Raw genomic sequence first — 72,089 nt, 5'->3', positions numbered from 1 at the left:
GCTGTGGGGATCCCTGAGGGCTGTGTTACACTGTGGTGCTCCGAGGCTCCCTGTTGACCAGATTTGAGGTTGCCAGGACTGAGTCCCCTAAACTCTGGTGGCCCACACCCCAGAGACTCACACCTCTTGAGTCTTCAATATCTTAGACTTTCCATCCCTGAATCCATCACACCCTGAGGTCCATCTGAGGTCCTTGAATGCCCTAGCCCTCAATGTTTGCATTTTTTCTTTTCTATTTCATTTTGTTTTTTGGTTTTATTTTCATTTTATCTTAAATCTTTTACTTTTTAAAATTTCCTGATTGCTAACATTGCATTATCCCCGAGTAGTTTCTCCCAGCGTATCCCCCAAAGTCTTTTTTTTCCAGTTATTTAGGGTTTTTTTGTTGTTGGTGTTGGTGTTGCAATTAAGGTTGGTGTATATCTTTTTTTTTTTCTTTCCCCTGCCTGTTCCCTACCCTTTGTCCACCCCCTTTTTCTTTCTTCCATTCTTCTCTTTTTTATCTGTTTTTTTCTCTCTCTCTTGTCCCTCATTTTCTTCTTATTTTATTTTATTTTTTTAAATATTTATTTATTATTATTATTTTTTAATTACATTAAAAAAATATATGAGGTCCCATTCAACCCCACCGCCCCTGCCCCCCACTCCCCCCACAGCAACACTCTCTCCCATCATCGTGATACATCCATTGTACCTGGTAAGTTCATCTCTGAGCATCACTGCACCCCATAGTCAATGGTCCACATCATAGCCCAGACTCTCTCACGTTCCATCCAGTGGGCCCTGGGGGGATCTACAGTGTCCCGTAATTGTCCGTGAAGCACTATCCAGGACAACTCCACGTCCCAAAAATGCCTCCACATCTCATCTCTTCCTCCTGTTCCCCACACCCAGCAGCCCCCATGGCTACCGTTCCCACACCCATTCCACATTTTCTCTGTGGACATTGGATTGGTTGTGTTTCTTATTTTATTTTAACTTAATTATACAATAGGTGCTGTAGAGAACACCTCACATTTGCTGGGTTTTCTCATCCTCAACTGCCTCATTTCTGTGTGAACTGATTTTGGCTGCCTACACTATCCCCTTTCCCTTACATCTTGATATCCTCCATCATCTACTGTCTCTCCTATATTCCACCTCCCTTTCTTGGATACACAAAGTGTCTAACTCTTAATTTCTAATACCTCTGTTTTGTTTTCTGTCTGTTATCCACTCTTGAAACTACTACCTTTCTTTTCTCTTTCCCTCTCTCACGAAAATGCTAGCTTATTAATTCATACCATATTCCTCCCATATTCAGTCGACTACCTCATTATAGGTACTATAGCTACTGCTATAACTCTACACAACTTACATGAATCTAATATCCATCCTCCCTGATCTCATATTGTTGCTCTGTTAACATTTATCACCAATACTACTTTACACTTTTTCCTTGCTTACACAATTGCCTTTCCCTGGCACTAATACTTTCCTTTAAAGTAAACTCAACCAGCAATAAGAAATTAGAATAAGAAGAACAAAGAGAAGATATAACACTTATGCAAAAACAACAGCTAATTAATCCTCAAGACTAGACAAAGAAGCTAAAGAACTGATTAAACCCGTCAAGATAAAATGATGACCAGACAGCAACAAATATCTACAAACCCAACCAGTAATCAGGAAAACATGCTTGAATCCAATGAACAAACTAAAAATCAGGAAGAGGAGCAGAATTTTGCAAAAGACATGAAAGATCTCAGAACATTTATCACCAACAAATTTAATGAAGTAAAGGAAGAGGTTAACAAAATGAAGACAACACTTGGAGGGGAAATTGCAGACATACGCAAAAAGATAAGAGATATGATGGGAATGAACACCACAGTTCAAGAAATCAAAAATACACTTGCAGCAAATATCAGCAGATTAGAAGAGGGAGAGTAGAGAATTAGTGATGTGGAAGACAGTACATCGGAAATCAAACAGTTAGTAGAATTGGTCAAAAAAAGGTAGAAAAAATCCAGGTAGGACTTAGGGACCTGAATGATAATGCAAAACGCTCACACATACGTATTATAGGCATTCCAGAAGGAGAAGAGAAGGGAAAGGGGTCAGGAGTGTTGCAGGAAATAATGGTTGAAAACTTCCCAAATCTACTGAAAGAGACAGATGTACATATCCAAGAAGAATAGCGCACTCCAATTGTCATAAACCTCAACAGGCCCACCCCAAGACATATACTTGTCAAATTATCCAATGCTCAAGACAAAGAGAAAATTCTAAAAGCATCAAGAGAAAAGAAAACCATCACATACAAGGGAAGCTCCATAAGATTAAGTGCTGATTTCTCATCTGAAACCATGGAGGCAAGAAGGCAGTGGTATGATATAGTCAAGGTACTAAAGGAAAAAAAATTCCAACCAAGAATACTCTACCCAGCTAAACTAGCATCCAAAAATGATGGAGAGTTCAAAATATTCACAGATAAACAGAAACTGAAAGAGTATGCCAACAAGAAACCTCCCCTTCAAGAAATTCTAAAGGGAGTTCTGCAGGAAGAAAGGAAAAAACAGGACAGGCAGAGTTGGAGGAGAGTGTAAGAGCAACAAAAAAGACAAAAAGAGAAGGGTAAAAAAAAGCACACAAAGTATGACAAACACAACTCCAATCAAAATATGGCTAACACAAATAATTCCTTGAAAGTAATAACACCGAATGTCAATGGATTAAACTCACCTATCAAAAGATTCAGACTGGGACATTGGATAAGGAAATATGACCCATCTATATGCTGTCTACAAGAGACACATGTTAGTCCCAGAGACTCATGGAGGTTGAAAGTGAATGGCTGGAAACCAATCATATAAGCAAACAATAACCAAAAAAAGGCAGAAGTAGCTATATTAATATCAGACAAAATAGACTTTAAATGTGAAACAATTGTGAGAGACAAAGAATGACACTAAATATTTTTTTCTTTTTTCTTTTCTTTTCTTTTAAATATTACATTCAAAAAATATGAAGTCCCATTCAACCCCACCACACGCACCCCCAACTCCCCCCACAGCAACACTCTCTCCCATCATCTTGACACATCCATTGCACCTGGTAAGTACATCTCTGAGCATCGCTGCACCCCATAGTCAATGGTCCGTATCATAGCCCACACTCTCCCACGTTCCATCCAGTGGGCCCTAGGGCGATCTACAATGTCCCGTAGTTGTCCATGAAGCACCACCCAGGACTTCTCCACGTCCCGAAAAAGCCTCCCCATATCATCTCTTCCTCCCATTCCCCGCACCCAGCAGTTACCATAGCCACCCTTCCCACACCAATGCCACATTTTCTCTGAGGACATTGGATTGGTTTTGTCCATTGCACATCTATGTCAAGTGGGGGCTTAGATTCCACATGGATACTGGATGCACTCCTCCTGCTTTCAGTTGTAGGCACTCTAGGCCCCATGGGGTGGTGGTTGACCTTCTTCAACTCCATGTTAGCTGAGTGGGGTAAGTCCAATAAATCAGAGTGTAGGAGCTGAAGACTGTTGAGGCTCAGGGCCTGGCTATCATATTGTCAGTCCAGAGATTCAAATCACCTAAATATATCTTAAACCCCAACACCAACTACAATTCCAGTAAAGTAGCATGAAAGTCTTGTGAAAAGAGATCCCATCTGAGTCCAGTTCCATCACACAGAAACACCAGCTCCAAAGAAGGGCCATCTGATATGACAGTGAACTCCATCTGCCATGACCATAGAACCCGTGGGTCTCTTTATCCCTCACAGGAACCAGTACCTGAGGTTGTATCTACTTTATCTGTCTCTGAGACTCTGCTCAGTTGTGCATAAGGGCAATCCTTCTGACAACCTCCAGACTCATTTTTAGAGACTTGTAGCCATATAAACTGATTTCTCCTTTCCATTTCCCCCTTACATTAGGTCAAACAGCATTTTAAAGTCATGTTATTATATGTAGACAGGGATATTCTGCTGATCCGTGTTGAACCTTTAATTCAAGGTCCTTTTCTAGTTGCATCTTCAGCTGGTGTTTGGGAGTGATCCCTCGGTGCCAGGGAGGCTCATCCCCGGGTGTCATGTCCCACGCTGGGGGGAATACACTGCATCTACATACTGAGTTTGGCTTCGAGAGTGGCCACATTTGAGTAACATGGAGGCTGTCAGGAGGAAACTCCCAGGCACAATGCTACTCTAGGCCTTGTTCTTATTGCAGGTGAATAGGCTCACAAGCATAGCCATTAGTATCAGGAGCCCACTATTGGACCCTCATTCCTTCCTGGTTCTTACTATTGCATCTGGGGGACTGCCGGTGATCCCCTAGGGACCATGACAGAGCCCCCCTTGCCAGGAACCCAGTATCCCCCCAGCTGTTGTTTTTAATTGTTTCCACTATGAGTATATCTAAACATTACCATGCACCTTGGACATATGCCCTGTATAACTCCCTGTCAACCATATATAGCCTGTCAATAACATCCCATATCAGTATTCCTCCTCCGCCATTGTTGAACCACTCTGTGATCCAAAACTTCCTGTAAAGAGAATCCCAATATAATGTCAGGTTCCCTTACTAGTAAAATGGAATATAGCGATGAGTTTAAAGGTTGGATCTAGAGTACATATTTTTTTTTTTTTTTGAATAGAGCTCTTTTTAAAATTTTTATTAATTTATATTACCACCCAGAGGTATCAAAATATACACTGACATTGAAAGAACAAACACAGAACAATCAACAACACATTAACAGAAACATACAGTTTGCAATTAACTCATAATTCTTATTTTCTTGGTATAGTTGTTTTTTTTTTTTTTTTTAAATTTTTTTATTTTTTATTGACTTTGTAATAATATTACATTAAAAATATATATGTGAGGTCCCATTCAACCCCACCCCCCCACCCCCCCTCTCCCCGCCCCCAACAACACTCGTTCCCATCATCATGACACATCCATTGGATTTGGTAAGTACATCTTTGGGCACCTCTGCACCTCATATACATTGGTTCACATCATGGCCCATACTCTCCTCTATTCCATCATGTAGGCCCTGTGAGGATTTACAATGTCTGGTGATTACCTCTGAAGCACCATCCAGGGCAGCTCCATGTCCCGAAGACGCCTCCACCTCTCATCTCTTCCTGCCTTTCCCCATACCCTTTGTCCATTATGTCCACTTTTCCCAATCCAATGCCACCTCTTCTATGTGGACACTGGATTGGTTGTGTCCATTGCACCTCTATGTCAAGAGGAGGCTCAGATTCCACCTGGATGCTGGATGCAATCCTCCCATTTTCAGTTGTAATCACTCTAGGCTCCATGGTGTGGTGGTTGTCCTTCTTCACCTCCATCTTAGCTGATTGTGGTAAGTCCAATAAATCAGATTGTAGGTGCTGGAGTCTGTTGAGGCTCAGGATCTGGCTATCACATTGTCAGTCCAGAGATTCAAATCCCCTAAATATATCTTAAACCCCAACATTAACTGCACCTCCAGCACATTAGCATGAAAGTCTTATGAAGGGAGATCCCATCTGAGTCCAGATTCATCACACATAAACACCATTTCAAAAGAGGGGCCATCTGCCCTGGTAGTTAACCCCATCGGCCATGACCATAACTCCCATGGGTCTCTTTAGCCCTCAAAGGAACCAATATCTGGGGGTTGTATCTGCTTTATCTGTCTCTCTGACTCTGCTCAGTTGTGCATGAGGGCAAACCTTCTGCCAGCCTCCAGACTCTTTTTTAGAAACTCGTAGCCATATAAACTCATTTCTCCTTTCCATTTCCCCCTTACTTTAGGTCAAACAGCATTTTAAAGTCATGGTATTTTATGTAGACATGGATATTCTGCTGATCCGCATTGAACCTTCCGTATAAGGTCATTTTCCAGTTGCATCATCAGTTGGTAGTTGATAGTGGTCCCTCGTTGCCAGGGAGGCTCATCCCCGGGTGTCATGTCCCACGCTGGGGGGAAGGCATTGCATTTACATGCTGAGTTTGGCTTCGAGACTGGCCACATTTGAGTAACATGAAGGCTGACAGAAGGAAATTCCCAGGCACAAAGTTGCTCTAGGCCTTGTTATTATTTTGGGTTTATCAGCTCACAAGCATAGTCATTAGTATCAGGGGCTCACTGTTGAACCCTCACTCCCTCCCGGTCCCCACCACTGTACCTGGGAGACTGTCGCTGCTCCCCTAGGGACCACGACAGAGCACCACTGGCCAGGAACCCAGTACCCCCCCTACTGTGGTTTTTAATTGTTGCCACTATGAGTATATCCAAACATTACCATGCACCCTGGACATATGTTCTGTACCGCTCCCTGTCAGTCATATATCACCTGTCATTGGTATCCCATACCAGTATCCCTCCATTGCCATTGTTGAGACACTCTGTGATCCAGATCTCCCCGAAATTTGAAGCCCAATATAATGTCATGTATATGTATAGTAATGCCTTACTAGGGAATGGCATATAGCGATGAGTTTAAAGGATAGATAAAGAACTTGGATAAAGTTAGATAAAGAATGTTGACTTGAAAAAATTCCACATCCTATTTTTTTCTTTTTTTTTTTCCCCCCCCCCCCCTAATTATTCAGCTTTTCTTCACAGGAGTCCTAGACCACAGCAATGTATATATATAATATACAGCACTCCCACACATCCACCAGAAAACCTTTTCCCTTCCACAGTGATACTCTTACGCCCTATTCATATCATATTTACTTAAAGTGATGTACAGAGTCTGAGACATTAGCTTTCTAACAAGGTGACATCTGTGCTTACATTATGGTGCATACTTTAGGATACACAGTTCTTTACATTCTTAGTTATCCTATGTTTTACATTATGGTTTACATTATCAGTCTGTCATCTCCTATATGTTATGGTGTAATATTACATGTCCCATATCCATCCAACTATTCCAAAAAATTGAAACAGAAGGAACATTGCCTAACTCCTTCTATGATGCCAACATTACCCTAGTACCAAAGCCAAACAAAGACACCACAAGAAAGGAAAATTACAGACCAATTTCTCTAATGAACCTAGACACAAAAATACTTAACAAAATACTTGCTAATCGTATTCAACAACACATTAAATGAATTATACACCACAACCAAGTGGGATTCATTCCAGGTATGCAAGGATGGTTCAACATAAGAAAATCAATCAATGTAATACACCATATAAACAGATTGAAGGAAAAAAATCACTTGATTATATCTATAGATGCAGAAAAAGCATTTGACAAAATACAGAACCTTTTCTTGATGAAAACACTCCAAAAGATCGGAATACAAGGAAATTTTTTAGCATGATAAAAAGTATATATGAAAAACCTACAGTCAACATTGTTTACAATGGAGAAATCCTAAAATCCTTCCCTCTAAACTCAGGAACAAGACAAAGATGCCCATTGTCTCCCCTTCTGTTTAACATTGTCTTAGAAGTACTTGCTCGAGCACTGAGGCAAGAACCAGATGTAAAAGCCATTCAAATTGGAAAGGAAGAAGTCAAAATTTCATTATTTGCAGATGGCATGATCCTATACATAGAAAACCCTGAGAGATCTACAACAAAGATTCTAGAACTCATAAATGAGTTCAGTAAAGTCGCAGGTTATAAGATCAATGCGCAAAAATCAGTAGCATTTCTGTACACCAATAATGAGCAAGATCAGGAGGAAATCAAGAAACAAATACCATTCACAATAGTAAATGAAAAAATCAAATATTTAGGAATAAATTTAACTAAAGAGGTAAAAAACTTATACACCGAGAACTATATAAGACCGTTCAAGGAAATCAAAGATGACCTAAATAAGTGGAAGAATATTCCTTGTTCATGGATAGGAAGACTGAATATTATTAAGATGTCTATCCTACCAAAACTGATCTACACATTCAATGCAATCCCAATAAAAATCAACACAGCCTTCTTTAAGGAACTAGAAAAATTAACTATGAAATTTATTTGGAAAGGAAAGAGGCCCTGAATAGCCAAAGACATATTGAAAAAGAAAAACGAAATTGGAGGAATCACACTACCTGACTTCAAAACATACTACAAGCTACAGTAGTGAAAACAGCATGGTATTGGCATAAGGAGAGACACACAGACTAATGGAATTGAATTGAAAGTTCTGATATAGAACCTCACATATATAGCCATATAATATTCAATAAAGCCACCAAACCCTCTCAGCTGGGAAAGAATGACCTATTCAACAAATGGTGCCTGGAGAACTGGATAGCCATATGTAGAAGAATGAAAGAGTATTACCTTCTCACACCTTATACATAGATCAACTCAAGATGGATCAAAGACCTAAATATAAGAGCCAAAACTATAAAGATCTTGGAAAGCAGTGTAGGGAAACATCTACATGGCCTTGTAATAGGAAATGGATTCATGAATATCACACCAAAAGCATGAGCAGCAAAAGAACAAATAGATAAATGGGACTTCCTCAAAATTAAAGCCTTCTACACCTCAAAGGAGTTCATCAAGAAAGTAAAAAAGGGAACCCACATAATGGGAGAAAATATTTGGCAACCATATATCTGATAAGAGACTTATAACTTGTATATATAAAGAATTCCTATATCTTGAAATTAAAAAGATAAACAACCCATTTAAAAAATGGGAAAAAGATTTAAACAGACACTTCTCCAAAGAAGAAATACAAATGGCTAAAAAGCACATGAAAAAATGCTCCAAATCTTTAGCTATCAGGGAAATGGAAATCAAAACTGCAATGAGATACCGTCTTACTCCTACAAGATTGGCAGCTATGAAAAAAACGGAAGAATACAAATGCTGGAGAGGATGTGAAGAAAGGGGAACACTCATCCACTGCTGGTGGGAATGCAGAAAGATCCAACCATTCTGGAGGACAATTTGGCGGTTTCTCACAAAACTAACCATAGATTTGCCATATGACCCAGCAATTCCACTGCTGGGTATATACCCAGTAGAACTGAAAACAAGGACACAAACCGATATATCCACACCAATGTTCATAGCAGCATTGTTCACTATTACCAAAAGTTGGAAGAAACCCAAATGCCCATCAACAGATGAGTGGATCACTAAAATGTGGTATATATGTACAATGGAATACTACTCAGCTTTAAGAACAAATACACTACAAACACACTTGATAACATGGATGAATCTTGAGAACCTTATTTAAGTGAAGCAACGCAGGCATTGAAGGAGAAATACTACATGACCTCAATGATATGAAATAAGCAAGCTGCCTCAGAGAGCTAGAGACTGGAAGATAGTCTTACAGGGAATCAGGGGGTAGAGGAAGGATGTAAGCTGACATCTACATGGGTGAAATCTATGATAAGCTGGAGGTAAGTATGTGTACACGGAAGGGATAAAATGGGGGCGGAGGGTTACCTTTGGGTGGGGCTTTGCAGGCTTGAGGGGGGTAGGGATGGGCAGATGGGTAATATTGCCCAAGAAATTGGGGGGTGGGTGGGGGACCAATGCCATCAAATAGAGGGAACTGTATCTATCAAGAGAAATGGTGGCTCCCAGGGTATTAGGGTATTTGAGCATGCCAAGCCCTCAACAGTCTTGCAAGTATCTCTGAACATGGCTCTTCAAAAAATGAAGATTGACTGTCACTGTGGGCCCTGAGGGGAAGGAGAAATAGGTATTGAATAGATGTAACCAACGTAACTGTGAGGGCAATAGAAGTGTTTCACAAGGGTATGCAAGGATGGATATAAAACATGTAATATTACACCAAAAACATATAGGGGCTGATAGGCTAATAATCTAAATCATAATGTAAAACATAGGGTAACTAAAAATTTAGAAAACTGTATAGCCTAAAATATAAACCACAATGTAAACACAAATGTTACTTTGTTTGGCAGCTATTGTCTTAATTTATGTACATCAGTTTCAGTAAATATGGTATGAATATGTTAAAAGATTATTGCTGTGGAAGGGAAAAGGTTTTATATTGGATATGTGGGAGTACTGTATATAATATATATGAGTTACTGTGATCTGAAACTCTTGTGAAGATAATCTTAATAATTAGAAAAAAAGAAAAGAAAAAGATAGAATATAGAATTTTTCCAAATTAATATGTATTCTATATCTAACCTTTAAACTCATCGCTATATTCCATTTTACTATTAAGGGAACCTGGCATTACATTGGGCTTCACCTTTCAGGAAGTTTTGGATCACAGAGTGGTCCAACAATGGCAGCAGAGGAATACTGGTGTGTGATGTTATTGACAGGAGACATATGGTTGACCGGGAGTTATACAACGTTTGTGTCTGGGGTGCATGGAAATGTTTGGATATATTCATAGTGGAAACAATTAAAAACAACAGCTGGGGGGGTGCTGGGTTCCTGGCCAGGGGAGCTCTGTCGCATTGCCTAGGGGAGCAGCAACAGTACCCTGGGTGCAACAGCAAGGCCCAGGGAGGAATGAGGTTCCAACAATGAGCCCCTGATACTAATGACTATGCTTGTAAGCCTGTGCACCTGAAATAAGAGCAAGGCCTAGAGCAGCAGTGTGCTTAAGATTTCCCTCCTGAGAGCATCAGTGTTGCTCAAATGTGGCCAGTCTAGAAGCCAAACTCAGCATGTAAATGCATTGCCTTCCCCCCAGCGTGGGACATGACTCCCAGGGATGAGACCCCTGGCACCGAGGGATCACTACCAAGTACCAGCTGATGACGTAACTAGAAAATGACCTTGAATAAAAGGTTCAACTTGGACCAGCAGAATATCCCTGTCAACCTATAATAACAGGAGTTAAAAATGCTTTTTGCCCTAAATCAAGGGGGAAATGGAAAGGACAAATGAGTTTATATAGCTATGAGTCTCTCAAAAGGAGCCTGAAGGTTATGAGAGGGGTTGCCCTTATGCACATCTGAGCAGAGTCTCAGAGACAGAAAAAGTAGACACAACCCCAGATATTGGTTCTTCTGAGGGCTACAGAGACCCACAGGTTTTATGGTCATGGCAGATGGAGTTCACTGCCATGTCAGTTGGCCCTTCTTTGGGGCCAAAGTGATGGAGTTAGACTCAGATGTGATCTCTTTTCACAAGCCTTTCCTGTTACTTTACCAGAATTGTAGTTGGTGCTGGGGTTTAAGATATATCTAGGGGACCTAAATCTCTGGACTGACCATATGATAGCCAGGCCCTGAGCCTCAACAGACTTCAGCTCCTATACTCTGGTTTATTGGACTTGCCCCTTTCAGCTAACATGGAGTTGATGAATGTCAACCACCACACTATGGAGCCAAGAGTGCCTACAAATGAAAGCAGGAGGGTTGCATCCAGTATCCATGTGGAATCTATGCCCCCTCTTGACATAGATGTGGAATGGATACAAGGTCCACAGGATGGAGGAATAGAGTAAGGATTAGAGTGGACTTACCGATATTCTATTCATGAACTATTGTGGTTAGTAATCAAAGAAAATGTGGCATTGGTGTGGAAAAAGTGGCCATGGTTGCTGCTGGGTGCGAGGAATGGGAGGAAGAGATGAGATGTGGAGGCATTTTCGGGCCTTGTAGTTGTCCTGGGTGGTGCTGCAGGGACAATTACCAGACATTGTAGATCCTCCCATGGCCCACTGAATGGAATGTGGGAGAGTGTGTGCTATGATGTGTACCATTGACCATGAGGTGCAGCAATGCTCAGAGATGTATTCACCAAATGCAATGGATGTGTCATGATGATGGGGGAGAGTGTTGCTGTGGGGGGAGTGGGAGGGTGGGGGGTGGGGGTGTGGGGGACCTCATATTTTTTTAATGTAATATTTTTTTAAAAATGAATTTAAAAAATAAATAAATGCAATGAATGTGTCACACTGGTGAAAGAGGTTGATAATGTGGAAGGACTGGGAGGGGGGGTGGGGAGTGGGGTATATGGGAACCTCTTGTATTTTTTAATGTAACATTTTGTGTGGTCTACATAGCTTTATAAAAAAAGACAATTAAAAATTTTATTAAAAATGTTAAAAAAATAAAGGATTACAGTACACAGTGAATCCAAAGTTGAACTATGAACTTTAATTAATATTACTATCACAAAAATGTGCTAGCATCAATTGTGCAAATGTCCCATACCAGTCAAGATATTGGTGTGGAGTGGTATACAAGAATCTTATATTGTATATATGATTATTCTGTAAATTCAAAACTTCTCTACCAAAGGGGAAAAAAAAATCTCCCTGGACTGATACACAGACATATGCATGCACACATACACCAACACAAGCATGACCACACATATACAAACACACACACACCTCCTATTTTAACTCTCCTCCCATCTTCAGACAATATCCCCTTCTGACACTACCTGCTGCCCTTCCATCTGGTTGCAGGAAGCTCTCACTTCTCATAAGCTTAGGAAGAGACAGCTCTCGGGTCTTCCTTCTCTGCACAGAACAGCTCTGTCCTCTACTCCTGCAAGTCTCTTGCCCAAGGTGCTAAGCTGGGCTATCACCAGGACCACAGAAGGTTAAGTTACTGACAGGGTGGCCAGGTCACTGTTTACTAAACATAAGGGAACCTTAGACAACCATTCATTGCCTAATTCTTTGGTTAAGTCTGCAGTAGTTGGTTAGAGTCTCCAGATTCAGAGATCAGGGACCATTACTAGAACACATGACAGAATGCCAATGCAAAAAATCCACTCAGCAAATGCCTTCGGGCTGTGATGATGCTGATCATGGCAACCTCTTAGCAGAAAACTTTCTCTTAGACTTTATAAAATAGCTCTTTCTAGTAACCATTGTCAGAAAATATCTTTTGGCCTGTTTATCTGTCATGGAATATTAAATAGAATATTTATAGTGGAAAGTGACCAGTTAGGATAGAAAGGTGAAGAGGGCCATCAATAAGAATGAAGTTCTGACAGATGCAATTACATGATGGAACCTAGAATACATCATGATAAGTGAAATAAGCCAGACACAAAAGAACAAATATTGTATGATTTCACTGATATGAAATAACTAGGATAAATGGACACATAGTCAGAAATTGTAATGTAGGATATGAGGGGACAGAGTAGAGAGAGGGAAGAGGAAGTTAAGGTTTATGTTGTAGAGGGACACTGTTTGGGTTGACAATAAAGTTTTGGTATTAGATGGTGGTGATGAGAGCACAAGATTGTGAATGTAATTAAAAGCACTGAAATAAGTATCCAAATATGGTTGAAAAGGGAAATGTTAGATTGTATAGAAAGCAACAGAATAAAATATTTTGCAAAAAAATCCATGGAGGGAAATTAATGTGGCTCAAGCATTTAGGCTCCAGGTTACCATATAGGATGTCCAGGGGTTGATGCCCAGGCCCTCTTGATGAAGGCAAGCAGGCCCACACCCTGAGCTTTCCCACACGGAGTGCCAGAGCACACGGGAGTGCCACCCCATGCAGTAATGCCATCCCGTCCAGGAGTGCCAGCCAGTGTGGAGAGCTGGTGCAGCAAGATGATGCAATAAGGGACACAGAGGAGAAACAATAAGAAGGCATAGCAGAACAAGAAGCTGAGGTGGCTCAAGAGGATGATCACCTCTCTCCCACTCCAGAAGGTCCCAGGATTGGTCCCTGGAACCACCTAATGGGTATACAAGCAGACACAGAGGAACACACAGAAAATGGACACAGAAAGCAGACACAGGAGGGGTATGGGTAGGGGGAATAAATAAATAAATCTCTTTTAAATTTTAAAAATCCTTGGAACTGTACTATACAAACAGTGAACCCTAAATTAAACCATAGACTATACTCAATAATGAAATTATACAAATGTGCCATCATCATGAATTGTAAAAAATATTCCAAAACAAAGCAAGTTGTCAATAGTAGGACGGTATATGGGAACCCTATATTTTATGCATGATTGTTCTATAAATCAAACATTTCTCTAATTAAAAAAAAAAAGAATAGAGACTAGGCTCATAGATATCCTATCTATTTTGTTATGATTTCACTCACTGAATGTCCATCAATTAGCTTGTATTCTTTCTCTCTCTCTCTCTCTTTTTTTAACCAACAAGCAAGTTACCGGAAACATAATGGAATTAAACAAAACTCATCTATTACCCAGCAGTTTCTGTGTGTCAGTAGTCTGGGTGAGCGTACCTCATATTCTAGTCTTTCCAGGCAAATATCAAGGGGTCCCCAAGACTGCTTTTTCCTGGAGGTTCTAGGGAAAGCCCACATCTAAAATCATTTCAGAGACTGGAAATTTTTGTTTCTTTCTATGCTTTCCACATCTCCCTCCATCTTCAAGGCAGCAGTGGAGGCTGGAGTCCTTCTCATGCTTGTAATCTCTGCCATCCTCTTCTTCACTTCTCTGCATTTGGAGGCTCATGTAGCTACACTGAAGCATGCCTCCTCTTCAGAATTTTAGAGCAGACAAAACTCCATCAACCTGCAACTGGTTAACTGACAACAGCCCCTTACCAGCTGACTGTCCTAGCCTACTGCCTTCCAGTTCACAGCTCACCAAGTGTCCATGACCTATCTGTGACCTCACCATGACCTGTATCCCCACTTTTGATCTTGGCTGTCTCCAACAATCTACTCGCTGCCAAATCAAGGCCCACTCTGGCCCCGCTCTCCTAACCTGGAGGTACCTAGCAACATCTGTCACCCCCTCCCAGGTTGAGACTGTGGTCTCAACTGAGGCTCTTCTGAGCTAGGATCTACTCCAAGGTCACTCATGTGTTACTGCCAGGTTTTAGTTTCACCTGAGGGCTTGTGTCCCTTATAGTTTTTCAGGTGCTCCCTCTGTTTTTTACCACGTGGGCTTCTGCAAAGGGCAGCCCATCACATCAGAATTTGTTTCCCACAGGGAGGGATAAGAGAGAAGGAGAGAGAGTAAGAGAAAGAAATATAGATAGAAATATTGATAGATATAGATACATATGAACAAAAGGAAATAGAGGCCTAGCAGGACACAGATGGTTTGTTTATAAAACTTGGAAGTGACATATCTCTTTGTCCATATTCCATTGATTAGAAGAGAGTCACTAATTCCAGACAAGAATGTGAACACTAGGAGGCAGAGATCCTTGGCAGCCATTTACAGGCTGCCTACCACATAATTTTAAATGAGGCACTTAATCTGATTTAAACATCATGGGTAGTCATTGAAGCATTTTAAGTCAGAGGATGATGATTTATGATTTTTATTAAATTTCAAGGATACCATGGTGTGGACTGGGAAGTGAAACCAAGAAGGGAAGTTACTTTCCCAAGAGTACATCAACAGGAACCAGCCCTGTTTTAGTTTGAATTTACTGCTGCCTCCCATACCTTCTTGTAATTCCTCTATCTCTAAATTCATATATTAAGTTCCTGTAACACCATCCCACAAGACTTATAGAGACGATGCATGTACATCTGCTAAACTTCCATACAATCTAGAATGATCCTCATGGTTCAGGTGGGGAGACTGGAAGACCCAAGAGGAAGCACAATGCCTTTTCCAGGGTCACAGAACTGGTAGGAGAAGGAGTAAGGTCTGAACAGAGCTCTACCTACTCAATACTGGGGTCTTGAAATTCTCAGGCCTTCCTAATGCCTGTAGGAATGACTATGTTGGTATAAATGTAGATTTAAATAGATGACAAGGGAGAAGAGAGTCAGCAACCCAGAGGGGCCTTAGGTCAGATTTTACCCAAGGTGGGGGCACATGTAAAGACACCCCAGGAAGGAACTTCACTTTCTTGGAGATCTAACAGAACAGAACTTGGAAACCTGGTAACCAGTTACCAACATGGTAGACATAGCCACTTACTAAGCTCAACTGAGCAGAGATGCTCAAGAGAACAAGATGTTTTCTTGCTTGCCTGCTTCCCAGGGCTCTCACCTCAGTAAAACACAAAGTGAGAACCTTTTCCAAAGCTGCAGCCATTGGCTAAGGCTTCACCACAGAAACATCTTGCCATTTAGCAGGAAGCACCAAAAAGAAACATATGGTGACACAGGGCAGGGGAAGGAACACCAGGTAAATACTTGGGATCCTGTCTGGGCAGTCTCAAAGCAATTCTCACCCCAGCATGTGTGTGTGGAGTGGAGGACTATTGGGGGTGGTCAGGCCTAGGGCAGGAGCAGGTTCTTGGTGGGATAGGATCCTGGTGGGCCTATAATGTTCATACCCAGATCAGGGCTGCCACGGCAGGAAGGGGAGAGTTGGCATGGGGAAAACCTAACCAGATGTTAAGCAAAAGCTGTTGTTTACATTCCTGAGGGAAGTCTGTGCAGACAGGGTTCTGTATCTAATATGGGGAGAAGAACAACATGTGGGATCACCCCTTGTGGTTATAGCCAGGCAGGAAGCTAATTCTTCCAGGCCTAGCTGCTGGGCACTGTCTTTGAAAAGATCCACCCAGAAAAATTGGTGAGAAGCTGATAATAGAATCATATACACCATGTCATCAAGCAAAGAGCAAGCACAACAGTAAGGGCCAGTGCATGCCAAAAGTGAGAGTGAATGCAGAGTGGTCTCTATACCTAGGGTCCAAAGATAGTGAGGGGGGGCTTCCCAGACCCCAGCCTGGCAACTCCCCAAGCTCCCTCCCTGGGTTTTCCTGATTATTAATCCAGGGCCCCACTCACAAAGTTATCTGAGGTGACACCACTTCCTAAATCCCACTGCCCAGTCCCTGACTTGTTCATGTATAGCCACTCTCCCAATTCTTTGAAGTAATACCAAAAAAGACGTTTTATAATGTTTTTACTTCATTTTGAACCATGACATTCTTTGCATTTTGTGATTGTTTGGTTGTTTTTATTACCTGACCTACGTATCCTGTGTTTGACTGTCCTTACACAACTTCTCTAATATCACTAATCATCAAGCCTAGAAGAACATTCTTACCAAATGAGGGTAAGGGGATATTACTATATATCCCTGTTTCTGTAAATTCCTATCCTGAGGAACATGGCACAGTGAACCCCTTGAGACCAAGGGTCTGGACTGAAGAATGTTCACAAACAGATGTGCTTAACCACATATTTTTGTCATAGATATTTAACCTCTGATGGCACTTGATGTGATTCCTTTTGGTTGTATTTCAGCAGAACTACATAGAGATCATGTTTCTCTCTTTCTATTCTAATGCTCTTCACACACTCAGAATAGACCCCCAGAAACAGTGATGCTGGACTGAAGTATGTGCATAACTAAAATTTTAAGAATTAGAGAAGATAACTTAGAAAAGAAGTAATCTCAGTTAAGTTACCAAGAGCAATCTATGAAGATGGAGACTTCCCTACTCCAAGCCAGCCATTGGTATTACCATTATTTACCTTTTGTTAATCTGGTGGCACAGCAGATAAAAGAATCACACATGTCACCTTTGTCCCAGCATCAGTGTTAAATGTGTCAGCTTTGAGTTTGGCCAGGACTAACATGATGAAGGAAATAAAAGCTGGTAGGCTAGAGACAGTGGTGGGATACCTGGTGCCTGCCTTCCAGAATGGGAACTTCTCCTTCATCACCAACTTCCTTTGCAGCTACAGAGATTTGACTACCATCCAAGAGGTCCTGTACCTTCTCTTTACAATGTGAGCACCTCACCCCAGCACAGGCACCCATTTGCCACATACTAGCAGTTTATCTTGGGAATGTCACTTTACCTCCTTGAGCTCAGCTGGCTCCTCTGAAAAGTGGGTTGAGAGAGGACAAACTTCACAGTGTTAATATGAGGATTAACAGGGATAAGTCATGGGAAGCATTCAACCGGTGCCTGGCTCTGGAAAATGGGTTTCTGGTGTTTTCTTCTTCCTATGAAGAAGAGCTCTGACTCATCCCTCTCTGTGGCCATGGGCAAATATATTTTCCCATTTCTAAAGAAGATCTGAGATTCCATCTCTGGGGCCCCCATCCTTTGGATAGCAAAAAAAGGGCCCCTGAGCGCTAGTGGAGGAGACTCAAGGCCTCTCAGTTATCTGGGAAGGTGCTGCTTGGGGCTCATTCATTCAAAAAGTAATATACTGAGGCCTGCCATTTGTAAGCACATCTGTAGGCATTTGGCATAATTTAATAAATAAATGAAACACAAATTCCTTTCCCCTGGGCTACCATTCTAGTTCCACAACATCCATCATAAGCAGTTAATGTACACAGTACATTAGAAGTAATGATCTCATCTAGGAATGGATGCATCCTCCCAAATACTGAGGGGATGGTGGAAGCTTGGACTAACTGAAAACAGAGTAGACTTTGGGACAAGTATGAGGGTCTCTTGTCTCCAATGAACAGTGGGCATCAATGTGTATTGAGAGACTGAGGCTCTGGAGGGGGCTGAGCTGGGTCCCAAACATCTGATGATACTCCATAGAGGATTCAGGTCTAAGGACTTCTGCCTGTAGAAAGAAGGATCTCAAAGAGAGCTCTGGATGAGACCCTGTGCCCCTGAGGAGGAAAGGGGAGGCTGGGGTCTCAGGGCCAGTCCCTGGAAGAATCAATCCCCACCACAGCCCATTTCCAGCTCTGTTTTCCCCACCCAATACTCTTCACCCCATGAACATGGTCCCAAAAAGGGAGTTGTGGTGAGCAACACATTCACAAATTTCAATCAAGGGAACTCAGCTGCAGTAAGACTGAGCAAGGCTTTCTCCACACCTATCAGGAGAATACTTTCAGTGGAAGATGAACACACACAGTAGAATAACACAGCACACTGGAGTTTCAGCTACAGACTGAGGTGCAACAACAGTCCCTGGGAAAGGCATGAGTATATACTCTGCTTAATCTCATATTCATAAGATATTTGAGATCAAGGTGAAATGAACAAAGCAGACACAGCCCTGCCAGCCCTTACAAAATTGGTATTTCTATGGGGAGAGGGGCCAAGAAAGATAGACAGAAAAGTATGTCATAATTTCTTCAAAGGCAGAACTGGGAAGAATAATGATTGAGGGTGCCCTAAAATTGAGATTCTTTCCTAGACCTTTGCTGAATGACCATGCCTGCTTCTGCTAGGACAGCCAAAGGGTGGTTGATGTGTGGGAGAGAAGGTGAGCCTTACTTGTTGAAGATCAGTGTCAGGCACTGGGGACCAGCTCCACCAGGAGTGCTGTGGGAGGACATTGGGAAGGAAAGTCCAGGCCTCTGACTCTGTTTCCCTCCTCACTATCCCCAGCACCATCTCCTTCATCCTCAACACCTGGCTGTATGATTTCTCTGAGGATATCTGACAGTGCCCATACTTTCTGGACCTCCATGTGCTGCTGACCTACCAATAGCTCAATCTGCCTGGATCAGAGCTGGAGCAGTTTGCTCAGCTTCTTCTTAAACAGCATGAGCAAGCACAGACCATGAGGCAGAGGCAGAGGGTGAGCAGTAGTGGTGGTGGGTGCCCCTGGGCAGGTGATGGGGGAAACTGGGGGGCAGGACATAGTGAAGAGTCTCAGGGGCTGGTGTTTGACCAGAATCAAAGACAGAAGTAATCTTAGATCACACATCTAGTGGACTAAAGTCTTGGAGGGTTTCTGTGTTTGGGTGTTTGGGCTTGGGATTCTCAAAGGCAGTGGGATATTTTGCTGTTTTGAAAGCAATGGGGTAGAAGTCATGTGGGTGAACATTTCTCCTTTTGCAGCTCAAGCACTAGTTCCAGAGGCAGGCCTACAACCAGACCTTGAGCTAGACTTGCCTGCAGTACCACCTCTGCCACCAGCTCCAGCTCCAGATGCAGCTTCTGGGTTGCAGGTAGCTCAAATTTTAGAGGCATCTCTAGAGTCAATTGTAGTGCTTGCTCTAGCAGTTGCTAATGAGCTAGAGAGTGCAGGAGTCTCTCCGTCTCCCAAACCAAGCCCTCCCTTGAGAGAGGAGCTGTGGACCCTCTTCCAGTTGGTGAGGAGGGCCCCAGCACTGATCCATTGATGTTTAATCTAAGGTCCCTGCAAGAGCCAAGGGCCACTGCTTTCTGGGCTTTAGGACAAAAGAGACAAGAATGAGTGAGAAGGGAGGATTTGGAAGAGAGATGGCAGGGTAATTCATTTCTGTATAAAACGCAAAAAAAAAAATACTAACCATTTGGGTAGGGGTACTATTTTTTTGTAAATAGCAAGTTCTTGACAAGAATATTACATTAAATTTCTGCTTCTACGATAGCATGGAATTGCAGTTTTGTTCTTCATTTCCTGTGTTAATTAAAATGAATACAAACTCATTCTTTCCTCCTTAAGTTAAAAAAGACTTGTGAGTCATCATGCTTTTGACATGTGAAAAGTTCTAAGGGTCATCCATCCTTCTCTGGTTTGCTGAAAGAACACACAAATCCCCATGTTGCAGAGTAAATGTGCATTTCAATATCAATAAACAGAGAGGAACAGAGACTCCTGGGATGAGGATTGAAGGGGCATTTAGAGGGCACAGCAAAACTTCTGAAATGTGGGTGTCTTTAAAAATCACAATTTTAAGGACCACTTCTGCCAGTTTTTGGAGAAAGAGGGAATATTTTCTGGTTCTCATGCTAAGGCTTATTTTGACCTCTGATTTTAGGAATTTGTAGTTTTCAAGGTGAACTCTAGAATTCCAGCACTAACTGGGGGGAAATATAAAGAGTTCAAAAATTATGATGTGGAAAGGGAAAGGATAGGGGAAGATTGCTAGCAAGTGGACTAAGAGCAGGAAGGACTGTGCATCCTCAGCCCCATCTAGGGAGTGACATGGTCAAGCAGTTACCTTAGATTGTATCATCCTGAGATCCTGGGTCCTGAGCTCAGTAATTGTTACCTGGTTGGTTTGTATCCAGGGCAGACATTTGTGATGCAGCTTTTAAGGCTACAGCTGGGCCTCCTGTCCTAAGCATTACTCTCCCTATGAACTGGTATTTGACTAGTGTGGGTGTAGGGAATGGGGAGTCATGGTTTAATTGGTACAGTTTCTCTATGGAGTAATGGACAAGTTTGGCAGTGGATGGCAGTGACAGTATCATGAATGTAAATAACATCACTGAATTGCATATTTGAAAGTAAGTAAATGGAAAATTTTAAGTATGTTACCAGAATAAAACTGTCAAACATAGAACTATACAACACAGAGAACCCTAGAGTTAACTATGGCATACACTTACGAGTATAATTCTAATAATGCTATTTCATCAGTTATAATAAAAATACTGCATTAAGGCCAAGAGTTAATAATAGGGAAAACTGCCAGTGAAAGGGTTATATGGAACTCTGTAGTTTATTCGTGATTTTACCACAAAACTACATCTCTAATAAAAATATTTTTAAAAATAAAAAGGCATTTAAAAAGCAAAGCAACATGCAACATTAATTCAACAAAGATAAAATGCTGTGAACATGCCAATTGCTGCAGAAAAACCACTTGTCAACATCCAATGCCTTTTCATGATGAAATACAAAAAACAAACAATCCAAGCAAAGTGAGACTAAATAGCTAGCATCATAGTGGTGAAAGACTATAAATCTTCCTTGACAGGATCAGGGACAAATCAAGATGCTGTTTATGCCACTGCTATTCACTACTGTCAAAGATGTCCTAACCAGAGCAATTAAGGCAAGAAAAAGGAGGACAATGCATCCAAATTTGAAAGGATGAATGAAAACGATCTGTATTTAGAAATGATATGATTTATATATAAAAAACCGTCTAGAATTCACAAAATACTGTCACACCTAATAAACAATCCACAAAGCTCCACAAGAGTTTATTGTATTTCTGTAACATAGCAACAAGCAATCTGAAAATTAATAAAGCAATTTCTTTTACCACAGCACCGGAAAGAATAAAATATTTAGGAAGAAATTTAACTAAGGAAGTACAAGATTTGTTATCTGAAAACTACAAACCATTGATGTAACACATTCAAGGAGGGGGACCTGGGGAAGACATTTTAGGAGGCTGACATTAATGAAAACTTATGACTGAACTATGGACGGGGCGCAAGTTGTCCCACGGCCACTGTAGCATGTGCTCTTGACATGGACATCCCTCTCTCTCCAGCCCAGCAGAAGAGCCAGGGGTGGCCAGGATTGCTGGAGCAGCCCCAGACATAGGAGTGGTTAGCATGCTCAGGCAGAGATCCCTAGAGTCTGGTCACCAGGACCTGGTTAAATGAGGGGGTCCAGATGGAGAGAGGAAGGAAAGAGCTCTGGCCTTCAAGCACACTGACCAGAAGTAAAGGGGCAGCTGGCTCTGCTCTCATTTGCTATCGTCTACCTGGTGAGCTGAATCACAGCTCCCCTGCTTGTGAACTATAGGCAGCCCAGTGGCCAGCACTCAAAACCTTTATAAGTCACCCAGACTGGAGCTAGCCCCTTGCTTTAGCATATGTCACAGCTATCAGCAGCTCAGTTGTACATATACTTGCAACTGCCTCTCTATTGTCTTCAATAGAATATACACTGTCTGAAGACAGAGACAAGTTTGATTTGCTTGCTTCTCTAAGCTCAGTGGCTACCTTGCTGCTGCACAGGAAGTGGTTGTAGAGTTAATTAAAGTACACATTTGGGGAATATTTGCTGTTGTGGTCATCACCTCCTCTGTCTTCTTTCCTGTTCCCCCTTGACTCTGTCATTATTCCATTGCAGATTGCCCACCATCGTATCTCAGCAGTGGGAAACAGTTTCAGCATTGTTCTAATAGATTTATTTTTTGTGTGATCATTCAAATGAATTAGGAAACACTGTTTTCCTACAGTATTATTATTATTATTGTGCTTGCTTTGGCAGCACATATACTAAAATTGGAATGATACAGAGAAGATTAGCATGGTCCCTGCACAAGGATGACACACAAATTCATGAAATGTTCCATATTTTTTGTATGTGGTTGAAACTATAATGATGAGAAAACTCTTTAGAAAATATAATAAGGATGGTTATCTGTTTAAGCTGTTTAAGGGGGGACATCTGACACAGGACAGGCTTTTAGGGAGTGTGTGAGTGCTCATTTTGTCATAGTGGGTTATATCATTGGATGGAGGTCCATACAATTAGTATAAAGGTATACCCACATCCTGTGGAGGACTGATGTTCTCAAACAGAGGGAATTGTATCTCTCAAGAGAATTGGTGGTTCCCAGTGGCTGAGGGCAGTCGAGGATGTCGAGCCCTCAGCATTGTTGCAAGTATCTGTGAATATGGCCCTTCAATTAATGAAGACTCTTTGTCACTGTGGGCCCTGAGGGGAGGGGGTGAGAGATACTGAATAGATGGAATCAGTGTAACTGTGGGGCCATGGAAGTGTTCCACAAGATCATGCAATGGTGGATATAGGACATATTACATTACACCCAAAATGTATAAAAGTCTATAGGCTAAAATGTAAACCATAATGTAAAACATAAGATAACTAAAAATTTATTAAATTGTATAGTCTAAAATATAAACCATAATGTAAACCCAAATGGAACCTTGTTTGAAAGTTATGTTTCACTATCTGAACATCAGCTACAGCAAATATAATATGAACATGTAAAAAGATCATTGCTGGGGAAGGGACAGTGTTTGATGTTGGATATGTGGGAGTAACCTATATTGTATATGTGAATTATTGTGATCTAAAACTTTTGTGAAGACAAACTTAATAATTAGAAAAAAAGAAAGGAAAGAATGTAGACACTGAGGAAGAAATGAAAGAAATTTCCTTACTGTACATACAGGGCAAAACCTATTGCAGTAGTGAAATCCAAAATCTCAAAAAAAAAAAAAAAAAAAAAAAGCTTTTTCATTTTTTTCATTTGTTGATACCCAATTTATTTTTTCTTTATTCAATTTTTCTAAATTAGTATGTATTCTATATCGAACCTTTAAACCCATTCCATTTTACTATTAATGGAACTTGCCAATATATTAGGCTTCATTTTTTAAGGTATTTTGGACCATAGAGAGGTTAAGCTATAGCAGGGGAGGAACACTGGTGTGAGGTGTTATTGATGGGGAGAACATAGTTGGGAGTTCTCCAGGACATGTATACAGGGTACAGAAAAATGTTTGGATATTTTCATAGTAGTTACATTTAAAAATGACACCTGAGCTAGTGCTTAGTTCCTAGCCTGGGGAGGTTTATCACAATCTCCAAAAGAACAGCAACAATCCCCAAAGTTCAGTGGCAAAGACCAATAAAGAAGGATGGTCCTCTGATGAGCCCCTTGATACAGATGACTATGCTTATGAGCCTGTATACCTGAAATATGAACTAGGCCTAGAGCTGCAGGGTGCCTAAGATTTACCTCCTGAGAGCCTCCATTTTGCTCAAATGTGGCCACCCTCTAAGCCAAACTCAGCATGGAAACGCATTACTTTCCCCACCAGGATGGAGCATGACTCCTGGGGATGAGCCTCCCTGGCACCAAGGGATGACTACCAAGCACCAGCTGATGATGTAACTAGGATAAGACCTTGAATAAAAGGGTCAATTCAGACCAGCAGAATATCTCCACCTATATATATCAGGTGTTAAAAACTGCTTTCTGACCTTGAATAAAAGGGGGAAATGGAAAGGACAAATGAATTTACATGGCTATGAGTCTCCAAAAAGAGCCAGGAGGTCTTCAGTGGGGTCACACTTATGCATGTCTCTGCAAGTTCCCATAGTCAGTCAAAGTAGATACAACCCCAGGTACTGGCTCTCCTGAGTACTATAGAGACCCACAGATTCTATGGTCTTGGCAGATGACTCTGGAGTTCAGTGCCATGTCATTTGGCCCTACTTTGGAGTTTTTGTTTCTAAATATGATGGAGCTGGACTCAGATGTGACCTTTCTACACGTGCCTCTTCTGTTAGTTTTACTGGACCTGTGGTTGGTGCTGGGGTTGGTGTATACTCAGAAGACCTGAATATCTGACTGTCCATGTGACAGCCATGCCCTGAACCTCAGGAGACTTGCCAGTCCTACCCTCTGGCTTATCGGACTTACCCCAGACAGCTAACAGGGAAGGGAAGAAGGCCAACCACCATACATGGGAGCCAAGAGAGCCTACAAATGCAAGAAGGAAAATTGCATTTATCATCCACATGGAATCTAAGTCCCCTCTTGATTTAGAGGTGGAGTGGACATAACCATTCCAGGGTCCCCAGGATGGAGGAATAGAGTGCAGATTAGAGTGGACTTACTGATATTCTACTACCAATTATTGTGATTAGTAATGGAAGAAATTGTAGAATTGATGTGAATAAAGTGGCTATGGTAGCTGCTGAGGGTAAGGAGAGGGAAGAAGAGATATAATGTGGGGTCATTTGTTGGGAGCGATAAAAAGAATGTATGTCGAACTCAGCAAGAATCAGTAGCACGGCTGCCAGAGAAGAGCCAACCCTCTCAATTAAGCAAACTATAATTAGCTCCTCACAATATGTCAGGTCCCACAACATGGCAGAATCCAAATCTGCCTTGTCACTTCCTCATTCTTCTTCCCCTTCAGGTCTTTGTTCTCTGTCTTCCCGCCACTGCCCAGGCTGACAAGGCAGTGCGCAGGCACAAGGCAGGTAAACTGAAACCCACTCTACATATCAGTAGTGACCACAACCAATCCCTAACTTTCACCTCCACCCATTACCCCTCCTTTTCCCAAGAGTATATATCCTTTGTTCCCCTCAATAAAATTTGCAGCTTGATCCTCACCCTGTCTCGCTGTCATTCCTCGAGTCTCCTGTCTCATCATTCTCCTTCACGCAAGCCACGAGCCCCAGTTCGCAGCCCCGCTGGCCCGGGCATTCACAGTCATTTTCAGGACTTGGAGTTGTCCTGGGTGGTACTGCAGGGATAGATGCTAGACAATGTATGTCCTGCCATGGCCCACTGGGTGGACTGGGGGAAGTGTAAACTACAATGTAAACCATTATCCATGTGGTGCAGCAGTGCTCAAAAATGTTTTCACCAAATGCAATGAATGTCCCATGATGATGAAAGAGGGTGGTGATGTGGGAGGAGTGGGGTGAGGAGGGTGGGGGGTAAATGGGAGCCTCATCTTTTTTGAATGTAACATAAAAAATGAAGAGAAAAAATGTATTATTATCATTGTAGCTTTTTAAACCACGGTTATGATTGATTTAATGATTAAAGGAATATTGACATTAAATAGCGTTATTTTTCTCCAATCACTGCTTTTAACTTGTCATATTTTCCTTTTCACTCCCTTGCATGGATTCAAGCAATTTCCAGTCATTCCTGCTAGGCCCATTCAGAACTGCCATCTCATATCTGTCACCGCTCCCAGCCTGTTCCTTCACTCCTCCTCACAATTCATACCCCGGAAGAGAAAGGTGGGGGTCATTTGTGGTGTTGGGGGAACACTTGAACATCTCATTGCAAGGTACTGGGGCCAGAGAGAAGGAAGACCCTTCGTCCTCACTTCCTGTTCAAGGCTGCCATCTACCATATCAGCGGCTATTCTGACATTTGGTTTCAGCATTGCAATAGTTTTTTTATCATTGCATTTTTTTTTGGTTAAAGTTACTCCAGAAACTATTTAAGATTTTACCAATAACAAAGATTTGACTAAATAACCAGGTTTAATTTCTTTCCTTTGTTTAAATATTACCATCATTAGAACACTTATTTATGATTCCAATAGAACAGTTGCAGCTGATGATGTCAGAGCAGATGGAATTACCTGTATTTTATCCAGGACTTCAGTGCTGTACATTCTACTGGCCATGTTTACAATGTAGCCCCAGGTATCATATTTCAGTTACATGAGATATTACAGGTCCATGGTTAATGCCTGTAACATATCAGAATTAAGTTAACTAAATTCAAACTATGGCAAATATTTTAAAAGAAAAATTTAAGAGACTACTTGAATCATCATTCTTATACAAGCATCAGTCAAACTCATGGAGCTCAAAGGCAAAGGAAAATAATCCCTATAATTTTGTCACCTCAGAAGTGTTAAAATGGTTTGTTCACTTTTTTCCTTCTAGCCACAATTCATGTTTATATGCCCATTTATCATTATCCCAGACTTATATATAAAATTAATATGCTTAAAAATACTAAACATCACATCTTTATTTTTCCATGTAGCTACAAAATTTTAGGCAAGAGATAAATGGTATATTGTTTTCTGGTGGCTCAGAGTCAATATTTATTTTAAAGGTCAATGGGAACACCAAGTGTGCTTACAATGCTTTACTTGGCTCTTCTGTCTCTGTTGGATTTATAGGCTCACTACACCATTTTACTAAAGTAACACCTCCCCTGCTTCCACCACCCATTCCAGCACATCCTCCCAGGGCCTTCTTTACATGTGAAAACTCTTCCTTCTCAGCCTTCCAGGGTGGCACTACCATCAGCACATCTATTTGTCAGATGAGGAAACAGAAGGATATGGTGGTCACAGGTGGTCGGTGGCAGAGCTGCATGTGGACCAGACCCTCCATGACTCCTGCTCAGAGTGACAAGCTTCTTGGGCATGTGGCTTGCTCCACCATGTGGATTATCTTCAATGCTATCCCATGGGCAAGTTCATTGACTTCAAGGTGTACAGGTGGTGGTTTCAATTCCCTCTGCTAAACCACTTTCTGAAGGACAAACCTGATTAATACTGCTGCTGGTATGGCATTTTACCCATTTCAACATTTAAAAAGGTGAAATGTATAAAATGCTTTGATGGAATATGCATTTTGGGAAATTTTTCACACAGGAAAATGACTGGTACTTATAAATACACACCTAGGAAAAGAAAATGGTAGATCCGAGGGAGGTCCCTAAGAAACTCCTACTTGGTGCAGTGGTGGAGAATCTGGAGGAGAAAGCAAGTAAACTTCACCCTCAGGGGGGAATAGTGATGCCTAGTGATCTCCAGACAAGCTCTGGGATACTGGTGTGTCCTGTGTTCCTGTGAGGAAGGAAAAACACCCCTGGGAATATAAGTCTCCTCAGAAATGAATTCTCTGAGGAGAATTCAAAAGGTCACTAAAGAGAGCTGTGAAGGCCACATGCTGCAGATCTGCCAACCATTTTCATGGGTTCACAGGTGGGGCCATGGCAGCATCTGTTACTTCACTGGATAAGCCCATACCCATGGGCACCACCAACAAGGAAAGTGACCATGACTGCTCTGAACCACTATCTTGGTTCCATGGTATTCCAGGTATTCCTGAGCTTGGGTGCATTTGGACACTTTGTAGGATTTGGAGACAGCACCTGGCATCAGGAAAAAAAGCCTTTCAGGGTCAGATGCTGGACATTATATGTCCTGCCATAACCCACTGAATGTACCAGGGGAGACTGTGAACTACAGGGAGAAACTATTATCTGTGTGGTGCCACAGTGCTCCAAAATGTGTTCACCAAATGTGATGAGTGTGCCACAATGATGGAGGAGGTTGTTGGTGTGGGAGGAGTGGGGTGTGTCGTGGGGGAATACAGGAAGCTCTTATATATATATATATATATATATATATATATATATATATATTTGCAATGAATCATGCTTTATTTTTAGTCACATGGCATTCTCCATTCATATTAACTAAAGACTATTTCACCCACAGCTCTGTTTGGCTGCCAGTCTCTTGTCTCTCTCTTCTGCAATGGTGAGGTGGATTCCTTTTCCTCAGGGAAGAGAAATCCGTGGTTTGTTGCCTTTGCCAATAATGAAAATGTTGGAGAGCCAGGTGGCAAAGCTGTTGCCATTGTCATCTTTCACATGAACCACATCAAAGAGCCAGGATGTCTCTCTCTGTTGGTGATCACACCAATTCTTCCAAGGTTAGCACCTCCAGTCACAATACACAGGTTACCCATATCAAACTTTATGAAATCAGTAATCTTGACTGTCTCCAAATCAATTTGAATGGTGTCGTTCACCTTAATGAGAGGATCAGGATAGTGGATGGTGCAAGCATCAAAGGTCACCAGATGAGGGATTCCTTTTGTGCCTACACACAACTTGTACTTGGCCTCCTCAGGTGTAATACGATGAACAGCAAAGTGACCCTTGGTATCATAGATGAGATGGAAATTCTCTCCGGTCTTGGCAATGCTGATGGCATCCATAAAACCAGCAGGATAAGTTATATCAGTTCGGACCTTGCCATCAGTCTTTATGAACTGCTGCATACAAATCTTCTTTACTTCATCTCCTGTGAGGGCATATTTAAGCCTGTTCCTTAAGAAAATGATGAATGGGAGACATTCTCTCAGCTTGTGCAGACCAGTGGATGGACGAGGAGCAAACACACCAGTCAGTTTGTCCAGCATCCAGTGCTTTACAGCTGCTACACGCTTCAAATGCTTCTTGGGACCACAAGCCATGGCTGTCGTAAGCACAGAAAGAGCTCTTATATTTTTTTAAAGTAACATTTTTTGTGATGTATATATCTTCAAAAAATACAATGTACAAAAATGATGAGGTGGGGAATTGGGGAATGGAGTATATAGGAACCTCTTATGTTTTTTACATTTTATATAATGTTTTTAAATGTAATATTCTTTGTGATCTATTAACTTCAATTTAAAAAGTGTAAAAAACAAACACGTTCAATGTCTAATAATGATGGAATGCAAATTAAAAGTATAATGTAGTGCAACAGTGTAAGTATTAGAATGGGCAGTTAAAAAGATGGTCCATTTCAAATGTTGTCAAGATTGTGGGAGAACTAGATCTCTAATTCATTGCTGGTGGGAAATGAAAATGCTAATCCACTTCAGGAAAAAGTTTGTTGTTTAATAAAATTAAATAAATACCTATCACAAGAAAAAAAGCCTGATGAACTTCTGTAATCAGGGAGAGGCCCATGGTCTTTCCCTAACCCCATTTCTAGGATCCCTAGAATGTGTGACCCACAGTTGTCATGTGATCTGGGAGAGGGATCCAGAGAGGGAGGGAAGGTGGGCCAGAGAAATGGACATAGAAATGCTGAGATTAATTATCACTCCTGCCTCATTGTCTCCTGGGTCCAGGACTGCACCTTACTGCAGAAGTCAAACTGAATTGATTTGTGAGAAAATGGCTTGAATTTAAGCTTGGGAACCTGACTTGAAATTAGAATATTTCCATAATGCAGATAAGAAGTGTGGGCTTAGGAAGACCAGGACTTGACTAGATAGAACACTGTCTTGTCAGCATGAAAACTTTTCGCATGAGGAAGCATTTGAACTTTGTATGGCCTGTTCCCTATTACTTTAAATGTTGCAGTTCTAAAAACAAACACTTTTGAAAGTAAACATAGATAGCTGCTGCTTTGTAATTTCTAATAAATATGATGTGGAAAGTAAGGTCAAGGCTCTCAGTTCCAGAAGCTGTGAGTCCCCTGGTCCTATCTTTATTTCTTCTCTTGTGTCTTTCTGTTCTTTTATTTCTTAAGTTCTGTGTTATGTTCCCTTTGAGCCAATCTATTGCTGAGCTGGTCTCAGCAACTGGTGCCTGAACAGGGACTCAAAGGGAAGAAGGATCACTTCAAGCAAAACTAAAGTTGGTGTAATGGCACAGAGCCCTGACTCATTTAGAAGGCCTTTGAAGTCCTCAGTAAATAAGGACACTCTCAAGTATTTTTGCAGGGTTATAATGGGAAATGGAAGCAGTTCAACAAAATATCTCCTGTATGTCTCTTGAAGCAACTCCTCAAGGCCAGAGGGTCCAAGGCCATTGAGCCTCATACTTAAAATTCCTACAGATTATAGAAAAATATTGCTCATGGTTCCCAGCAATAGGAAGTGTAGAATTAGAAGACTGGGAAAGAGTGGAAAAAGAGTTTTTAAAAAATACACATACAAGGAGTTCTGCTCCCTGTTACTATTTGACCCACTTGGACTATAATCAAATCTGTCTTGGAACCCTTGCAAACAGAAGATGAGGAGGAGGAGAATAAGGAGAGAGAATGTGAGGAAGTTCCTCCCACTCAATCTTTTGGTGATACTAAATCTAAAGTTTTTTTTGCCTTCAGATCCTTCATTAATTGACTTTAGAAAGTCACTTTCCCCTCCACCAACAACCCCTCCACACGTCAAAATTTTGTAGCTAAAACCTTAGATCCAGTCAGGTTGGCTTTTCCTTCCTGTTATGTTATGCATTACATGGATGATATATTGTGTGTTGCTCCCTCTTCCCAGACTCTTGTTTTAGCATATCAGGCCTTAGAAAAGAGCCTAACTGCAGCAGGATTAAAATTTGTCCCTGAGAAAATTCAAGAGGTTACTCCCATTTCTTATCTTGGGACTATTGTTGATAAAATTACAACTAAGCCTCAGAAGGTTCATATTCATAAGGATTCTATTAAAACTTTGAATGGTTCACAAAATTATTAGGAGATATAAACTGACTGAGGCCTAAAGCAGGCATTTCCACACAAGAGTTGTCTAATTATTTTTTCCCTATTATGAGAAGGTCCTCAATTAAACAGACCCCGGGTTTTGACAAAAAAGCAGAATGAGGATTAAAACTTGTAGGAAAAAAATCAAAGTGTGCAAGTTGAATGCATTAATCCAGAACAGTCACTGCAATTGCTTCTTTTGCCTTCCTTACAATCTTCCATGGGAGTACTTAAGCAACAAGATCATATTGTAGAATGGAGAAAAGGAAGGGGGGCAAGATGGTGGTTGAGTGAGTGCACCTGATAATCTCTCCTGCAAAGAAGCAGCTGGGCAGCATTGGAAATTCTTTGGGACCAGGCTGTTTCAGGATTTTGCAGGGCAGGAGGTGTCTGGATACTGATTTGGTGGGAAGGTAACAGAGAAAATTCATGTATAAGATCAAATTGAGGCTCTCTTACATGGAGGTGGGGGCTGCGCATGGGACACTCCCTCCTGGGGTGGGCAGAGCCATGGCACCAGCACCACAGTGGTGATTCCTGGAGGCTCTGCAGTACTGGGGAATTCATAAGCCCTGAGTGGGCTATTGGGGGGCTAACAGGGCAGGAGGCCTTCACAGACTGATATGGGGAGACAGATGGGAGTTTTATTGTGAGGCGGGGAATTTTTGATTGTGGACACAAATAATAGTGCTTCTGGCTAGAGCTCTGCCCCCAAGGCCGACTGCTGATCTGCAGTGGCCTTAAATCCCTCACAATAAAGAGACGTCACCAAGAGGCTGTTTCAGGGGCTGGCAGGGTGGGAGACATCTGGAAGCAGATTAGGGGAATATTCTGTGAAGCATGGGAATTTCAGTTTTGGACACTGATATCAGCACTTCTGGCTGGAGCCCCGCCCCCTGTGCCTGGTTACAGATCTGCAGTGTCATTAAATTGGCTGCAGTGTAGAGGCACCCCCAGGTGGCTGTTTTGGGGGCTTACAGGGTGGGAGGTGTCCTGAAGTCGAATTGGTGATACAGCCACAGAAAAGACCCTAGTGAGAGGGTGAATTGCGGGTGTCTGACACATAGGTCAGAATTTGCGGATGTGACCTTACCCATAGGGCTGGCACCCAGCTGTGGGAATCCCTGAAGGCTGTGTTGCACTGCAGTGCTCCCAGGTTCCCTGTTAACCAGATTTGAGGTTCCCAGGTCTGTGTCCTCTAAAGCCAGGTGACCCAAACCCCAGAGACTCACACCTCTTGAGTCTGCAATATCAAAGACTTTCCATCCCTGAATCCACCATGCCCTGAGGTCCATCTGAGGTCCTTGAATGTCCTAGCCCTCAATGTTTTTATTTTTTCTTTTTTGTTTTTTTGTCTTGTTTTGTTGTTTTTATTTTTTATTTATTTTATTTTTTATTGTACTGATTGCTAACATTGCATTATCGCCTAGTCTTTTATCCCATTGTATCCCCCAAGATATATATATATATTTTTAATTATTTAGGGGGGTTCTTTGTTGTTGCTGTTGTGGTTGTACTATATCTTTTATTCTTTTCCTTACTTGCTCCTCTCCATTTACCCACCCCCCTTTTTCTTTCTTTCTTCTCTTTTTTATTCCCTCTAGTCCCTCATTTCCTTCTTATTTTATTTTATCTTAATTATACAATAGGTGCTGCAGGGAACACCTCACATTTGCTGGGTTTCCTCATCCTCCATTGCCTCATTTCTGTGTGAATTGATTTTGGCTACCTACACTATCCCCTTTCCCCGACATCTTCATATCCTCCATCGTCTACTGTCTCTCCTATATTCCACCTCTCTTTCTTTGATCCCCAAAGTGTCCAGTCCTTAATTTCTAATACCTTTGTTTTGTTTTCTTTTATCCACTCTTGAAATTATTGCCTTTCTTTTCTCTTTCCCTCTCTCACGAAAACACTAGCTTTTTAATTCATACCATATTCCTCCCATATTCAGTCAACTACCTCATTATAGGTACTCTACTTACTGCTATAACTCTACACAACCTACTTGAATCTAATATCCATCCCCCCAGATCTCATATTGTTGCTCTGTTAACATTTATTACCAATAATACTTTACACATTTTCCTTGTTTACACAATTGCCTTTCCCTGGCCCTAATACTTTCCTTCAAAGTGAACTCAGCCAGCAATAAGAAATTAGAATAAGAAGAACAAAGTGACAAAGAGAAGATATAACACCTATGCAAAAACAACAGCTAATTAATCCCCAAAACTAGACAAAGAAACTAAGGAACTGATTAAACCTGTCAAGATAAAATGATGACCAGACAGCAACAAAAATCTACAAACCAAACCAGTAATCAGGAAAACATGGCTGAATCCAATGAACAAACTAAAAAGAGGAAGGGGAGCAGAACTTCACACGAGTAATTAAAGATCTCAGAACATATATCACAGACACATTTAATGAAGTAAAGGAAAAGGTTAACAATATGAAGACAACAGTTGGAGGAGAAATTACAGACATACACAAAAAGATAACAGATATGATGGGAATGAACACCACAGTTCAAGAAATCAAAAATACACTCACAGCAAATAACAGCAGATTAGAAGAGGCAGAGCAGAGAATTAGCGATGTGGAAGACAATACATCGGAAATCAAACAGATAGTAGAATTGATCAAAAAAAAGATAGAAAAAATCGAGCTAGGACATATGGAACTGAATGACAATGCAAAATGCACAAACAAATGTATTATAGGCATTCCAGAAGGAGAAGAGAAGGGAAAGGGGTCAGAAGGAGTTCTGCAGGAAATAATGGCTGAAAACCTCCCAAATCAACTGAAAGAGACAGATGTACATATCTAAGAAGCACAACACAACCCAATCATCATAAACCCCAACAGACCCACCCCAAGACATATACTTGTCAAATTATCCAATGCTCAAGACAAAGAGAAAATTCTAAAAGCAGCAAGAGAAAAGAAAACCATCACGTACAAGGGAAGTTCCATAAGATTAAGTGCTGATTTCTCATCTGAAACCATGGAGGCAAGAAGGCAGTGGTATGATATAGTCAAGGTACTAAAAGAAAAAAATTTCCAACCAAGAATACTCTATCCAGCAAAACTAGCATTCAAAAACAATGGAGAGTTCAAAATATTCACAGATAAACAGAAATTGAAAGTGTATGCCAACAAGAAACCTCCCCTTCAAGAAATTCTAAAGGGAGTTCTGCAGGAAGAAAGGAAAAAACAAGACAGACACAGTTGGAGGAGAGTGTAAGAGCAACAAAAAAGACAAAAAGAGAAGAAAAAACAAACAAACAAAATATGACAAACACAAGTCCAATCAAAATATGGCTAACATAAATAATACCTTGAAAGTAATAACCCTGAATGTCAACGGATTAAACTCACCTATCAAAAGATTCAGACTGGGACATTGGATAAGGAAATATGACCCATTTATATGATGTCTACAAGAGACACATCTTAGACCCAGAGACTCATGGAGGCTGAAAGTGAATATTTGGAAAACAATCTTAAAAGAAAACAACAACCAAGAAAAGGCAGGAGTAGCTATATTAATATCAGACAAAATAGACTTTAAATGTGAAACAATTGTGAGAGACAAAGAAGGATACTACATATTAGAGAAATGGACAATCTGTCAAGAAGAACAAACAATCATAAACATTTATGCTCCTAACAAGGATGCCTCTAAATACATGAGGCAAACGCTGGAAAAACTAAGTGAAAAATAGATGCATCTACAATTATAGTGGGGGATTTTAATACACCACTATCAACTCTGGACAGAACATCTCAAAAGAGAATCACTAAAGAAATGAAATATTTGAACAATATATTAGAGGAGCTGGATCTAATAGACATATACAGATCATTACACCCAAACGCAGCAGGATATACATTTTTCTCAAGTGCACATGGATCGTTCTCCAAGATAGACCATATGCTAGGCCACAAAGAAAGGCTTAATGAATTCAGAAAGATTGAAATCATACAAAATAATATCTCTGACCACAGTGGAGTGAAGCTGGAAATCTGCAAGGGCTAGAGACCCAGGGTTCACACCAAGATATGGAAATTAAATAGCACACTCTTAGAAAAACAGTGGGTCAAAAAGGAAATCTCAAAAGAAATCAATGACTACCTTGAAACAAATGATAATGATAACACAACATACCAAAATTTATAGCATGCAGCAAAAGCAGTACTGAGAGGGAAATTTATAGCCATAAATTCATACATCGAAAAAGAATAAAGAGCAAAATTTGAAGAACTAACTGCACATTTGGAGGAATTAGAAAAAAACAAAAACAAAGTAATCCAACAGGAAGAAAAAGGAAGGAAATAACAAAGAAAAGAGCAGAACTAAATGAAATAGAAAATAAGAAAGCAGTTGAAAAGAGAAACAAGACCAAGAACTGGTTTTTTGAGATCAACAAAATTGACAAACCTTTAGCAAGACTAACAAAGAAAAAAAGAGAGAAGATGCAAATACAATAAATAAGAAATGAGAAAGGTGATATTACCACTGACCCCACAGAAATGAACACTATCATAAGAGGATACTTTGAAAAACTATATTCCAACAAAAATGACAATTCAAAGGAAATGGAGAAATTCCTAGAAACACATTAGCAGCCTATATCGACAAAAGAAGAAATTAATGATCTCAACAAACCAATCACAATAAAGAGATAGAATCTGTCATTAAAAACCTCCCAAGTAAGAAGAGCCCAGGGCCAGACGGCTTCACAGGTGAATTCTACAAAATATTCCGGAAAGAACTAACACCAATCCTACTGAAACTATTCCAAAAAATCAAAACAGAAGGAACATTGCCTAACTCCTTCTATGATGCCAACATTACCCTAGTACCAAAGCCAAAGAAAGACACCACAAGAAAGGAAAATTACAGACCAATTTCTGTAATGAACCTAGACGCAAAAATCCTTAACAAAATACCTGCTAATCATATTCAACAACACATTAAATGAATTATACACCATGACCAAGTGGGATTTATTCCAGGTATGCAAGGATGGTTCAACATAAGGAAATCAATCAATGTAATACACCATATAAACAGATTGAAGGAAAAAAATCACATGATTATATCTATAGATGCACAAAAAGCATTTGACAAAATACAGTACTCTTTCTTGATAAAAGCACTCCAAGATATTGGAATACAAGGAAATTTTTTGAACATGATAAAGAGTATATATGAAAAACCTACAGCCAACATTGTTTACAATGGAGAAATCCTAAAATCCTTCCCTCTAAAATCAGGAACAAGACAAGGATTCCCACATTCTCCCCAACTATTTAACATTGACTTAGAAGGACTTGCTTGAGCACTAAGGCAAGAACCAGATATAAAAGGCATTCAAATTGGAAAGAAAGAAGTCAAAATTTCATTATTTGCAGATGACATGATCCTATACATAGAAAACCCAGAGGTCTACAGCAAAGCTTCTAGAACTCATAAATGAGTTTAGTAAAGTCACAGATTATAAGATCAATGTGCAAAAATCAGTAGCATTTCTGTACACCACTAATGAGTCAGATCAGGAGGAAATCAAGAAACAAATACCATTCACAATAGTAAATGAAAAAATCAAATATTTAGGAATAAATTTAATTAAAGATGTAAAAAACATACACACCAAGAACTATACAAAACTGTTCAATGAAATCAAAGAAGACCTAAATAAATGGAAGAAAATTCCCTGTTCATGGATAGGAAGACTGAATATTATTAAGATGTCTATCCTACCAAAACTGATCTACACATTCAATGCAACCCCAATAAAAATCAACACAGCCTTCTTTAAGGAACTAGAAAAATTAACTATGAAATTTATTTGGAAAGGAAAGAGGCCCCAAATAGCCAAAGACATATTGAAAAAGAAAAACAAAATTGGAGAAATCACACTACCGGACTTCAAAACATACTACAAAACTACAGTAGTGAAAACATCACGGTATTGGCATAAGGAGAGACACAAAGACCAATGGAATCGAATTGAAAGTTCTGATATAGAACCTCATATATATAGCCATATAATATTTGATAAACCCACCAAACCCTCTCAACTGGGAGAGAATGGCCTATTCAAGAAATGGTACCTGGAGAACTGGATATCCATATGTAGAAGAATGAGAGGGGATTACCATCTCATACCTTTTACAAAGATCAACTCAAGATGGATCAAAGACCTAAATATAAGAGCCAAGATCATAAAGACCTTGGAAAGCAGTGTAGGGAAACATCTACAAGACCTTGTAATAGGAAATGGCTTCATGAATATCACACCAAAAGCATGAGCAGCAAAAGAACAAATAGATAAATGGCACTTCCTCAAAACTAAAGCCTTCTGCACCTCAAAGGAGTTTGTCAAGAAAGTAAAAAGGGAACCTACACAATGGGAGAAAATATTTGGCAACCATATATCTGATAAAAGACTTATAACTTGCATATATAATGAACTCCTATATCTTGAAAATAAAAAGATAAACAACCCATTTAAAAAATGGGGAAAAGATTTAAATAGACACTTCTCCAAAGAAGAAATACAAATGGCTAAAAAGCACATGAAAAAATGCTCCAAATCTTTAGCTATCAGGGAAATGCAAATCAAAACTACAATGAAATACCATCTTACACCCATAAAATTGGCAGCTATGAAAGAAAACAGAAGAATACAAATGCTGGAGAGGATGTGAAGAAATGGGAACACTCATTCATTGCTGGTGGGAATGCAGAAGGATCCAACCATTCTGGAGGACAGTTTGGCGGTTTCTCAAAAAACTAACCATAGACTTGCCATATGACCCAGCAATATCACTGCTGGGTATGTACCCAGCAGAACTGAAAACAAGGACACAAACCGATATATGCACACCAATGTTCATAGCAGCATTGTTCATTATCGCCAAAAGTTGGAATCGAGCCAAATGCCCACCAACAGATGAGTGGATCAACAAAATGTGGTATAAACATACAATGGGCGCGGCGCAGCGGCACCTCTCTGAGCTCGGGGTGTTCGGGATCCGGTCGTGGTGAGCTGGGCCAGGTCGAGGCACCGCGCGGGCCCCCCTGTGTGCGGTTTGACTGCCATGAACTTGCTCTAGGATTCATTGTACAGCAGTTTGTCTTGGATGGATTTCCCGGAGTGGAATTAGCAACAATGATTGAGCTTAACTAGCAATAAGAAATTGGAATAAGAAGAACAAAGTGACAAAGAGAAGATATAACACTTACGCAAAAACAACAGCTAATTAATCTCCAAGACTAGACAAAGAAGCTAAGGAACTGATTAAACCCGTCAAGAAAAAATGTTGACAAGACAGCAACAAAAATCTACAAACCAAACCAGTAATCAGGAAAACATGGCTGAACCCAATCAACAAACTGAAAATCAGGAAGGGGGGCAGGACTTCGCACAAGCAATGAAAGATCTCAGACCATTTATCACTGACAAATTTGATGAAGTAATGAAAGAGGTTAACAGCGTGAAGACAACACTTGGAGGGGAAATTGCAGACATGCGCAAAAAAATAACAGATATGATGGAAATGAACACCACAATTCAAGAAATCAAAAATACACTTGCAGCAAATATCAGCAGACTAGAAGAGGCAGAGCAGAGAATTAGTGATGTGGAAGACAGTGCATTGCAAATCAAACAGATAGTAGAAGTGGTCAATAAAAAGGTAGAAAAAATCCAGATAGGACTTAGGGACCTGAATGATAACGCAAAACGCTCAAACATATGTATTATAGGCATTCCAGAAGGAGAAGAGAAGGGAAAGGGGTCAGAAGGAGTGTTGCAGGAAATAATGAATGAAAACTTCCCAAATCTACTGAAAGAGACAGATGTACATATCCAAGAAGCACAGCGCACTCCACTGGTCATAAACCCCAACAGGCCCACCCCAAGACATATACTTGTCAAATTATCCAATGCTCAAGACAAAGAAAAAATTCTAAAAGCAGCAAGAGAAAAGAAAACCATCACATACAAGGGAAACTCCATAAGATTAAGTGCTGATTTCTCATCTGAAACGATGGAGGCAAGAAGGCAGTGGTATGATATAGTCAAGGTACTAAAGGAAAAAAATTTCCAACCAAGAATACTCTATCCAGCTAAACTAGCATTCAAAAATGATGGAGAGTTCAAAATATTCACAGATAAACAGAAACTGAAAGAGTATATCAACAAGAAACCTCCCCTTGAAGAAATTCTTAAGGGAATTCTGCAGGAAGAAAGGAAAAAACAGGACAGTCAGAGATGGAGGAGAGTGTAAAAGCAACAAGAAAGACAAAAATAGAAGGGGAAAATAAAATAATACAAACAAAATATAACAAACACAAATCCAACCAAAATATGGCTACCATAAATAACTCTCTAAACGTAATAACACTGAATGTCAACGGATTAAACTCACCTATCTAAAGATTCAGACTGGGACACTGGATAAGGAAATACGACCCATCTATATGCTGCCTACAAGAGACACATCTTAGACCCAGAGACTCATGGAGGTTGAAAGTGAATGGCTGGAAAACAATCATACAAGCAAACAACAACCAAAAAAAGGCAGGAGTAGCTATATTAATATCAGACAAAATAGACTTTAAATGTGAAACAGTTGTGAGAGACAAAGAAGGATACTATATATTAGTGAAAGGGACAATTTGTCAAGAAGATCGAACAATCATAAATATTTATGCTCCTAACAAGGGCGCCTCTAAATATGTGAGGCAAATGCTGGAAAAACTAAGTGAAAGAATAGATGCATCTACACTTATAGTGGGGGATTTTAATACACCACTATAAACTCTGGACAGAACATCTCAAAAGAGAATCACTAAAGAAACAAAACATTTGAATAGTATATTAGAAGAGCTGGATCTAATAGACATATATAGATCATTACACCCAAACACAGCAGGATATACATTTTTCTCAAGCACACATGGAACATTCTCCAAGATTGACCATATGCTAGGCCACAAAGAAAAGCTTAATGAATTCAGAAAGATCGAAATCATACAAAACAATATCTCTGACCACAGTGGAGTCAAGCTGGAAATTTGCAAGGGACAGAGACCCAGACTTCACACGACAATTTGGAAATTAAACAGCACACTCTTAGAAAAACAGTGGGTCAAAGAGGAAATCTCAAAAGAAATCAATGACTACCTTGAAACAAATGATAATGAGAACACAACATACCAAAATTTATGGGATGCAGCAAAAGCAGTACTGAGAGGGAAATTTATAGCCATAAATTCATATATCAAAAAAGAAGAAAGAGCAGAAATTGAAGAATTAACTGCACATTTGAAGGAATTAGAAAAACAACAACAAAGTAACCCAACAGGAAGAAGAAGGAAGGAAATAACAAAGATAAGAGCAGAACTAAATGAAATAGAAAATAAGAAAGCACTTGAAAAAAATAAACAAGACCAAGAGCTGGTTTTTTGAGAAGATCAACAAAATTGACAAACCTTTAGCGAGACTAACAAAGAAAAAAAGAGAAAAGATGCAAATACACAAAATAAGAAATGAGAAAGGTGATATCACCACTGACCCCACAGACATAAAGACTATCATAAGAGGATACTTTGAAAAACTATATTCCAACAAAAATGACAATTTAGAGGAAATGGACAAATTCCTAGAAATACATAAGCAGCCCATACTGACGAAAGAAGAAATTGATGATCTTAACAAACCAATCACAAGCAAAGAGATAGAATCAGTCATTAAAAATCTCCCAACTAAGAAGAGCCCAGGGCCAGATGGCTTCACAGGTGAATTCTACAAAACATTCCGGAAAGAACTAACACCAATCCTGTTGAAACTATTCCAAAAAATTGAAACGGAAGGAACACTGCCTAATTCCTTCTATGATGCCAACATTACCCTAGTACCAAAGTCAAACAAAGACACCACAAGAAAGGAAATTTACAGACCAATTTCTCTAATGAACCTAGACGCAAAAATACTTAACAAAATACTTGCTAATCGTATTCAAAAACACATTAAACGAATTATACACCATGACCAAGTGGGATTTATCCCAGGTATGCAAGGATGGTTCAACATAAGGAAATCAATCAATGTAATACACCATATAAACAGATTGAAGGAAAAAAATCACATGATTATATCTATAGATGCAGAAAAGGCATTTGACAAAATACAGCACCCCTTCCTGATAAAAACACTCCAAAAGATCGGAATACAAGGAAACTTTTTGAACATGATAAAGAGTATATATGAAAAACCTAAAGCCAACATTGTTTACAATGGCGAAATCCTGAAATCCTTCCCTCTAAAATCAGGAACAAGACAAGGATGTCCATTGTCTCCGCTCCTATTTAACATTGTCTTGGAAGTACTTGCTCGAGCACTGAGACAAGAACCAGATATAAAAGGCATTCAAATTGGAAGGGAAGAAGTCAAAATTTCATTATTTGCAGATGACATGATCCTATATATAGAAAACCCTGAGAGATCTTCAACAAAGCTCCTAGAACTCATAAATGAGTTTAGCAAAGTCACAGGTTATAAGATCAATGCGCAAAAATCAGTAGCATTTCTATACACCAATAATGAGCAAGATCAGGAGGAAATCAAGAAACAAATACCATTCACAATAGTAAATAAAAAAATCAAATACTTAGGAATAAATTTAACTAAAGATGTAAAAAACTTATACATCGAGAACTATACAAGATTGTTCAAGGAAATCAAAGAAGACCTAAATAAATGGAAGAAAATTCCCTGTTCATGGATAGGAAGACTGAATATTATTAAGATGTCTATCCTACCAAAACTGATCTACACATTCAATGCAATCCCAATAAAAATCAACACAGCCTTCTTTAAGGAACTAGAAAATCTAACTATGAAATTTATTTGGAATAAAAAGAGGCCCCGAATAGCTAAAGACATATTGAAAAAGAAAAACGAAATAGGAGGAATCACACTTCCTGACTTCAAAACATACTACAAAGCTACAGTAGTGAAAACAGCATGGTACTGGCATAAGGAGAGACACACAGACCAATGGAATCGAATTGAAAGTTCAGATATAGAACCTCATGTATATAGCCATATAATATTCGATAAAGCCACCAAACCCTCTCAACTGGGAGAGAATGGCCTATTCAACAAATGGTGCCTGGAGAACTGGATAGCCATATGTAGAAGAATGGAAGAGGATTACCATCTCACACCTTATACAAAGATCAACTCAAGATGGATCAAAGACCTAAATATAAGAGCCAAGACCATAAAGACCTTAGAAAGCAGTGTAGGGAAACATCTACAGGACCTTGTAATAGGAAATGGCTTCATGAATATCACACCAAAAGCACGAGCAGCAAAAGAACAAATAGATAAATGGGACTACCTCAAAATTAAAGCCTTCTGCACCTCAAAGGAGTTTGTCAAGAAAGTAAAAAGGGAACCCACACAATGGGAGAAAATATTTGGCAACCATATATCTGATAAGAGACTTATAACTTGCATATATAAAGAACTCATAGATCTCGAATCAAAAAGATAAACAACCCATTTAAAAAATGGGAAAAAGATTTAAACAGACACTTCTCCAAAGAAGAAATACAAATGGCTAAAAAGCACATGAAAAAATGCTCCAAATCCCTAGCTATCAGGGAAATGCAAATCAAAACTACAATGAGATACCATCTTACTCCCATAAGATTGGCAGCCATGAAAAAAACAGTAGAATACAAATGCTGGAGAGGATGTGAAGAAAGGGGAACACTCATCCATTGCTGATGGGAATGCAGAAGGATCCAACCATTCTGGAGGACAGTTTGGCAGTTTCTCAAAAAATTATCCATAGATTTGCCATATGACCCAGCAATACCACTGCTGGGTATATACCCATCAGATTTGAAAACAAGGACACAAACCGATATATGTACACCAATGTTCATAGCAGCATTGTTCACCATCGCCAAAAGTTGGAATCAATCCAAAAGTCCATCAACAGATGAGTGGATCAATAAAATGTGGTATATACACACAATGGAATACTACTCAGCTGTAAGAACCAATACACTACAATCGCACGTGATAACATGGATGAACCTTGAGAATCTTATGTTAAGTGAAGCAACCCAGGCATTGAAGGACAAATACTATATGACCTCAATGAGATGAAATAAGTTAACTGCCTCAGAGAGCTAGAGTCTGGAAAAGTGGCTTACTGGAAATCGGGGGGTGGAGGAAGGATGTGAGTTAATGTCTGTAGGGGTGGAATCTGTGATGAGCTGGGGGTAAGTATGAGCACAAAGAAGGAATAAAATGGGGGCAAGGGGTTACCTTTGGGTGGGGTTTTCTGGGTTTGAGGGGGGCTGGGGATGGGAAGAGGGGTAATATGGTCCAAGAAATAGGTGGGAGGGAGGGGCAACATACAAACATGGGAGAGTGCCAGAAGTTCATTGAGAACTAAATGCTGAGTAAAACGTATCAAAGTATAAGTAGGAGGGTCACCTGGTTAGGACGCTCAGGGGGTATGGTCTGATGCGGGACGGACTCCGGAGGGAATAGCTGAAGGCTCATTTTGCCAAGGTGGGTTCTACCATTGGGTGGGGTGGACCCATATCCTGGGGAAGACTAATGCCGTCGAATAGAGAGAACTGTATCTCTCGTGAGAAAGGACGGCTCCCAGGGCATTAGATTGGCAGGCATTGTGGGCCCTAAGGGGAGGGGAAAATGGACGTGCAATGGATAGAACAAAGGTAAATAAGGGGGCAAAAGAGGAGTTATGTGAGAGTACACGAGGATGAATATAAAACAGCTAATATTACACCAAAAACATATAGGGGACGACAGACTAATAATGAAAACCATAAGACAAAACATAGGATAACTAAAAAATTTAGAAAACTGTACAACCTAAAGTATGGACCACATAGTAAGCACAAATGTTACCTTGTTTGAAAACTATAGTTTTGGAATCTGTACATCAGTTTCAGGAAATATGATATGAATAAGTTAAAAGATTATTGCTGTGGAAGGGAAAAGGTTTTATGGTGGACCTGGGGAAATACTGTATATTGTATATATGAATTTTGGTGATCTAAGACTCTTCTGAAGCTGACATTATGTTGGGATTCACTTTACGGGAAGTTTTGGATCACAGAGTGGTTCAACAATGGCAGCGGAGGAATACTGATATGGGATGTTATTGACAGGATATATATGGTTGACAGGGAGTTATACAGGGCATATGCCCAGGGTATATGGTAATGTCTATATATACTCATAGTGGAAACAATTAAAAACAACAGCTGGGGGGGGTACTGGGCTCCTGGCCGGGGGGTCACTGTTGTGGGCCCTGGGAGAGCAGTGGCAATCCTCCAGGTGCAACGGCAAGAACCAGGAAGGAAGGAGGGCCCAACAGTGGGCTCTTGATACTAATGGCTACACTTTTGAGCCTATGCACCTGCAATAAGAACAAGGCCTAGAGTAGCATTGTGCCTGGGGGTTTCCTCCTGACAGCCTTCATGTTACTCAAATGTGGCCACTCTCACAGCCAAACTCAGCGTGTAGATGTGATGCATTCCCCCCAGCGTGGGACACGACACCCGGGGATGAGCCTCCCTGGCACCGAGGGATCACTACCACATACCAGCTGAAGAAGCAACTAGAAAATGACCTTGAATTAAAGATTCAATGCGGAACAGCAGAATATACCTGTCTACATATAATAACATGACTTCGGGAAGCGGTTTGACCTAATGTAAGGGGGAAATGGAAAGGAGAAATGAGATTATAAGGCTGTGAGTCTCTAAAAAAGAGTCTGGAGGTTGTCAGAAGGAATACCCCTATGTACAACTGAACTGAGTCTAAGAGACAGATAAGGTAGATACAACCCCAGGTATTGGATCTTTTGAGGGATAAAGAGACCCACAGGTTCTACGGTCATGGCAGAAGGGGTTCACTGCCATGACAGATAGCCCTTCTTTGGAGCTGGTGTTTCTGCGCGATGGAAATGGACTCAGAGGGGATCTCTTTTCACAAGACTTGCATGCTACTTTATTGGAATTGTAGTTGGTGCTGAGTTTAAGATATATGTAGGGGATTTGAATCTCTGGACTGATAATACGACACCCAGGCCCAGAGCCTCAACAGACTTCAGCTCCTACACTTTGACTTATTGGACTTACTCCACTCAGCTAACATGGAGTTGAAGAAGGTCAACCACCACAACATGGAGCCTAGAGTGTCTAGCGGGAAGAGTGCATCCAGTACCCATGTGGAATCTAAGCCCTCACTTGACATAGGTGTGCAATGGACACAACCAATCCAATGTCCACAGAGAAAATGTGGAATGGGTGTGGGAACGGTAGCCATGGGGGCTGCTGGGTGTGGGGAACGGGAGGAAGAGATGAGATGTGGAGGCGATTTCGGGACGTGGAGTTGTCCTGGATAGTGCTTCACGGACAATTACGGGACACTGTAGATCCCCCCAGGGCCCACCGGATGGAACGTGAGAGAGTCTGGGCTATGATGTGGACCATTGACTATGGGGTGCAGTGATGCTCAGAGATGAACTTACCAGGTACAATGGATGTATCACGATGATGGGAGAGAGTGTTGCTGTGGGGGGAGTGGGGGGCGGGGCCGGTGGGGTTGAATGGGACCTCATATATTTTTTTAATGCAATTAAAAAATAATAATAATAAATAAATATTTAAAAAAAACAAAAAACAAAAAAACATACAATGGAATACTACTCGGCTTTAAGAACAAATACACTACAAACACTCGTGATAACGTGGATGAATCTTGAGAACCTTATGTTGAGTGAAGCAACCCAGGCATTGGAGGACAAATACTACGTGACCTCAATGATATGAAATAAGCAAGCTGCCTCAGAGAGGTAGAGAGTGGAAGATAGGCTTACAGGAAATCAGGGGGTAAAGGAAGGATTTAAGCTGACATCTAAATGGGTGAAATCTATGATAAACTGGTGATAAGTATGTGCACAAGAAAGAGATAAAATGGGGGCATAGTGTTACCTTTGGGTGGGGCTTTGTGGGTTTGAGGGGTGCTAGGGATGGGCGGATGGGTAATATTGCCCAAGAAATTGGGGAGAGGGAAGGGCAACATATGAATATAGGAGATTCTGAGGTGTTGGTTGAAAGTAAAATGCTGCGAAAACCTTTTCAAAATATAATTAGAAAAGTTACCTGTTTAAGATACTCAAAGGAGATAATCTGACGCAGGACAGAATCCTAGGGAATATCTGAATGCTCCTTTTGCCAGAGTGGGTTATACCATTGGGTAGAGACCCATATGATGAGAGTGAAGGTAGACCCACATCCTGGGGAGGACTAATGCCATCAAATAGAGGGAACCGTATCTCTCAAGAGAAAGTGTAGCTCCCAGGGCATTAGGGCAGTTGAGCAAGTCAAGCCCTCAACACTGTTGCAAGTATCACTGAACATGGCTCCTCAAGAAATGAAGATTGACTGTCACTATGGGCCCCAAGGAGAGGGGGAAATAGATATTGAATAGATGGAACCAAAGTAACTGTGAGGGCAAAACAAGTGTTTCACAAGAGCACACAAGGATGGATATAAAACATGTAATATTACACCAAAAACATATAGGCGATGGCAGACTAATAATGTAAACCATAATGTAAAACATAGGATAACTAAAAAATTGAGAAAACTGTATAGCCTAGAGTATAAACCACAATGTAAACACAAATGTTACCTTGTTTGAAAGCTATTGTCTCAATATCTCTACATCAGTTTCAGTAAATATGATATGAATAGTTAAAGGATCATTGCTGTGGAAGGGAAAAGGTTTTATAATGGATATGTGGGAGTACTGTATATTGTATACATGAATTACTGTGATCTAAGGCTCTTGTGAAGAGAAGCTCAATAATTAGGAAAAAAGAAAAGAAAAAGATAGGATGTAGAATTTTTCCAAATCAATATATATTCTATATCTAACCTTTAAACTCATTGCTATATTCCATTTTACTAGTAAGGGAACCTGACATTATATTGGGCTTCACTTTTCAGGAAGTTTTGGATCACAGAGTGATTCATCAATGGCAGCAGAGGAATACCGGTATAGGATATTATTGACAGGTGATATATGGTTGACAGGGAGTTATACAGGGCATGTGTCCAGGGTGCATGGAAATGTTTGGATATACTCATAGTGGAAAAAATTAAAAACAACAGCTGGGGGGATACTGGGTTCCTGGCCAGGGGGGGCTCTGTCGTGGTCCCTAGGGGAGCAGCTGCAGTCCCCCAGGTGCAATGGTAAGGACCAGGAAGGAATGAGGGTCCAACAGTGAGCCCCTGATACTAATGACTATGCTTGTGAGCCTATACACCTGAAATAAGAACAAGGCCTAGAGCAGCACTGTGCCTAAGAGTTCCCTCCTGACAGCCTCTGTGTTACTCAAATGTGGCCAGTCTCAAAGCCAAACTCAGCATGTAAATGCAATGCCTTCCCCCCAGCATGGGACATGACACCTGGGGATGAGCCTCCCTGGCACTGAGGGATCACTACCAAGTACCAGCTGATGACGTAACTAGAAAATGGCCTTGAATTAAAGGTTCAATGCAGACCAGCTGAATATCCCTGTCTACATATAATAACATGACTTTAAAATGATGTTTGACCTAATATAAGGGGGAAATGGAAAGGAGAAATGAGTTTATATGGCTACAAGTCTCTAAAAAAGAGTCTGGAGGTTGTCAGAAGGACTGCCCTTATGCACACCTGAACAGAATCTCAGAGACAGATAAAGTAGATAGAACCCCAGGTATTGGTTCTTTTGAGGGCTAAAGAGACCCACAGGTTCTATGGTCATGGCAGATAGGGTTCACTGCCATGTCAGGTGGCCCTTCCTTGGAGCTGGTGTTTCTGGGTGATGGAACTGGACTCAGATGGGATCTCTTTTCACAAGACTTTCATGCTACTTTATTGGAATTGTAGTTGGTGCGGGGTCTTAAGTTATATCTAGGGGATTTGAATCTCTGGACTGACAATATGATAGCCAGGCCCTGAGCCTCAACAGACTTCAGCTCCTACACTCTGATTTATTGGACTTACCCCACTCAGCTAACATGGAGTTGAAGAAGGTCAACCACCACACCATGGAGCCTAGAGTGCCTACAACTGAAAGCAGGAGGAGTGCATCCAGTATCCATGTGGAATCTAAGCCCCCTCTTGACATAGATGTGCAATGGACACAACCAATCCAAGGTCCACAGAGAAAAGGTGGCATTGGTGTTGGAAGGGTGGCCATGGTGGCTGCTGGGTGTGGGGAATGGGAGGAAGAGATGAGATGGGGAGGCATTTTCGGGACTTGGAGTTATCCTGGGTGGTGCTTCACGGACAACTACGGGACATTTTAGATCCCCCCAGGGCCCACTGGATGGAACGTGGGAGAGTGTGGGCTATGATGTGGACCATTGACTATGGGGTGCAGCGATGCCCAGAGATGTACTTACCAGGTGCAAATGATGTGTCATGATGATGGGAGACAGTGTTGCTGTGGGGGGAGTGGGGGGTGGGGGCGGTGGGGTTGATTGGGACTTCCTATTTTTTGAATGTAATATTTTTTTAAAAATGAATAAAAAAATAAATAAATAAATAAAGGTTCAACATGGACCAGCAGAATGTCCCTGTCTACATATAATAACAGGAGTTAAAAATGCTGTTTGACCTAAAGTAAGGGGGAAAGGGAAAGGACAAATGAGTTCATATGGCTATGAGTCTCTAAAAAGGAGTCTGGAGGTTGTCAGAAGGATTGCCCTTAAGCACACCTGAGCAGAGTCTCAGAGACAGATAAAGTAGATACAACCCCAGATATCAGTCCTTTTGAGGGCTAAAGAGACCCACAGGTTCTAGGGTCATGGCAGATGGGGTTCACTGCCATGCCAGTTGGCCCTTCTTTGAGCTTGTGCTTCTGCTCAACCACCACACCATGGAGCCTAGAGTGCCTACAACTGAAAGCAGGAGGATGGCATCCAATATCCATGTGGAATCTAAACCCCCTCTTGATATAGATGAGGAATGGACACAATCAAGCCAAGGTCCACAGGAAGGAGGAATACACTAAGGATCAGAGTGGACTTAATGATATTCTATTCATGAACTATTGTGGTTAATAATTGAGAAAATGTGGCATTGGTGTGGAAAAAGTGGCCATGGTGGCTGCTGGGTGTGGAGAATGGGAGGAAGAGATGAGATGTGGAGGCATTCTCGGAACTTGGAGTTTTCCTGGGTGGTGCTCCAGGGACAATTGCCGGACGTTGTATGTCCTCCCATGGCCCACTGGATGAAATGTGGGAGAATGTGGGCTATGGTGTGGAACATGGGACATGGGATGCAGCGATGCCCAGAGATTTACTCACCAGATGCAATGGATGTGTCATGATGATGGGGGAGAGTATTACTGTGGGAGGAGTGGTGGGGTGGTGGCGGTGGGGGTGAATGGAGACCTCATATTTTTTGAATGTAATATCTTAAAAAATGAATAAATTGAGTAGAATTTTGGGGAAAAAAAGTAATGATTCAAAAAAAAAAAAAGAGGTTCCCATATATTCCATATATCTCATACCCCACCCCACCCCAATTCTTCCCTCATCAATAACCCCTTTCATCATTGTGTCACATTCATTGCATTTGGGGCACTGTTGCACCACATGGATTATAGTTCACATTGTAGTGTACACTCTCCTCCAATCCAGTCAGTGGGTTATGGCAGGATATATAATATCCAGTATCTGTCCCTGCAATATCATTTAGGAGAACACCAAGTCCTAAAAATGCTCCCACATCACATCTCTTCTTCCTTCTCCCTGCCCTCAGCAACTACTGTGACCACTGTTTCCACATCAGTGATACAATTTCTTCTTCTGCTAGAGTCACAATTGTTCTTTAGTAGAATACCAGTAAGTCTAATCCACATTTTATTCCTCCATCTTGTGAACCCTGGGATGGTGATGTCCACTCCATCTCTAAATTGAGTGGGGACTTAGATCCCACATGGCTGATGGAAGTGATTCTCCTGCTTGCAGTTGTAGGTACTCTCAGTTCCCTGGTGTGGTGGTTGGCCATATTCACCTCCCTGTTACCTGATCTGGGTTTCTGAAATGCTTAATTGGTGTGTATTAAATATTAGCTATCCCTGTTGCTAATTAATATTCTGTGCCTCTAAAGAAATTTGGTGAAAATGTTGCCCCCCAACTCATCACTATATATTTAAATTAATGATATTTTCCTTCCTTTTAAAGTATCATTATTTAAATTAATGATCCTTTCTTTGCTTCTAATATCAATTTAGAAGTTAAACTGATATTTTGAATGGGATGTTATTTGATAATAAAACTAATCTGAAATATTATGAAAAACAATCAGTGAAATTACACTGATTTTATCTTTAAAAAGTGAAAACCATAGATATCCATTAATGGGAGAATGTCTACTATGGCTACATCAAACACTAAGAATGCATTATTTTGTTGAAATTAGTTTAAACTAATTATTTAAATTAGCTTCCTCCTGCTGAGTTTAAATTCTGTGAGAGATTGCTGTTTTTTAGTGCCCATACATTATTTTATGAAATAATGGTCTTTTGGTTTGAGAAATCTAGGTTCTTATTGTTTTTATTATGAGCTTGTTTGAAATTATAATTTTCCTTTCAATGGAGGAATACTATCATATATACTATGATATAAGGACATTATGAGAAAGGGATAGGCCCTGGGTTGGACAAGACTTTCTGAACAACAACAATAATTAATAGCAGCCATCTTTTAGTATGTGCTTATTCTACTGTTTTCATTTTATGGATGGGGATATTGAGACACAGAAGGTGTAAACCATTCAAAGTCAAATGGCTAGTGGGTGGCAGAGCTGATTTTAAAACCAACATGCTTTTCAAAGTCTCTTGAAAGCATCATTTGGAGTTGTTCCACATAGCAGTACAGGAGACACTGAGTGAGCCCAAGGCATCCTTATGGGTGAGTTTTCACATACTGAAGTGAGAGAATTACACAGGTTTCCCTTTCTCCGTGGATATGTGGTGTTCCTAGGTGTGCAGCTCCTCAGCTGACAGGCCTGCCTGCTTCTGGTGAAGAGGAAAAATCTTCTTCAAAAGTGCCAGAGCAGAATCAGCATTTTGTTTGGAAAGGGCCCTTCAGGGAGTTTTTGCTGCTTGATTTCTCTTCCTTGAACCTCTCACATGGCCTTCTGACATTGCATTTGTTAATAAATTTCTATAGCATTAATTCAGGTAATATGAGATTATTTTAGGGTTCAGAGGTTTGTTCTGATGATCTTTAAACCTCTTAAACTCATTGAATCTGCTTTCTCAATGGAAGAATATAGGTGGTTATGACTGAGCATTTTAGGAATTGTAAGGAATAAGGGATTAATGTTCAGTAGTGCTTTCTTAGGTTACACACAGACAAATTTTGATAATTGCATTTCAGAGTTGGGTAATGACATAGTTGTAATTTTTTGGAAACCTAGTCAGATTTTTACCCTTGCCCTATCAACATAGTCCTGAGGTTTCACTGCTGACTAGGGAAGTGCTGAGGCTGGCTGAACATGCCTTTGATGCTGGGTGAGGTAGGGTCCTTCATAGAATTGGATTCTCAGAGCCACCCTAAAATGTAAGTCCTATGTGCTTTTAGGAAGAATGTTAACATTGTGAGTTGTCTTCCTTTTCAGGGAATTGGAATCAGCTAAATCCTAGCAGAAAAGAAAAGTTATAACCATGCTTTAAGTTTTTATGAGGATTAAAAATAGTAAACTTATATCCAAGGCCTTGGACAATGGAGTAAGTATTTTATAAATCACCACTATTATAACCATGTCCCAAGGAGTCACCTTTCTTTACAGGTCATGAGTGTGGGTGGGGAGGTTTGAGAAAATAGACTTTCTACCCCTTCTCAGCCTTGACATGTGAGGAGGTTTGAGAACATGGACTTTCTCTTATCAGCCATGAGAACTTTGGAAATTTGGTTGTTCACTCATCCACAAGCCGGTCTCACTTGAAAATCAGGGATAATGATACTACTACCTGTGTCATACAGTGCTCATGAGAATTAAATGACCCTATCAGTGTTGGAAACTAAGGTATGTCACAAAGGGAGACATGCTGTTTCCATGGCTACGCTTTTAACATAGGAATGCAGCAATTAAGCCTTTCCAGTCAGCAGGATAGAGCTGTCCCGGCCAGGGAAAAATACAAGCAAATACACTTTGTAGTTTGAAAGGAATACTAAATCTTTGTACTTTGAGATAAGTTCTTTAATTTATGAGTCTTGTTAATGTGTAGTTACACTGCTTGTTATCTCGATAGTTGGAGTATATATAATGCCACATGTAGAAAATAAAGTTGTCTGAGGAGTGATTGCTCGCAGAACCCTGATCCCAGCACTCTCTTTCTTTCTTTCTTTGTTTCACTCTCTCCTCTTCTCTTTCTTTCATTCCAGCATGGGGCATGACTCCTGGGAATGGGCCTCCCTGGCACTGAGGGATTACTACCAAGCACTGGCTGGTGATGCAACCAGAAAAAGACCTTGAATAAAAGGGTGAAATGGTAAAGACAAATGAGATCATACAGCTAAGAGACTAAAATGAAATGGGTGGTCATCAGATGGGTTATGCTTATGCACATCTCAGCAGGATCTCATAGTCTGCTAAAGTAGTTACAATCCATGGTAGTGGTTTTCCTGAGGGCTCTGGACATACTCAGGTCCTGTGGTCAGGGCAGATGTCTTGGGAGTTAGGTGCCTTGCCACTGAGCCCTACTTTTGAATTTGTGCTCCTGCCTGTGATGAAGTGGAACTCAGGTATGAGTTTTCTACACATGCTCTTTCTGTCCCTTATAGTGAACCTGTGGTTGCTGCTGGGGTTGGCATATGTCCAGGAGACTTGCATCTCTGGGTTATCCATGTGGCAGCTGGGCCCTGAGCCTCAGTGGTGTGGAAGCATGTACTTTCCAGTTTCTTGGACTTATCCAGGTCAGTTGACAGGGAGGGGATGATGGGAAACCACAACATCAAAAAATGAGAGTCTACTGTTGTGAGTATGAGAATTCCATCCACCATCCATGTGGGATCAAAGCCCCCTCTCAATTACAAGGTGGAATGGGCATCACCAACCCAGGGTCCTCAGGATGGAGGAATAAAATATGGATTAGAGTGGACCACTGCTTTCTACTATAGAATTACTGTGACTCTAGAAATAGAAGAAATTATATCATTGATGTGGAAACAGTGGCCACAGGGCTTTCTGAAGATAGGGAAAGGAAAAGGAGATGTGATATGGGGGCATTTTGGGACTTGGAGTTGTCCTGAGTGATATTGCAGGGACAGGTGCAGTACATGTATATATGCTACCTTAATTAATTGAATGGACTGGGAGAGAGTGTAAATACAATGTAATCTGGCAGTTGGCTCTGGAGTTCAGTGCAATGTCAGTGGGTCCTACTTTGGAAATTGTGTTCCCGAGTGAGATGGAGTAGGACTCAGATATGGCCATTCTACACACACCTCTTCTGTCACCTTTATTGAACCTGTGATTGGTGTTGGGGTTGGTGTATACCCAAGAGACTTGAATCTCTGGACTGGCCATGTGCCAGCTGGGCCCAGAGCCTCAGCAGATTTGCAATTCTTACTCTCTGGTTCATTGGACTTACCCAGGTCAGCTAACAGGGAGATGAAGATGGCCAACCACCACACTAGGAAATGAGGATGCCTACAACTCCAAGCAGGAGAATCACATCCATCAATCATGTGGGTCTAAGCCCCCTCTCAATATAGAGGTGGAGTGGACATCACCATCCCAGAGTCCACAAGATAGAGGAATAAAATATGGATTAGAGTGGACTTATTGGTATTCTATTATGAACTATTGTGACTCTAGCTATTGAAGAAACTGTCTCATTGACATGAAGACAGTGATCACGGGAGCGCTGAGGGCAGGGAGAGGGAAGAACAGATGTTATGTGGGGGCATTTTCAGGACTTGGAGTTGTCCTGGGTGGTATTGCAGGGACAGTTGCTGGACATTGTATGTCCTGCCATGGCCCACTGAGTGGAATGGGGGAAAGTGTAAACTATAGTGCTCCAAAATGTATTCACCAAATGTAATGACTGTCCCATGAAAAAAAATTCACAATATGATTACATGTAACCTACACTAGAATGTAAAAAATCCAAAATCATGTAGTAAGAAGTTTCATGAGGATGTTAAGGATGTAGAGTCCTCTTACATGGCTAGTGGAAAGGGAAATTGGTACAAGTTTGTAAAATCGTATGGCAGTACCTGAAAACGTTAAACATAGAGTTATTATGTGACCCATGCAAGCTCATTGTTAGAAATCTTCCCAAGAGAAAACATATGCTGATGCTAATCCTTAGATTGATAACAGCTTTATGAATAATAGCCCAAAGATGTAAACAAACCAAAATGTTCAACTGTTAAATGGTTAACAAAATATGACCTATCTCTATAAGACAGTGTTATATAAACTGGCTAAATGGGAGATTTTGTGCTGTATATTCACTACTACAATAAAAAAGCATTGTATGAAAAAGAAAACTCTTTAAATAAATGAATGAATAGTACACAAACTCAGACCTCCAGTTCACCCCTGATTGCCTAGAGGTCTCTCCTTAACTAGTTTTGAGCAGAACAATGGGAAGTGCCTTTTATACTATGAACAAGAATAAATTCATCCTCATTCTATCACGAAATACTTAGCATTAATTTTCCTTATCTTGAAGTCATATAAGACTTGGAAAGTTGAACACTGACTATTCAACAGCCCTGACATAAGCTATGTGTTAGTGGTCATTTTCAATCACTTCATAGTCTCTTCCTGGGCTGACATTTCCTTTAAAGAGGTTAAACTTTCTGCACCTTTTCAGTTTGCCACAAGGAGGACATTGTTCTGTTGACTTTACTGAAAAAGCAAGAGCAAGAATAAGGAAAGGAAGTAGAGATCAGTCACAAAGACAGCTAATCATTTTTACAAAAGATTAGCAGAGAAGGCTAAGGTTGAGAAAAGTTACACTTGATAAAGCAGAATCCTATGATTGGCTAAGTGGTTGAGGATTAACCAGTCAAAAAGAATAAGTGTGTAAAGAGTATTTATGATGCCTTTGAGAGGAAGACAGACCATACAGGGGAACTAGATCACAAACAGATGTCTTGACACCTGCAACTAATGATGCATCTTCAGAGATGCATACTTATTAGCAAGCTTGGCAACACCGATAATAAATTTGAAAAAAAAAAGTTCTATTTCAAATGCTTTATAAATAAACTTAGAAAACTTGCTTCTGTGTGATGTCCTTATTTCTTGCCCCCCAACCTGAAAGCTACAATTCACACAGAGAGTCAGATAGCCATATGAGCTAAAGGCTCCTTCCTCCCTTTCTCTTAGCCTTCAAAACCCCAAAATGTGTTCACTGAGTGCGATGAGTGTGCCACAACGATGGGGGAGGTTGTTGGTGTGGGAGGAGTGGGGTAAGGGGTGGGGAGTATACAGGAACCTCTTATATTTTTTAATGTAACATTTTTTTGTGATGTATATATCTTCAAAAAATACAATTTACAAAAATGATGTGGTAGGGGGTTGGGAGTGGGTTATATGGGAACCTCTTATGTTTTTTAGTTTTTTAATGTTTTTTTAATGTAACATTTCTTGTGATCTATTACCTTAATTTAAAAAAAAACCCATCCCACACCACAGCCCCAGGAAGCATTCTCAGCTGCCCCCAACAGGCAATAATCCCTCCTCTGCACACACAAAATGCTTTTCCACACCAATTATATTTTGTCTATCCATGGTTGCCCCAAAGGAGCATGAGTTCCTGAAAAGCTGAGGGGTTGTGGTCTCTTCATTATCTTTGCATCCTCATTGCTTGGACCCTAAGGAGGAATCAGTGGTGCTGACTTCTTGATGAAGATGAGTTAGTGTAGGGAGCAGAAGACCTGAAGCCAGTGGGGTGACACTAATTTCAGAGTCCTCACACAGAGATTTCAGTTGAAACTGAAGGTGCACACTGGGGCAACCACCAGACATAGGCTGTCCTGTAAGCATCTCTCAAATAGTGAGAATTTAGCAAAGAAAAGCTTTCAGCAGGGAACAGACCCACCTAATTAACAAAATGCTATCTAATGAGTGCACTCAAGTACACCCCTCATTTGAATACTAGGAACTCCCCTTTCATGTTTACTTAACATGTCTAAAGTACTTTAGCATGTATTCTGAAGAGGCCCTGGAAGAGGCACAAGGAGACACCACATTTGATGGGAGTGATTTTTCCACCAACACTTCCCACAGAGAAGCTGGGTAGACTGTTGCTCCATCTGAAAGTGCATTACCTGATAAAGCCTCCAGTTTGCTTTCATTTCTAGGGCTCTCTTTTCATCAACTTTTGTTCTACAATAGATTCTGATACTACAATAAAATTCCAACCACTAGCACTTGTCAACAGCTAACAGGTTAATGGCACAAAGAAGGGAAAAATGAAAAATCATACACTGCCTAATCTCTAAATCAGGGATTTTTTATATTTTTTCTTCCACAGACCCCTTTGCCAGTCAGGTGAAAAACATGGACCCAATACTCAGACTACACTATGCTGTGTACTATTTAATAAATATATCACACCTGAACTGTTACATTCCCAAAGAATGTTTTTTTAATTTCAATTCAAACTCATGGACCTCTTGTTAAGAACCCCTGCCCTAGTTGCTCCCTTCTTCCAGCTAAGGTAAGCCTCTCCAAAAAGGCATACCTGTGAAGTCAGGATTCACCAACTGAGGGACATCCATTGAGTTGACCAAAGTCACAAAGGCAAAGAAGAGAGAAAGTGACCTGTAGGTGGTAAAAGTTGATGAGAAAGCGTTAAAGAGGAACAAAGTCAGCCAAGACCACCCTGTACTCTCTCTCCACCCCCAGAATTACTCATCTCATTCCAACATGGGAAAGTTCTGGCATCTGCTTATCACCTGCACCCCGTGGCCCAAGGCACAACCAACCAACAAGAAAAGGAGGACATGGGCTATTCTTTCTGTGCTTTCCTAGCAGTAAGGCTGGTAAGTGGCCCCAGCAACACCTCCCAACTGGGGGCACCTGTATATTCTCTATCCCTCCAAGCTGAGATGGGTTATAGGTGCAAGGAGTTTTCTAAGAAGCCTGAAAGAAGTACCTGCTCTCCATTGGGTACTTCCTGAAACTCTGCCTTAGGTATTCCACCTGCAGCTCATCATACCAGCTTCTTAAAACTGGCTCCACATGTGAATTGGAGGCTTTCTCTTGGACTTTGGGACCCGTGATCAACTAATCTTTCTCAGTATCTCACACTGCTTTTCGAGATGCCTAGTTGTCTGCAATCCATTTTCCATAACTGGTAATATAATTCTTATATCTTTTGCATGTATGGGGAGGTATTTGTCATTCGGGTTTTATGTATTGCCTCTGTGATGTTGATATGGGCTATGCGTGGCAGGCTCTTTGTCTCTTCAGAGATAACCTAAACTATCCGGGACTTGTGGATGTGGGATGATAAAAGGTTGCAGTCCTGCTCACCAAGGGCAGTTTAACAGTGAAACAGTTTAACAATGCAAGGTCTATAAACAAAGTATTCAGGGGAAATGCAAACAAAATATGTTGAAAGCTTATCTAGAATGTCTGGAGTCCACGCTAAAAGCTTACCTAAGATGTGGAAGACAGATATGCTAATTCAAGCCTATTGAGAACTGAAACAAAGGGACCATTTGGCCTTTCCTCTCTGTATAAAAGACATTTGAAAATCTTGTTCCTGGCTCAGGATTCGAACAGAAAACTCCCGAGTCCGGCCGGCCATAAATAAACCATTTTTCCTTCTCAAAATCATTCCTAAGTCCTGGCCTCTCTATACGCAAATAATTGAACTTCTCTCAAATTCTACAACATTTTTGGTGACTCTGGTGGGACAGCAAATGAAGGCCAGAGATGGTAGCATTTTGCTACCCCTTCCAAATCCCCAAGGAAGCCGGGAGGACTCGGGTGAACCCCAAATCTGGGCACCCCTGGATTAAATTTAATCCAGAAAAGATGTGGGCTCCATCAGAATCTTCCCGACAAAAATCGAGGACAATGGAAGGTCTGAAGAGAAAGATTCTGGGAATGAAAAAGAACTACGAACATGGAAGAAGGTAAGATTCCCTGGGTGAGCACAGTCTGGAAGGCCCTAGCTTTAATTGCTAGGAAGGGGATGCTGATCACTTCCCGAGAGAACCCTAGTAGCCCCAGAAAGTTGGGGGGAAGCCATTCTCTCTAGGCTTGGGAAAAGGAGAAAAACCAGGGAAAAGCCCTGGTGTTTTAGGTTTGTCTAACTGCATGTTAGAATCTGGTACTTGTCTTATATCCACTAAAGGAATGGAGTCTTGATTTTAATAAGAAAGGTTGTTTATAGGTTCGAGTCCTAATGTCCTGGAAAAAAAATGGGAAAAAGCCCTGGTGTTTTGGGTTTGTCTAACTGCATGTTAGAATCTGGTACTAGTCTTATATCCACTGAAGGAGTGGAGTCTTGATTTTAATAAAAAGGGCTGTTTATAGGTTCAAGTCCTAAAGTCCTGGAAATTGGTCTAGATTTAAAAAAAAAAAAACAAAACTTGGTTACAGGAAAATGGATCGGCTTTTCTGGTGGAGCTTGGTCTGGGTGTAAAGTTTAAACAGTGGAAAAAGTCTAGCTGAAATCTTTTATTATGGTGCTAAATTGTGAATGAATTCACTTTATACCAAATGTTAAGTGTTCTGAGGTTTGTGATGGCTGTGGGGGCAGCCATGGTGAAAATATATATATAAACTTGTGGGTCAGATTAGTGACCTTTTGCTTCTGTCTGTGTCAGCTCAATGCTAGGGTTGGAGTTGTGTCCTTATGTAAAGTAGAATTACAGCTGAGCTGGAGCCCTCCCTTGCCATTGGCAAGGGGGTGAAATGATTATGGGGCAAAACTGAGGGAGTCTGGATGTTTGCGGAGTCTAGATGTTTGTACATGCTTTGCTGTCTTATCTCTGGTCTGGCCCTTTGCCGGGGCTTGGAGGTCATCTGTGTCCATGCCACACACCCAAGTTTTTGGGTGATGTCCCAGTCAGGGTGGCTGGGTCCCTGGGAGAGTTGCCAAATTTGAGTAGGTTCTGTCTGCCCATTTTGGCTGAAAGCTGGAAAGGGGGGAGCGGCTGGCCCCTTTCCAGTGAGTCCACACCTTCTATTCATAAGCCTGTTTGATTGTTGTGCACTGGACTGCCTGGAAGGGGGGAAGTGAAGAGGGTGAAAAGCAGAATCAGAATAAATGCAGTAAAGTTCCCTCCATAGGGTATCAAAGCCAAAATACTTTTGCATTCTGCTCAGTTCTTATAAGGTATTGTAGTAACTTTAAGTAAGAGAATGTGTTCTATGAAGGTAAAATTTGTCTTAAAGGTATAAATAATTATAAAAGTTTTACAAAGCATTGTTTAAATTAAGGTATTTAAATGGGTAATTGCAGAAAGTCATTATTAAACAAAAACTGAATTGATAATATAATAAAAGGTGATTTTATAACATTTATTCAGCGGCCAGCCTCCCCTGCCAACTTGCTTCCAAAGAAACTTTCTGGTATTACATGCTACTAAGTATTTAAAGTGAAGAAAAGTTCATTATTTTAACAAGCTTGTTTAGTATTAATGGCAATTATATGTTGTAAGAAGTTTGCCTGGTAACTTAGTATGTGGGATATATGGAATGTGTTTTTATTGTTAAGGAAACAGAAGATGATTTTGTCCTAAGATAAAATGATTGATTATTGGAAAGAGTAGAGTGTGGGACAAACCTGAATGAATACTGAAAGTGTAGAAGGTTTGTGGAAGGAAAATTTTTGTGATTAAAATTGAGTAAGATCAATATACAAAGAAAATCTTTTATCAAAAAAGCTTCTTGTGCTTTAACCTCATCATTTCCTGTGTTTGAAGAAGAGTCTTACCTCTTTTAAAAGAACATTATGTTCTAGAAATCAAATCCTGAAAAGTAGCTTTTTATTTCAAACTAACTGCAAGAGATTTATTCTTTTACTTTAAAGGAAAAATTAAAGTAATGGTTAAGTTCATTTAACATGTTATAAGTCGAATGAAAGGTATTTAAAGGTGTTATAAAATTAACAGGTTTTTAAAGTTAATAAAAACTGTAAGAGTTAAAATCATTTATAAATGCATTTATATTATAAAACAGTGGAAAGATAATAACTGAAATTATAGCTGGGTGAATTTAGCCTGAAACTATTATTTAAGTGTAAATTCTAAACTAACCTTTGCTTTGTTTATGGTTACTTCAAGCCTAACCTCACCCTTTGCCTTTGCCTATGGTTATTTCATAATTGAGAAGAGCTGGGACATCACTGTCTCCTCTCCTGGTATTAGTAACCCTTTCTCTCATGAATTCAAGTGTAAACTAAATAAATTGCTGCCTGATGGAATAAGGTTAAATGACCACTGGAGTTTAATTATCTCCAAAATCAAAAAGAGGGTTGGAAGGGGAGAAGTCTCCTGCCTTGACTGTCAGTGTTCCTAAGAGTGGCAATTCATGAGAGAAACCAGTCTGTCTCCCTGAGGCTTCAAATAGCCTCAGTAAATATATATAAAATTAATCTTGTTGCCTATCCAAAATTCTGCTAAATTCAAAGTAAAATATAAAGTTCTGAAACAAAAATTAGTGCTAAAGCATTGAGAACATTTTGGTTACAATCCATTAGTTAAGAAAGAAAATTCTTGTGTAAAACTGCATAGTCATAGTATAAAACTGCACAGTCACAGTGCAAATTAAGAAGAGTTTCAGGAGTCTTTGAAATGCTTTGCAGTCACACTTATTTTGTAAGAATTAGAAGTTTAAAATAACTAAAGTTATGTTTTTGTGTCAAACTATTCATGTCTGCCTATTTGCTCAAATTGTTGAGGTTAAATATGCAGTTATAAGTAATATATATTTCAGGACCCCAAATTAAGCTAAACAGTATATAAAATAATGCAAATTATAAGTAATATCAATCAGCTTTGTTTCTGTGTCTAACTCTTTGCATCTGCCCATTTGCTCAGTGTATGTCTTCATACATCAGGATAATAATATCAAATTAACAAATGAAAATTCTTAAAAGAGCTCGATTCAAATTGTTAATTAAATATGCAGTTATAGATGTAAATAAATATTCTTAAAGCCCAAATTAAATTAATCAGGATGAAAAGGTCATAGAAATCTGATTATAGAAACAATTGGGAAAGGGCCTCCTCTTTGCAAGAGCTTTAGAGGCAAGACTAGGTGTGGCAGATGGAGCCTATCTACTAGGCTAGGGAATTAAGAATCAGTTTGCCTGGTAATTTCCCAGTTTAAACCTTTTGTCAGCCATAAAATGTAAAAAACAAACTAACAAAGATTAGGTTAGTTTTCACATAAAAGAAAAAAATGTTGATTGGTGTAACCTGGCAGCCTGGCAGCCTGCTGTCTCAGTCTCCCACTCCCGGGTTAGACAGCAGTGGAGGAGACCAGTTTAGGCCAGTCCTGTGGGCAGTGGAAGGACGCCCAAGAAGGAGCTAAGTCAGTGCCATTTCAGCACTAAATTCTATTCTTTATTTAACAAACGGGAACAGGTAAAAACTAAAATGGTTGGAATGTGAGAGAGGAAGCAGTTAAATCACACACTTTTGTGCAGGAAAGTTAAAGCTCAGATAAGCTGTAACTTCTGAAGTATCCAATCCATGGAAAAACAGAGGAAGAGCTTGCATGCTGGCCTTAGGGGTATAAATTGTGTCATTTTTCTTTGTTCGGGGCACCAGCCATATCTGGCTCTGTGCCCCTTCTTGCAAGATTGAGAATAAATTCTTTTCTTCTCCACAATCTGGTGAGCCTTATTTACTTCTAGAAGATTTCTTTCCAACAAAATAAAGGTAATTAGTGGCTCTATTAACAAATTTCAGTAAGTAAAGAAAAGTCCATAAAAACTATGGAGAGATCTTTCCTGGGTTATGATTAAACAAATTAAGTAATTGTGTAATGTGTTTTAAAACCTGGTAGTCAGTATGCTTTTAAATTATTCATTTTCATAACTTAAAGAAAAGAAGTTTTTAACTTCCTGTAAGGGAAAAAGAGAACATTCCTTGCATAAACTATAATGGTTTCAATTTTATTTAACTTGAGTGTAATCTCCCATAGTTAATTTATAAACTAAATTAACATTATGTACGAAATCTTTAGAGTAATGAAAATTGTGAGTTCACATTGGTGAAATTAGGCTAAAGGAAAAAGATTGTAGATATGCTCTCAAATAAATAGAGTAAATTTCTTTGGTAATTGTAATTTAATAAGTTTACTTAAACATGAGGTGGCTAGTCAATGTGGTTATAGTCAATTTTAAGGAGTTGTAAAACATCTGCCAAACTGAAAATGTTTAAATAGTTCTAGTTCTAGAAGTCATTGTTAACTAAAAAAACTTAAGATTGGTATTGGTAGCAGAAATAAGTTAATGATAATAAAACCTGTCTGAAGGCCACTGCAAAGTACACATTTAAGTAAATGGTAATAAAAAGTTATCTTGATTCTATTAGAAATATTCTGTTTTCATTTTAACAATGAAAAATAATTTTTTTCCCTCTATTACTAAAGTAAAGTACCTACTGTTATCTTCATGGTAAAATTGTGTAAGTAAACAGTCATTTAATATATGATATGTTGCATTAAATTGTTTAAAATATATATATAAAAACAAGGAATAAATTTTAACCTTATCAAACTCTTTTGTGCTTTCAAACCAGGCCCTGTATACATTGCATTTTGCCTCTCCATGTGAGTTATTGGCTAGGCTGGTTACTGATCCCTCAATTAAAAATATTTGCTATATCAGCCTCTGGTTCTGCTCCTGAAGTCAATGGAAACTACATTGCAGTTTCAAGCTCCTGCAGCAGCCAATGATGACTCGGTACAGCCAAGTGTACAATGGACATCGCCTCCAGGCTGGCACTCTTCCATGGTCCCAGAGAGCACTATGCACCAGGCTAGTAGAATACTGGAAAATCTCTCTAAGATGAAGGATGCTGCGACTTGCTCACTGCATTGAAGAACATGCTAAGTGGAGCCATGGTACCAGGATACTGTAAGTGAAACTTAAACACAATTGGCATTATGGCCTGCTCTCATGGAGAGATGACATGTAAAGTATTACAAACCTGAAACTCAAAACTAATAATTGCAACTCTGAATCCTTATGCATTAAGTAATACATTAGTTAATATTAAGTGCTGTACTTTTATCCTGTACTAAATATATGCCTAATAATTATAACATTATCTTTTCTATTTTGGATCAAGTGCAGAAGTATATTAGACATGTTAAATTCCTGGTAAAATCATTTTCTAAACAGTTAAAAACATGTCTATAGAATAAGGTGGCAGTCTCAGCCAGTCTCAGTCAACTTCTATATTCTACTGTACTCTGCTATGTAGCAAAGGTGAGGCTTGCTTGCTTATGGTGAGTCACCTATTGAACAAGTCAAAATTGCTAGAAATTGTACAATTGAAACTAAGGTGTAAAAAAAAAAACCTTTATTCTGTAGTTCTGATCACTCTCACAGGTGAAAACGAAGAGAATTTCCAACTTAGTGTTCTAATCCTGAGTGAAGCCAGTTGTCCAAGGAGTGCCAGTTCACCAGGAGCATCTGACAAAGTGAATGAGTGCCAATCATTGAACAGTTTGGAATGTGTCTTCAGACAAAGCTAAGTGTCTGTTGCAATTTCTCTCTGAAGATGAATAACTTAAAAAAGAATATATATGCTGTTCCCACCAGCTTTTAGGAGTGCCGTCTTTATAGGCACCTAACCTTGTCTACCTCTGCAATCCAATGTCCTCTTTTAAAAATGGGTATTAAGTTTGTTTCTTTCAGAGTGAACATCGTATTAACCATATGAAAACTTCATCCAACTTTGTACAGAATGCCAGATCCATCTTCCTCCAGTTAAAATAAATTAAGAGTTTTACACCTTATTAGGCAATGACTACAGCCCATGGCCAGCAGGAAGCAGTTACAGAAAAGAGATCATCTCCCTTCAGCACCCCTTTTAAATTAAAGGTGTAAACTCTTCAAGGGTAAAATAAAATTAATAGATGGATCTGGAACCTGACTGGAAATCCACGTGAGCACCAGTGGCCACAGGATGACTGCAGGAGGCCCCTGCCCCAGGATTCTGCTGTCCAGAATGAAAACTTCTAAACTTTTAAAAACAGTCCTGGATGCTACCCTAAAGATTGATAAATAATCAATCAAAACAACAAACAGCCATCCACCTCATAGCTCCAACAATAATTATGCCAAAGCTTAGCAAGTTAAACTTTGGCAAAGAGGGGAAATGATGTGGGCTATGGGTGGCAGGCTCTTTGTCTCTTCAGAGATAACCTAAACTATCTGTGACTTGTGGGTGTGGGATGATAAAAGGTTGCAGTCCTGTCCTTGGTGAGCAGGAAACAGTTTAACAATGCAAGGTCTATAAACTTTAAGTATTCAGGGGAAATGCAAACCAAATATGTTAAAAGCTTATCTAGAATGTCTGCTAGCAAAGGTATTTTCCCAGATTTGCAGGCAGGAAGGAGGTGCCTGCACCAGACTCTGAGGAAGGAGATGTAACCAAGCACCTAGAGGCCCCAGAGCCAGCTAATGTCTGAACCAGCCAAGCTGCTACCACTGTGCACCCATGGCACCCACCAAGGACTCTCAAGAGGACTAGGACACTTCCACTGAGAATATAGATAAGTCCAACCACAACCCCCCATTTGAGCTGATTGTCTATCTTCCTGAACAAGAAATCAAAGCACTGGAGGAAGATGAAGAAGAACTTTTTAAAATGTGGGCAAAGTTTTTCTGATTTGCTTCAGAAAGTGACCTCCCTAAGTGGAAGGAGCATGACATGGTGATGTCAAGTTCCTGAAGCACAAGAAGGGGACCATCCACTTTCTCATGCACAGAGACAAGATGCTGAAGGTCTGCACCAATCACGACATCACACCGCTGAAGCCAAACATGGATAGTGAGCAGGCCTGGGTCTGAAATGCTCATGCTGACTTTGCCAATGAGTGCCCCAAACCTGAGCTGCTGGCCATCTGGTTCCTCAGTGATAAAAATGCACAGAAATTCAAAAAGAAATTTGAGTAATGCAGGAAAGAGACTGAGGAGTGAGAAAAGAGAGACCAGGGCAAAAATGATAATGCCAAAAAGCATTATCTGAGAAGCTGGAAGCTCCTTTGGTAAAGGAGGAGATCCAGGAGGCCCCTGGCAACAAGGAGTCTGAAAAGGAGGAGACCAAGGAAAAAATTAAAAAGCCCCATTGCCCCAAAGGCTGTTAGCTAGAGGAATTAATCTCTAATCACCTAATGGCCTTTTGATGGCTGGTTTAACTGGAAAACTCTAATATTGAAACTTAGCCTTGTATTATTGGTTGCCTCAGTGTTACCTCCTGAGAATCTCCTTGTGCTAAAATATGGCCATTCTCTAAGCTGAACTCTGCATATAAAGGCACGAGTTTCCACCCCAGCATGTAACATGACTCCTGGGGATGAATCTCCCTAGCCCCAAGGGATCACTACCAAACAAAACTTACAATGCAACTGGAGAAAGACCTTGAACAAAAGGTGGAAAAGGTAATGACAAATGAGTTTATATGGCTAAGAGACTTCAAAATGAGTCAGGTGGTCATTTCAGGGGTAAGACTTATGCACATCTCAGCATGACTGCATTGACTGCAAAAGAAAATAATACTGCAAATAAATGGGGCTCCTGAGGTCTCTGGAGACATCCAGACATCAGGGCCAATAGCTCAGGAGTTTGGTGACTTGCCAGTGGGCCCTTCTTTGGAATTTATGTTTCCCAGTATGACAGAGTTGGACTCAGTTATGGTTTCCCTACACAGGGCCCTTCTGCCCCTTCTGTTTGGAACTATAATTAGTACTAGAGGTGATAGGTGAACATCCAGTACACTTAAATCGTTGGGCTGTCCACGTGCCAGCTGAGTCCGGAGTCTCAATGAAGTTGCAAAACCTACTTTCCAGTTCATTGGACTCATCCAGGACAACAAATAAGGAGGTGATGATGGAGAATGACCACCCTGAGGAACCAAGATGTCTACAACTGCAAGCAAGATAGTTCCATATGTCTGCCCCAAGGGATCAAATCCCACTCTCAGTTAGAGGTGGAGTGAGCATCACCACCCCAGAATCCTCAAGATTGAGAAATGAACTATAAACTAAAGTAGATTTACTGGTATTCTTCTATAGACTTGTGATTCTAGCTGTGGAAGAACTTATTCATGTGGAGGCGGCAGGGAGAGGGAAAAACATGCGTAATATGGAGGCATTTTTTGGGACTTGTGAATTGTCCTGAATGACATGGCAATGACTGAAATAGGCCATTGTACATCTCAACATAATCTAAAAAAAATTGTGTGGAAGAGAATGCAAACTAAAATGTAAATTATAATCCATGCTTAGTGACAATGCCCCAAAATGTGTTCATCAATGGGATGAATCTGTCACACTAATGAAGAATGTTGTTAAAGTGGGAAAATGAGGGAGGTATATGGAGCAGGGCATATGGGGATCCCCTACATTTTTTAATGTAACATTTATGTAATCTAAGTATCTTTTAAAAAATAAAAAAATAAAAAAACAACAGAACAAAACAAAACAAAAAATCATTAAACACTAACCTGCCCCAGTTCACAAAGAGGATGCCAGTCTTCCCTGTGTTCCAGAGGGCTCCATCTACCACCTGGACACCTCCAAGTCATGAGAACAACTGGCTGGCCATTCTCTGCCTTTAATCTAAACCCATTTTGTGGTTCATTACTTTTCACCCATTTCTGCCTTCTCCCAGTATCTAGATTTTGAAGGGATTATTTGTTCACGTGTAGTCATGTAGTGAAGCATAGTATATATGGAAATATACAAATAATTGTGTATAATTTGATGAATTTTCAGGAACTGAACACAGCCCTGATAAAGAAGCAGACCCTGCCAGAACCCCAGAAACACCCAATGCTCCCTCCACCCACTGCTGCTGCAGGCTCTGGCCACAATCTCCATCACCAACTTCCAGAGAATAATTTTGCCTTTTTTTATCTTCATAAAAATGGAATCATAAAGTGTGTGCCCTTTTGTGTCTTTTGTTTACTCTACATTGTGTTTGCAAAAGAGTAACTGTTACCCAATAATGTAAGTGACAATATATTAGAAAGACTAACTAGTAACAGCTACTAAATGAGAGAGCAGCGTTTGCACCCAGTGTGGTTCTGAACTCTAAACCTCTGTGCTATACTGTCTCTTCTCAGTACAGAAATTCCAAGGGTTGTGGAGATTAAACATAGCAAAAATGTGCAAAGTACTTCATATTTAATCCTCACAACAGCCCTACATGTCTCCAAATACTGCATCAAGAAGAGTGAGTAGCATGTGCTATCTCTGTCACTTGGGGCCAAGACAGCAGCCTGACAGTTAATATCCAGAGTGGCAACTGGGGCTGGGAACCCGGTGTTGCTCTCAGCAAACAGGGGAGCCCTTGGTGCTGTCTAGGGTGCTGATGGATGTCTTGGTCATTTTCTCTCTCTCCTCTTGACCGGGGTCTACACACTTCTGCTTTCCTTTGATCATTAAAATTGGAATTTCAAGCTAATGTTTTCAACATAAACAGAAATTCTGGAAATGCTTCTTTCAGTGAATCATTCAGATTGATCCTCCACCTGAGAAAACTAGAAGAGCTGAATAAGAACAACCAAACCTTATCTGTTTGAAGGCACTGACAACTGGCAAGACAGTGAGTACAAGAGATCCAAGACACAGCGAAGTCCAGTTTTTATCTCAAAGTTACCTGCTCTTTCTGGTGGAAGTAACTGAAAAACTGAACATTGCATTGGGGAATTATTTGAAGGAATGATTGAAGATTAATCTGATGCTACCCTCCTCTAGAAAGACTGTTTTCACTTCTCACAGGCACATGATGACATTAGTTTCCTAGAGCAATGTGAATCTAAATTCAAAACCTGCACTTTTATCTTCCAGTTTTATGATTCAAAGTCATCCTGGTCAAAAGGAGGGCTGCTCTTCTGGTTCATGCTTGTTTCTAGAGTGCAGCCCTTTGGCCTTCCATCTCAGGCATGGCATTGCCTTCAGCATCACTATTTTGACAGGCTCTAGAGGATGATGGTGACCTCCCACTGAGAGGTCTCTTCTCATGATATAGCCTGTGCATAAATTCAAAATTGTTTCCAAGAGTACCTAGTCCCCAAGATGGCCAAATAAGTAATATAGGCCCTATAGTCTCTGAATGTTCAAAAAGGATGTAAGACAAATGTATTTAGGGTTGCCTCCAGATGAGATGTGAGGGATATGCTAATTCAAGCTCACCTGAGATGTGAGCGATATGCTAAAGCTCACTTGAGATGTGAGGGATATGCTAAAGCTCACTTGAGATGTGAGGGATATGCTAAAGCTCACTTGAGATGTGAGGGATATGCTAAAGCTCACTTGAGATGTGAGGGATATGCTAAAGCTCACTTGAGATGTGAGGGATATGCTAAAGCTCACCTGAGATGTGAGGGATATGCTAATCCAAGCTCACCAGAGATGTGAGGGATATGTTAATTCAAGCTCACCTAAAATATGGGGGTACTATAAAAAACTTATCTGGTACTCAAACACTTAACTAACAAGGAAAGTCATTTTCTTTCACAAAGGCACCATTTAACTCCCTACCCTTATATCTTTTCTGTATAAAAGGGAACCCAAAATTCTATTTGGGGCTCCGTTTTTATTAGGACAAGAGTCCACCGAGCCCGGCTGGTCAAAATAAACCAACTTTCTTCTTGGTACTCTCATGTCCTGGCCTTCGATACCGCACACACCCGATTTCTCTACAACATTTTTGGCGACTGTGGTGGGACGCGCTGAGAAGGTCAGAGGCGGCAACAGTTGTTTGCCCCTACCGGACGTCTCCGGGGAGGCCAGGAGGGCCCGGGCAAAACCCAGCCCTGGGTGCCCCTGGACACCCCATTTGAGTCCAGAAAGAGGTTGCGGTCTTCACTGGAGCCCTTCTGAGGAGCCGGGGACACCGAAAGGTTTGAGAGACCCTGAGAACGAAGCAAGGAGCTCCACACACCGGATTGGTAAGACCCCCGGGGGCATAGTGCAGGTAAGCCTAATTCTAAAATTAGGAGGGAGTCTGATCAACTCTCAAAGAGGAGGCCCTAGTACTCCTGAGAATACGGGAGGAAGCCGTCCCCTCTCCAGGTCCGAGGAAAGGAAAGGGGGGTGGTTGTGTGTGCATGCTTGTGGCAACTGAGTGAGACGCAGAAAATCACTTCTGTGGCGCGAGTGCGGAGTCCCGATCTGCGGTTCCGTGGTGACCTCATACGATCAAGGGCGGTCTGGGGTGTCCCTGCAAAGGGACCCTCTTCCACATTGGGGGCTTATACCGGTCCGCTAAGGTTAAGAGGTGCCTGAAAGCTCCCACGAGGGACGCGGCTGGAGACAGACGAAGCAAAAGGCTTGAGTGACTGTTGTACACCATCAGCACAGGGTGGAAATGGGAAACACACACAGTAAAACCCCATTAGGTTGTATGCTGGAAAACTTCCCCCATGCATTCCAGGGAGATATGTACGGCATAAGGTTTCAGCCAGGAAAGCTTAGGATGCTTTGTGAGTTAGAATGGCTAACTTTCAGCATGGGCTGGCCCTAGGAGGGCACTTTGGATCCCGGGATCATCCGTAAAGTCCACGATGCAGTGACTGGAAATCCGGGGCATCCAGACCAATTCCCCTACAATGATGCTTGGGAAAACGCTGTGAGCCAAAACCCACCTTGGTTAAGGAAGTGCGTGACTAAGGAAGCTAGAATTTGCTTAATGCAGAAACCGAGGAGTGCCATCCCAGGAACCAAACCAAACAATCACCGTGCAAAGGGCACAGAGAAAGTGCGTCCCAAGTCCAGTGCTAATCCGCCCATTTTGGAAGGGCCAGATGAAACTGAATTTCCACCGCCTTATGCGATGACTCCCGCCCCGGCGATACTAAGGAATGAAAATGAGCTAGTCTCCCTAAGCAGTGTTCCATTGTCATCATCCGCACAGGGAAGTGTGATGTCCACACCATCCCCGCCGCTGCTTTTATCACCACCCCGCCTCTGCTTTTGTCACCATCAGAGAGGGCACCTATACTATCCCCGCAGTTGCCTTTATTGCCATCTGCACCTGAGAGCCCTACCCAATCCCCACAGCAGCTTTTACCGTCTCCGCAGCTGTCTTGGCACCTTCGGCAGGGAAAAATGCAGACCAGCTGCTTTTACAGCTGGTTGCCCCTGGCAACGCCGCTGCAGCGCTGTGGGTCAGTCAGGGAGGAGACGCTAAGAGATTGCAGCTCAAACCACAGGGAGCCCCAGGGGCAGAGGGAGCGAGGGAGAAGGCTGCTTTCCAGTTACCACTCTGTGAAACCCAGGCCCCGATGCAGATGTCCAGGTTCAGGGGAGAAGCCGGACATTCATCTCTCAGTCCTTTACAACAACAGATGTCTTTAACTGGAAAAGCCACACCCCACCATTCTCAGAGAAGCCTCAGGCCATGACAGACCTTTTCCAGTCCATCATACAGACCCACAGACCCACCTGGGTTGATTGTAAACAACTTATAATGACTTTATTGAACTTTGAGGTGAGAGAGCACTGCCTGAGAGAACTTTGGACAGTAATCAATATGCCCCCTTGCAGTTCCCAGAGGAGGACCCCCTGTGGGATCTGAATAGCGCTGTCAGGCTCAACCCACTAGAGACATTCCATAGGGCATTAGTTGAAGGATTCAAGGTGGGGAGCCGCAAGGCAGTGAATATGGCAAAGACCAGTCAAATTCTACAGGCCCTGAATGAGAGTCCTGCTCAATTCTATGAGAGACTGTGTGAGGCCTTCCGTGTATACACGCCCTTTAACCCAGATGCTCCTGAGAGCCAAACAATGGTAAATGCAGCATTTGTTGCCCAGTCACAGGCTGACATCTGGAGAAAGCTGCAGAAATTAGATGGGTTTGCTGGAATGAATATCTCTCAGCTCATGGAAGTAGCTACTAAGGTCTATGTCAACAGTGATGAAGAAACAAAAAGGGAGGAAATTAGGAAGATGAGGAAAAAGGCAGATTTTCTGGTGGCAGCCATAGTGGAAAAGTCCATTCCTGTGACAAGGAAGGTAACTTGGCAAGCCCCAGCCCCAAGGAGAGGGAAAGGCCCACGTCTAGGGTGAAATCAGTGTGCATACTGCAAAGAGGATGGGCATTGGAAGCAAGAGTGTCCTAGCTGGCCACTTGACCGGCCTCTGCAGCCAAAGCATTAGCCAGAAAGGCCAGTGGGGCATCACAAACCAAACGCTGGGACCATAAAGGTTCAGGGAAGAAACCTGCAGATCAGATCATTGGGCTGGCGGGAATGGAGGACTCTGATAGAGATTATTAGGACAGACCGGGCTCCTATTCCCTTGGCCCCGAGGAGCCTATGGTCGGAGTTCAAATTGGGGGCTGTACCATACATATGATGGTTGACACTGGGGCTCAACATTCTGTAATAACCAAGCCAGTTGGGCCTCTATCAAAAAGACAAGCCACTATCGTAGGGGCAACTGGCAAAAGTGCCCAACGGCCTTTCCTTCAAGCCAGGACCTGCAACATTGGGGGAAAGGAAGTCACTCACGAAT

The 72,089-nt window shown here is 40.9% G+C and overlaps 1 non-coding gene and 2 pseudogenes across 1 annotated transcript; 2 read left to right on the top strand and 1 right to left on the bottom strand.

Annotated features, from left to right (window-relative positions):
- The first annotated feature begins 22,716 nt into the window (after nucleotides 1-22,716).
- Nucleotides 22,717-22,823, top strand: LOC131276469 (U6 spliceosomal RNA). Its single transcript, XR_009183942.1, has one exon. It is a non-coding gene; the product is annotated as a U6 spliceosomal RNA (small nuclear RNA).
- A 5,604-nt stretch (nucleotides 22,824-28,427) lies between these two features.
- Nucleotides 28,428-29,260, bottom strand: LOC101416274 (small ribosomal subunit protein eS4, X isoform-like; annotated as a pseudogene).
- Nucleotides 29,261-65,065: 35,805 nt separating this feature from the next.
- Nucleotides 65,066-65,714, top strand: LOC131276387 (ran-specific GTPase-activating protein pseudogene; annotated as a pseudogene).
- The last annotated feature ends 6,375 nt before the right edge of the window (nucleotides 65,715-72,089 follow it).

Source organism: Dasypus novemcinctus, chromosome 28 (assembly GCF_030445035.2).
Source record: "Dasypus novemcinctus isolate mDasNov1 chromosome 28, mDasNov1.1.hap2, whole genome shotgun sequence".
NCBI classification, from domain to species: domain Eukaryota; kingdom Metazoa; phylum Chordata; class Mammalia; order Cingulata; family Dasypodidae; genus Dasypus; species Dasypus novemcinctus.
Note: the sequence above shows the minus strand (reverse complement) of the source record. Positions and strands in the feature narration are given on the sequence as shown.